General features: G+C 36.3%; 1 protein-coding gene across 1 annotated transcript; it reads right to left on the bottom strand.

The window, feature by feature from the left end:
- Positions 1-31920: 31920 nt before the first annotated feature.
- Positions 31921-64912, bottom strand: LOC140549011 (uncharacterized). The gene is made up of 29 exons (XM_072672259.1): positions 64903-64912; positions 58195-58368; positions 54539-54685; positions 53857-54003; positions 53171-53317; positions 52489-52635; positions 51803-51949; positions 51118-51264; positions 50434-50580; positions 49752-49898; positions 49196-49342; positions 48511-48657; positions 47829-47975; positions 46937-47083; positions 46274-46303; positions 46145-46177; positions 42709-42815; positions 42567-42634; positions 42048-42184; positions 40773-40970; positions 40164-40370; positions 39185-39337; positions 38422-38615; positions 38145-38315; positions 36619-37974; positions 36131-36172; positions 35979-36038; positions 35798-35861; positions 31921-31997 (listed from the first exon to the last, which is right to left on the bottom strand). The coding sequence occupies exons 1-29, from the start codon at positions 64910-64912 to the stop codon at positions 31921-31923; spliced, it is 4845 nt and encodes a 1614-aa protein (XP_072528360.1).
- Between the last annotated feature and the right edge of the window lie 7177 nt (positions 64913-72089).

The raw sequence follows: 72089 nt of genomic DNA, 5'->3' as shown, positions 1-72089 counted from the left end.
ACCACAGGTTAAACAGCAAAAAAGGGCATAGAAAAACATGCACTGTTTGATGTATATACAATGGAAAAAATATGATGTTCTTAGAGAAAGAATACAAACTTTTTGTCACATTTATTTATTCATTTTGCTCTAAACACTGATATAATACTTGTATTTTGCTTGAGAGCTACACTAATTACAAATTATGTAAGACAATATCAAACCTCATGCAATATTATGCATATATAATAGTAATTCAATAAATATTTTCTTTTATGTTTTGTTTTGTAAAGTTATTCTTTCCTATTAATGTGGTATGTTGCTGCACTCATCAAAACACTGAAAAGACTACTCAATAGTCAAAAGTCTTTTCTAATGCAAAATCTATTCTTTCTCAATATAATTCTGTGATTTTTGTTCGAAACAGCACTACTTTAGACATACCTTGGCATAGGTTGCTGTTACTAGGAGTAACATTCAGATCAGTGACATTATATCCACTCAGGCATGTGCACATGTAGCTTCCAAAAGTGTTGGTACAGTTTGAATTCGGACCACACACCCCAGGATCAACACATTCATCCACATCTTGATGAAAGCAAGCCAGGACAGAAGAGACCTTTTAATCCTTATATGAAAACATTGTGGTGTATTCACCTAGTAGATTTGTAATTTTAGGGCCAAATGCTCCTGGTAGTCTTACTGATCTCAAGGTCAATCAAATATATAGTAGGAAAAGTAAACAATGTTGATTAGTATTTGCAATCTTTTTTTATTCTTTTGATATAAATATTGAAATGGTGTTGTTATTTACCTGGTACTTCAGTTGGACACACTGTGATATCTAGAAAACAAAACAAAAATAGAAAAATAAATCAAAAAAAACAAAATAAACAAAATAATTAACAAAATGTATTGTAATATGGTTTTCAAAAAATGGATCACATGCAAGCAACTTAAAGTAGAGACAAACACCAGCTTGACCTCAAATTACCTCAAGCATCCAGCACAACCTAGATGCAACAAGTAACACAACACATTTTAAATCTCCTTCGTGTTTATTACAGTGTATACATACTGGTCAGCTCTGTGATTGGCTGGCAGAACTGTCCATCATTGGGAATACCATTGATGCATCCACATGTGTTATTACTGATCATGTCACAGGGTCTTGCACACTTGTCACAAGGCCACAAGTACTGATTCTCACACCTGCACTGGTATCCAGTGTTGTTTAAAATGCATACTGTGAATGACAGAAGCACATAAAAGTAACACCAATTATTCCTGGGTTTACTGTTGCAATATTAAAATAATCTGCTCCTCGGGTGCAATGGCTGCCCAACGCCCCGATCACATGCGCTCACTGTTCACTGTGTATGCGTTCACTGCACGGATGGGACAAATGCTGGAGCCAAATTCCATTTGTGTTAATTGTGCATTAATGTTTAATGTTTTTTTAATATATAATTTTCTGGCAATATTGCAAAATCCAAAATAAAACACAATTATTAATTATACAGGAGACTTAATTGATGCACTGATCAACAAGACTATTAAATCTTTAAGATATAACCCTAGTGAAAATAAGCTGACAGAGAGATTATAGTTACCTGTAGTGATGTTTAGTTCAGTGATCTGAACGTCACTTATTCCAAGCGGTAAAATGAGATTCTTCAGAAGGTTTCTCAGTTGAGTAAGGACCACTGCATCCAGAGTGCCAATTTCAATCTCAACCATATATTCAGTGGGAGTTGGAGGCACTGCAGACATCAATGTAAATAGTGACAGGTATTGAGTATTTATGTGAGTATTTATGGCATTGTTCTGGCTAAGTGACTAAGCACCACAATTCAATGTGAGATGTTCCTATACCATTTTAATACTTTGTAGCTTATACAACTAACACAGGAAAATACAAAACTGCATGTAATATTTCTAAAGAATTAATTAAATTATTTCAATTAAACCTTTTTATTTAAGCCATGTGCTTAAGTCCTGCTGTACAAGGATTCACAGGTATGACTGCAAATCTCTGTTGGGTCTAGAATCTACCTGCTAAAAAACTAAAGAACCCTTGTAGCAGTGAAGGTTAAGTGCCTTGCTCAAGGGCCCAACAGTGTGTATTGAACCCACAACTTTCATAGCTTTTATCTATTCTATAAAATTTTAAAAACAGTAAGAAAATGAACTTTTTCTATAAAATGCTAGTCTGCTTTTATCCAAATTCCAATTTGTGATCTTGTTTTACTCATAAAATCATACACTCTACATTCCTACATTTGCTATCTTTGTCTTACTGAATTAAATTATCCAAAACACCATTCGTCTCATATCTCCATGGATTCAAATAGCACAGTGTTTATAGTTTAATGTGTTAACCGAAATTATATTCACAGTTATGTCACATATTGAACCATGAAAGCTGACAGATACATTTAACAGTTGTAATTTACCTGTTGTTGGTATTGGACAAGCTGTGATATCTAGAAAGAAACAAAAAATAATGATACATTTTTATCATTTAAAAAGTGCATATAATGTTTATTGTTTATATTTAAATGAAGTGGGGGAAAACATTGTTTGCATAACAAATAATGGAGAAGAATTGATGCAAGACATGAGGCTAAAATATGTAACTGAACAAAAGACAAGCAAACTGTTTGTGCAGGAATAAAACAGATGAGAATTAAATTCTGACAAGTGGAAAAATTCAGCATTTTCCTCCTGATCTCTATGTGTAATTTCTCCAGTCTGCAGTCAATTTTACATTTGAAACACTTTCATTTTAGTTTCTCATATTTTAAAAAGAACAAAACCCAATTAACAGAAACACACTTAAAGTAGAAGACATTGGGAAGTTATGAAATTCGATGAGTAAACATGTTTTACAAAAACTTCTCTAACATTTTCTTAGATCACGTCCATGAAGTATTAACTTGCTTTTGGCAATAATGAAACTGTACGCCTGAATAGCTTGTTGTTGTTTTTCTTACACGAGACACATTTACCAGAGAAAATAACTGTTGTTAATGCAATAAAAATGTAATGCTGAATGGGAATGAATAAAAAAGTAAAGGGAGACAACACAACACATTTTTCACATGTGCTTCCTGTTGTTCCACATCATACGTACTGGTCAGCTCTGTCAGTGGTCTGCAGAACTGTCCATCATTGGGAATACCATTGATGCATCCACATATGTTATTACTGATCATGTCACAGTTTCCATATGCTGCGCATATGTTACATGGCCAGAAATACTGATCCTCACATCTGCACTGGTATGCAGTGTTGTTTAAAAGGCACACTGTAAAGGACAGAAGCACATGAAAGTATGACATAAATTATTCCAATCATGCAACTGCTATTAATGTCACAGTCTTGCATTGACTCGTAAAGTAATTTTGTGACAATTGTTTTAGAAATCGTAATAAAAAATCATCTAAAGATTCCTGAAGTAATCTAACAGACATGACAAACATGAAAACCACATTGATGTGCCACGAATGTACAGATTAGAAAGAAATGTTGCCATGCATTTTGCAGCACTGAATCTTAATACAGAGAGATCAGTTACCTGTAGTGATGTTTAGTTCAGTGATCTGAACATCACTTATTCCAAGCGGTAAAATGAGATTCTTCAGAAGGTTTCTCAGTTGAGTAAGGACCACTGCATCCAGAGTGCCAATTTCAATCTCAACCATATATTCAGTGGGAGTTGGAGGCACTGCAGACATCAATGTAAATAGTGACAGGTATGAGTATTTATGACATTGGTCTGGCTAAGCACCACAATTCAATGTGAGATGTTTCTATACCATTTTAATACATTCAAGGTTATACAATTAACAATTAAAAATAATCATCAATTAATATTTCAAAAGAGATGAACAACATCTGTTTTAAATTATTTCAATTAAACCTTGTTATTTAAGCTATGTGCTCAGGTCCTGCTGTACAAGGATTCACATGTATAACTGGGAAGTCTATGTAGGTCTAGAATCTATATTATGTATTTCCTGATGCATATACTCAAGTTCAGGCCTATACTCTTGAGATTCATTAGCACTGAAAAGGTGGTTGTCAAAATCCTAAACAGATATTTAATCTCTGAGTAAACAATCTATGCTTCTCAATCAAGTAAACTTCATGAAGTGCAAGCCTAGCTAAAGAACCCTTGTAGCAGTGAAGGTTAGGTGCCTTGTTCAAGGGCCCAACAGTGTGTATTGAACCCACAACTCTGTGATCAATAACCTAGCTCTCTAATCACCTAGTCAGCACTGCTCCATATGTGCTCAGTAAAAGTGGTCCTGGTCAGGTAAAATATCTGCCTCTATTCAGCTATGCAGAGAAGTTTAGTTTGGTTTTTCAGACTAAAGAAAGTCATTCTAAACACTTAAACTTGTTGACATAAAACAGAGGAAGATTGTCATGCCTTTTAAAAGGTTTAAGAGATGAGAAAAGTGAATGTCTTATTCCAGTGTTTGTTAGCACATGACTGTCCAAGACAGAAGATACAACCACTTTAACTAATTCTGTTAGATAAGGCCAATACCATTCACAGTCATGTCACATGATCAACCATGAAAGCAGACAGATAAATCTAAGAATTGTTATTTACCTGTTGTTGGCATTGGACATGATGTGATATCTAGAAAGAAACAAAAACTAGAAATTAACTCCCCATTTAAGCCTCCAGTGTGTTTCTACTTTCTTATCATTGATGAAATACAAATAATGTTCATTGTTTATGTTAAGATGAGGTGGAAAAAAGGACCACTGTTTGCATTACAATTAATATAAAACATAAGTTTAAAATAGTAACCAAACAAAAGACAAGCAAACTGTTTGTGCAGGAATAAAACAGATGAGAATTAGATTCTGACAAGTGGAAAAATTCAGCATTTTCCTCCTGATCTCTATGTGTACTTTCTCCAGTATGCAGTCAATTTTACATTTAAAACACTTTCATTTTAGTTTCTCATATTTTAAAAAGAACAAAACCCAATTAACAGAAACACACTTAAAGTAGAAGACATTGGGAAGTTATGAAATTCGATGAGTAAACATGTTTTACAAAAACTTCTCTAACATTTTCTTAGATCACATCCATGAAGTATTAACTTGCTTTTGGCAATAATGAAACTGTACGCCTGAATAGTTTGTTGTTGTTTTTTTTACACAAGATACATTTTCCAGAGAAAATAACTGTTGTTAATGCATTAAAAATGTAATGCTGAATGGGAATGAATAAAAAAGTAAAGGGAGACAACACAACACATTTTTCACATGTGCTTCCTGTTGTTCCACATCATACGTACTGGTCAGCTCTGTCAGTGGTCTGCAGAACTGTCCATCATTGGGAATACCATTGATGCATCCACATGTGTTATTACTGATCATGTCACAGCTTCCATATGCTGCGCATATGTTACATGGCCAGAAATACTGATCCTCACATCTGCACTGGTATGCAGTGTTGTTTAAAAGGCACACTGTAAAGGACAGAAGCACATGAAAGTATGACATAAATTATTCCAATCATGCAACTGCTATTAATGTCACAGTCTTGCATTGACTCGTAAAGTAATTTTGTGACAATTGTTTTAGAAATCGTAATAAAAAATCATCTAAAGATTCCTGAAGTAATATCACAGACATGACAAACATGAAAACCACATTGATGTGCCACGAATGTACAGATTAGAAAGAAATGTTGCCATGCATTTTGCAGCACTGAATCTTAATACAGAGAGATCAGTTACCTGTAGTGATGTTTAGTTCAGTGATCTGAACGTCACTTATTCCAAGCGGTAAAATGAGATTCTTCAGAAGGTTTCTCAGTTGAGTAAGGACCACTGCATCCAGAGTGCCAATTTCAATCTCAACCATATATTCAGTGGGAGTTGGAGGCACTGCAGACATCAATGTAAATAGTGACAGGTATGAGTATTTATGACATTGGTCTGGCTAAGCACCACAATTCAATGTGAGATGTTTCTATACCATTTTAATACTTTCAAGGTTATACAATTAACAATTAAAAATAATCATCAATTAATATTTCAAAAGAGATGAACAACATCTGTTTTAAATTATTTCAATTAAACCTTGTTATTTAAGCTATGTGCTCAGGTCCTGCTGTACAAGGATTCACATGTATAACTGGGAAGTTTATGTAGGTCTAGAATCTATATTACGTATTTCCTGATGCATATACTCAAGTTCAGGCCTATACTCTTGAGATTCATTAGCACTGAAAAGGTGGTTGTCAAAATCCTAAACAGATATTTATTCTCTGAGTAAACAATCTATGCTTCTCAATCAAGTAAACTTCACGAAGTGCAAGCCTAGCTAAAGAACCCTTGTAGCAGTGAAGGTTAGGTGCCTTGTTCAAGGGCCCAACAGTGTGTATTGAACCCACAACTCTGTGATCAATAACCTAGCTCTCTAATCACCTAGTCAGCACTGCTCCATATGTGCTCAGTAAAAGTGGTCCTGGTCAGGTAAAATATCTGCCTCTATTCAGCTATGCAGAGAAGTTTAGTTTGGTTTTTCAGACTAAAGAAAGTCATTCTAAACACTTAAACTTGTTGACATAAAACAGATGAAGATTGTCATGCCTTTTGATAGGTTAAAGAGATGAGAAAAGTGAATGTCTTATTCCAGTGTTTGTTAGCACATGACTGTCCAAGACAGAAGATACAACCACTTTAACTAATTCTGTTAGATAAGGCCAATACCATTCACAGTCATGTCACATGATCAACCATGAAAGCAGACAGATAAATCTAAGAATTGTGATTTACCTGTTGTTGGCATTGGACATGATGTGATATCTAGAAAGAAACAAAAACTAGAAATTAACTCCCCATTTAAGCCTCCAGTGTGTTTCTACTTTCTTATCATTGATGAAATACATATAATGTTCATTGTTTATGTGAAGATGAGGTGGAAAAAAGGACCACTGTTTGCATTACAATTAATATAAAACATAAGTTTAAAATAGTAACCAAACAAAAGACAAGTAAACTGTTTGTGCAGGAATAAAACAGATGAGAATTAGATTCTGACAAGTGGAAAAATTCAGCATTTTCCTCCTGATCTCTATGTGTACTTTCTCCAGTATGCAGTCAATTTTACATTTAAAACACTTTCATTTTAGTTTCTCATATTTTAAAAAGAACAAAACCCAATTAACAGAAACACACTTAAAGTAGAAGACATTGGGAAGTTATGAAATTCGATGAGTAAACATGTTTTACAAAAACTTCTCTAACATTTTCTTAGATCACGTCCATGAAGTATTAACTTGCTTTTGGCAATAATGAAACTGTACGCCTGAATAGCTTGTTGTTGCTTTTTTTTACACGAGACACATTTACCAGAGAAAATAACTGTTGTTAATGCAATAAAAATGTAATGCTGAATGGGAATGAATAAAAAAGTAAAGGGAGACAACACCACATTTTTCACATGTGCTTCCTGTTGTTCCACATCATACGTACTGGTCAGCTCTGTCAGTGGTCTGCAGAACTGTCCATCATTGGGAATACCATTGATGCATCCACATGTGTTATTACTGATCATGTCACAGTTTCCATATGCTGCGCATATGTTACATGGCCAGAAATACTGATCCTCACATCTGCACTGGTATGCAGTGTTGTTTAAAAGGCACACTGTAAAGGACAGAAGCACATGAAAGTATGACATAAATTATTCCAATCATGCAACTGCTATTAATGTCACAGTCTTGCATTGACTCGTAAAGTAATTTTGTGACAATTGTTTTAGAAATCGTAATAAAAAATCATCTAAAGATTCCTGAAGTAATCTAACAGACATGACAAACATGAAAACCACATTGATGTGCCACGAATGTACAGATTAGAAAGAAATGTTGCCATGCATTTTGCAGCACTGAATCTTAATACAGAGAGATCAGTTACCTGTAGTGATGTTTAGTTCAGTGATCTGAACGTCACTTATTCCAAGCGGTAAAATGAGATTCTTCAGAAGGTTTCTCAGTTGATTAAGGACCACTGCATCCAGAGTGCCAATTTCAATCTCAACCATATATTCAGTGGGAGTTGGAGGCACTGCAGACATCAATGTAAATAGTGACAGGTATGAGTATTTATGACATTGGTCTGGCTAAGCACCACAATTCAATGTGAGATGTTTCTATACCATTTTAATACATTCAAGGTTATACAATTAACAATTAAAAATAATCATCAATTAATATTTCAAAAGAGATGAACAACATCTGTTTTAAATTATTTCAATTAAACCTTGTTATTTAAGCTATGTGCTCAGGTCCTGCTGTACAAGGATTCACATGTATAACTGGGAAGTTTATGTAGGTCTAGAATCTATATTATGTATTTCCTGATGCATATACTCAAGTTCAGGCCTATACTCTTGAGATTCATTAGCACTGAAAAGGTGGTTGTCAAAATCCTAAACAGATATTTAATCTCTGAGTAAACAATCTATGCTTCTCAATCAAGTAAACTTCATGAAGTGCAAGCCTAGCTAAAGAACCCTTGTAGCAGTGAAGGTTAGGTGCCTTGTTCAAGGGCCCAACAGTGTGTATTGAACCCACAACTCTGTGATCAATAACCTAGCTCTCTAATCACCTAGTCAGCACTGCTCCATATGTGCTCAGTAAAAGTGGTCCTGGTCAGGTAAAATATCTGCCTCTATTCAGCTATGCAGAGAAGTTTAGTTTGGTTTTTCAGACTAAAGAAAGTCATTCTAAACACTTAAACTTGTTGACATAAAACAGAGGAAGATTGTCATGCCTTTTAAAAGGTTTAAGAGATGAGAAAAGTGAATGTCTTATTCCAGTGTTTGTTAGCACATGACTGTCCAAGACAGAAGATACAACCACTTTAACTAATTCTGTTAGATAAGGCCAATACCATTCACAGTCATGTCACATGATCAACCATGAAAGCAGACAGATAAATCTAAGAATTGTTATTTACCTGTTGTTGGCATTGGACATGATGTGATATCTAGAAAGAAACAAAAACTAGAAATTAACTCCCCATTAAAGCCTCCAGTGTGTTTCTACTTTCTTATCATTGATGAAATACAAATAATGTTCATTGTTTATGTTAAGATGAGGTGGAAAAAAGGACCACTGTTTGCATTACAATTAATATAAAACATAAGTTTAAAATAGTAACCAAACAAAAGACAAGCAAACTGTTTGTGCAGGAATAAAACAGATGAGAATTAGATTCTGACAAGTGGAAAAATTCAGCATTTTCCTCCTGATCTCTATGTGTACTTTCTCCAGTATGCAGTCAATTTTACATTTAAAACACTTTCATTTTAGTTTCTCATATTTTAAAAAGAACAAAACCCAATTAACAGAAACACACTTAAAGTAGAAGACATTGGGAAGTTATGAAATTCGATGAGTAAACATGTTTTACAAAAACTTCTCTAACATTTTCTTAGATCACATCCATGAAGTATTAGCTTGCTTTTGGCAATAATGAAACTGTACGCCTGAATAGCTTGTTGTTGTTTTTTTTACACAAGACACATTTACCAGAGAAAATAACTGTTGTTAATGCAATAAAAATGTAATGCTGAATGGGAATGAATAAAAAAGTAAAGGGAGACAACACAACACATTTTTCACATGTGCTTCCTGTTGTTCCACATCATACGTACTGGTCAGCTCTGTCAGTGGTCTGCAGAACTGTCCATCATTGGGAATACCATTGATGCATCCACATGTGTTATTACTGATCATGTCACAGCTTCCATATGCTGCGCATATGTTACATGGCCAGAAATACTGATCCTCACATCTGCACTGGTATGCAGTGTTGTTTAAAAGGCACACTGTAAAGGACAGAAGCACATGAAAGTATGACATAAATTATTCCAATCATGCAACTGCTATTAATGTCACAGTCTTGCATTGACTCGTAAAGTAATTTTGTGACAATTGTTTTAGAAATCGTAATAAAAAATCATCTAAAGATTCCTGAAGTAATCTAACAGACATGACAAACATGAAAACCACATTGATGTGCCACGAATGTACAGATTAGAAAGAAATGTTGCCATGCATTTTGCAGCACTGAATCTTAATACAGAGAGATCAGTTACCTGTAGTGATGTTTAGTTCAGTGATCTGAACGTCACTTATTCCAAGCGGTAAAATGAGATTCTTCAGAAGGTTTCTCAGTTGAGTAAGGACCACTGCATCCAGAGTGCCAATTTCAATCTCAACCATATATTCAGTGGGAGTTGGAGGCACTGCAGACATCAATGTAAATAGTGACAGGTATGAGTATTTATGACATTGGTCTGGCTAAGCACCACAATTCAATGTGAGATGTTTCTATACCATTTTAATACATTCAAGGTTATACAATTAACAATTAAAAATAATCATCAATTAATATTTCAAAAGAGATGAACAACATCTGTTTTAAATTATTTCAATTAAACCTTGTTATTTAAGCTATGTGCTCAGGTCCTGCTGTACAAGGATTCACATGTATAACTGGGAAGTTTATGTAGGTCTAGAATCTATATTATGTATTTCCTGATGCATATACTCAAGTTCAGGCCTATACTCTTGAGATTCATTAGCACTGAAAAGGTGGTTGTCAAAATCCTAAACAGATATTTAATCTCTGAGTAAACAATCTATGCTTCTCAATCAAGTAAACTTCATGAAGTGCAAGCCTAGCTAAAGAACCCTTGTAGCAGTGAAGGTTAGGTGCCTTGTTCAAGGGCCCAACAGTGTGTATTGAACCCACAACTCTGTGATCAATAACCTAGCTCTCTAATCACCTAGTCAGCACTGCTCCATATGTGCTCAGTAAAAGTGGTCCTGGTCAGGTAAAATATCTGCCTCTATTCAGCTATGCAGAGAAGTTTAGTTTGGTTTTTCAGACTAAAGAAAGTCATTCTAAACACTTAAACTTGTTGACATAAAACAGAGGAAGATTGTCATGCCTTTTAAAAGGTTTAAGAGATGAGAAAAGTGAATGTCTTATTCCAGTGTTTGTTAGCACATGACTGTCCAAGACAGAAGATACAACCACTTTAACTAATTCTGTTAGATAAGGCCAATACCATTCACAGTCATGTCACATGATCAACCATGAAAGCAGACAGATAAATCTAAGAATTGTTATTTACCTGTTGTTGGCATTGGACATGATGTGATATCTAGAAAGAAACAAAAACTAGAAATTAACTCCCCATTTAAGCCTCCAGTGTGTTTCTACTTTCTTATCATTGATGAAATACAAATAATGTTCATTGTTTATGTTAAGATGAGGTGGAAAAAAGGACCACTGTTTGCATTACAATTAATATAAAACATAAGTTTAAAATAGTAACCAAACAAAAGACAAGCAAACTGTTTGTGCAGGAATAAAACAGATGAGAATTAGATTCTGACAAGTGGAAAAATTCAGCATTTTCCTCCTGATCTCTATGTGTACTTTCTCCAGTATGCAGTCAATTTTACATTTAAAACACTTTCATTTTAGTTTCTCATATTTTAAAAAGAACAAAACCCAATTAACAGAAACACACTTAAAGTAGAAGACATTGGGAAGTTATGAAATTCGATGAGTAAACATGTTTTACAAAAACTTCTCTAACATTTTCTTAGATCACATCCATGAAGTATTAACTTGCTTTTGGCAATAATGAAACTGTACGCCTGAATAGCTTGTTGTTGTTTTTTTTACACAAGACACATTTACCAGAGAAAATAACTGTTGTTAATGCAATAAAAATGTAATGCTGAATGGGAATGAATAAAAAAGTAAAGGGAGACAACACAACACATTTTTCACATGTGCTTCCTGTTGTTCCACATCATACGTACTGGTCAGCTCTGTCAGTGGTCTGCAGAACTGTCCATCATTGGGAATACCATTGATGCATCCACATGTGTTATTACTGATCATGTCACAGCTTCCATATGCTGCGCATATGTTACATGGCCAGAAATACTGATCCTCACATCTGCACTGGTATGCAGTGTTGTTTAAAAGGCACACTGTAAAGGACAGAAGCACATGAAAGTATGACATAAATTATTCCAATCATGCAACTGCTATTAATGTCACAGTCTTGCATTGACTTGTAAAGTAATTTTGTGACAATTGTTTTAGAAATCGTAATAAAAAATCATCTAAAGATTCCTGAAGTAATCTAACAGACATGACAAACATGAAAACCACATTGATGTGCCACGAATGTACAGATTAGAAAGAAATGTTGCCATGCATTTTGCAGCACTGAATCTTAATACAGAGAGATCAGTTACCTGTAGTGATGTTTAGTTCAGTGATCTGAACGTCACTTATTCCAAGCGGTAAAATGAGATTCTTCAGAAGGTTTCTCAGTTGAGTAAGGACCACTGCATCCAGAGTGCCAATTTCAATCTCAACCATATATTCAGTGGGAGTTGGAGGCACTGCAGACATCAATGTAAATAGTGACAGGTATAAGTATTTATGACATTGGTCTGGCTAAGCGCCACAATTCAATGTGAGATGTTTCTATACCATTTTAATACTTTCAAGGTTATACAATTAACAATTAAAAATAATCATCAATTAATATTTCAAAAGAGATGAACAACATCTGTTTTAAATTATTTCAATTAAACCTTGTTATTTAAGCTATGTGCTCAGGTCCTGCTGTACAAGGATTCACATGTATAACTGGGAAGTTTATGTAGGTCTAGAATCTATATTACGTATTTCCTGATGCATATACTCAAGTTCAGGCCTATACTCTTGAGATTCATTAGCACTGAAAAGGTGGTTGTCAAAATCCTAAACAGATATTTATTCTCTGAGTAAACAATCTATGCTTCTCAATCAAGTAAACTTCACGAAGTGCAAGCCTAGCTAAAGAACCCTTGTAGCAGTGAAGGTTAGGTGCCTTGTTCAAGGGCCCAACAGTGTGTATTGAACCCACAACTCTGTGATCAATAACCTAGCTCTCTAATCACCTAGTCAGCACTGCTCCATATGTGCTCAGTAAAAGTGGTCCTGGTCAGGTAAAATATCTGCCTCTATTCAGCTATGCAGAGAAGTTTAGTTTGGTTTTTCAGACTAAAGAAAGTCATTCTAAACACTTAAACTTGTTGACATAAAACAGATGAAGATTGTCATGCCTTTTGATAGGTTAAAGAGATGAGAAAAGTGAATGTCTTATTCCAGTGTTTGTTAGCACATGACTGTCCAAGACAGAAGATACAACCACTTTAACTAATTCTGTTAGATAAGGCCAATACCATTCACAGTCATGTCACATGATCAACCATGAAAGCAGACAGATAAATCTAAGAATTGTTATTTACCTGTTGTTGGCATTGGACATGATGTGATATCTAGAAAGAAACAAAAACTAGAAATTAACTCCCCATTTAAGCCTCCAGTGTGTTTCTACTTTCTTATCATTGATGAAATACATATAATGTTCATTGTTTATGTGAAGATGAGGTGGAAAAAAGGACCACTGTTTGCATTACAATTAATATAAAACATAAGTTTAAAATAGTAACCAAACAAAAGACAAGTAAACTGTTTGGGCAGGAATAAAACAGATGAGAATTAGATTCTGACAAGTGGAAAAATTCAGCATTTTCCTCCTGATCTCTATGTGTACTTTCTCCAGTATGCAGTCAATTTTACATTTAAAACACTTTCATTTTAGTTTCTCATATTTTAAAAAGAACAAAACCCAATTAACAGAAACACACTTAAAGTAGAAGACATTGGGAAGTTATGAAATTCGATGAGTAAACATGTTTTACAAAAACTTCTCTAACATTTTCTTAGATCACGTCCATGAAGTATTAACTTGCTTTTGGCAATAATGAAACTGTACGCCTGAATAGCTTGTTGTTGCTTTTTTTACACGAGACACATTTACCAGAGAAAATAACTGTTGTTAATGCAATAAAAATGTAATGCTGAATGGGAATGAATAAAAAAGTAAAGGGAGACAACACCACATTTTTCACATGTGCTTCCTGTTGTTCCACATCATACGTACTGGTCAGCTCTGTCAGTGGTCTGCAGAACTGTCCATCATTGGGAATACCATTGATGCATCCACATGTGTTATTACTGATCATGTCACAGTTTCCATATGCTGCGCATATGTTACATGGCCAGAAATACTGATCCTCACATCTGCACTGGTATGCAGTGTTGTTTAAAAGGCACACTGTAAAGGACAGAAGCACATGAAAGTATGACATAAATTATTCCAATCATGCAACTGCTATTAATGTCACAGTCTTGCATTGACTCGTAAAGTAATTTTGTGACAATTGTTTTAGAAATCGTAATAAAAAATCATCTAAAGATTCCTGAAGTAATATCACAGACATGACAAACATGAAAACCACATTGATGTGCCACGAATGTACAGATTAGAAAGAAATGTTGCCATGCATTTTGCAGCACTGAATCTTAATACAGAGAGATCAGTTACCTGTAGTGATGTTTAGTTCAGTGATCTGAACGTCACTTATTCCAAGCGGTAAAATGAGATTCTTCAGAAGGTTTCTCAGTTGAGTAAGGACCACTGCATCCAGAGTGCCAATTTCAATCTCAACCATATATTCAGTGGGAGTTGGAGGCACTGCAGACATCAATGTAAATAGTGACAGGTATGAGTATTTATGACATTGGTCTGGCTAAGCACCACAATTCAATGTGAGATGTTTCTATACCATTTTAATACTTTCAAGGTTATACAATTAACAATTAAAAATAATCATCAATTAATATTTCAAAAGAGATGAACAACATCTGTTTTAAATTATTTCAATTAAACCTTGTTATTTAAGCTATGTGCTCAGGTCCTGCTGTACAAGGATTCACATGTATAACTGGGAAGTTTATGTAGGTCTAGAATCTATATTACGTATTTCCTGATGCATATACTCAAGTTCAGGCCTATACTCTTGAGATTCATTAGCACTGAAAAGGTGGTTGTCAAAATCCTAAACAGATATTTATTCTCTGAGTAAACAATCTATGCTTCTCAATCAAGTAAACTTCACGAAGTGCAAGCCTAGCTAAAGAACCCTTGTAGCAGTGAAGGTTAGGTGCCTTGTTCAAGGGCCCAACAGTGTGTATTGAACCCACAATTCTGTGATCAATAACCTAGCTCTCTAATCACCTAGTCAGCACTGCTCCATATGTGCTCAGTAAAAGTGGTCCTGGTCAGGTAAAATATCTGCCTCTATTCAGCTATGCAGAGAAGTTTAGTTTGGTTTTTCAGACTAAAGAAAGTCATTCTAAACACTTAAACTTGTTGACATAAAACAGTTGAAGATTGTCATGCCTTTTGATAGGTTAAAGAGATGAGAAAAGTGAATGTCTTATTCCAGTGTTTGTTAGCACATGACTGTCCAAGACAGAAGATACAACCACTTTAACTAATTCTGTTAGATAAGGCCAATACCATTCACAGTCATGTCACATGATCAACCATGAAAGCAGACAGATAAATCTAAGAATTGTTATTTACCTGTTGTTGGCATTGGACATGATGTGATATCTAGAAAGAAACAAAAACTAGAAATTAACTCCCCATTAAAGCCTCCAGTGTGTTTCTACTTTCTTATCATTGATGAAATACAAATAATGTTCATTGTTTATGTTAAGATGAGGTGGAAAAAAGGACCACTGTTTGCATTACAATTCATATAAAACATAAGTTAAAATAGTAACCAAACAAAAGACAAGTAAACTGTTTGTGCAGGAATAAAACAGATGAGAATTAGATTCTGACAAGTGGAAAAATTCAGCATTTTCCTCCTGATCTCTATGTGTACTTTCTCCAGTATGCAGCCAATTTTACATTTAAAACACTTTCATTTTAGTTTCTCATATTTTAAAAAGAACAAAACCCAATTAACAGAAACACACTTAAAGTAGAAGACATTGGGAAGTTATGAAATTCGATGAGTAAACATGTTTTACAAAAACTTCTCTAACATTTTCTTAGATCACGTCCATGAAGTATTAACTTGCTTTTGGCAATAATGAAACTGTACGCCTGAATAGCTTGTTGTTGTTTTTTTTACACGAGACACATTTACCAGAGAAAATAACTGTTAATGCAATAAAAATGTAATGCTGAATGGGAATGAATAAAAAAGTAAAGGGAGACAACACAACACATTTTTCACATGTGCTTCCTGTTGTTCCACATCATACGTACTGGTCAGCTCTGTCAGTGGTCTGCAGAACTGTCCATCATTGGGAATACCATTGATGCATCCACATGTGTTATTACTGATCATGTCACAGCTTCCATATGCTGCGCATATGTTACATGGCCAGAAATACTGATCCTCACATCTGCACTGGTATGCAGTGTTGTTTAAAAGGCACACTGTAAAGGACAGAAGCACATGAAAGTATGACATAAATTATTCCAATCATGCAACTGCTATTTATGTCACAGTCTTGCATTGACTCGTAAAGTAATTTTGTGACAATTGTTTTAGAAATCGTAATAAAAAATCATCTAAAGATTCCTGAAGTAATCTAACAGACATGACAAACATGAAAACCACATTGATGTGCCACGAATGTACAGATTAGAAAGAAATGTTGCCATGCATTTTGCAGCACTGAATCTTAATACAGAGAGATCAGTTACCTGTAGTGATGTTTAGTTCAGTGATCTGAACGTCACTTATTCCAAGCGGTAAAATGAGATTCTTCAGAAGGTTTCTCAGTTGAGTAAGGACCACTGCATCCAGAGTGCCAATTTCAATCTCAACCATATATTCAGTGGGAGTTGGAGGCACTGCAGACATCAATTTCAACAATAACTATTTGGAGTTATTTGTGGCTTAGTTAAGTGACTAAGAACTTAAATATCTCAAATATCACTATTTTTATCAGGAAGAAGGGGTGTAATGGAGACATTTTAATTTACCTGTGGATGATGGTGTTGATAGTATTGGACATGCTGTGTTATCTATAAAATGAAAACAAAATATATTGAATACTGACCAATGTATTATTATTAACAAACATGTATCATTCATTATTTATGCTAATAAAACAGATTGCATGATTTAGCAGGAATAAAGCTGGATTGAGTAATTAAAAACTTGTTTAAAGCCACTTCACTGTATCTTAATCTAACATAATATTACAATTTATAACAATGTTCAAAATAATGATTTTTTTTTTTTTAAATATAGAACATCAGTTCATTACATAAGTTCATCGCACAATACATTTTACTGTGGTACACATAATATATTGCAGAGTATCAATAGCCAGTGTCCATCAGCTAGTTTCATTACACTGGTGAATATTCTCATTGCATTAGCCATTGTGTGTCTAAATTTAAGTAGTGATAGGACCTGCGGTGCTGTTGCCTCTGGTCTAATTGAGCACTGCTTGGGCAGCTGCATAGTGATGTAATGTGATGTAAAGTTATCTAAGAAAAGTACTCCTTTCCTTTTCACACTACAGTTATACAATACAATACCAATACACCATTATGCATTTTGGAAATCAGTTCATCTTCCACTCACTAAAATATTCACAGTACCAGAAATGTTGACCAAATCTTTGGCATTCTTTTTTCTAACCCTAACCCTAACCCTAACCCATTCAAAAATGAACAATTTAAGTCTGACAAGTATGTATGATGTAGAACAAGTCTTAAACATTGTTCTTAAAATTGGACCCTTGTTGGACTACAAAACAGATAAGGACCCAGATAAAGATATAGACCCCACCAAACATCTTTGTCTACTCTGCAGTGAGTAGATTTACACGCATAGTGATAATATGATCATTATCTGTTTTTCGCAGTTACCAAATTATATTTGTCACATGTAGTGGTCATGGCGGTCAAACAACATGTAACAATGAATCAGATTAAGCCTGTTACTGAAATCCAAGGAAGATCATGTGATTTTAGTCAAATACACATGTATTCAATCTATGCTATATAATAAAACATGTCTGAAGAGACTGAATGAGGCTGAACAGGTTGACTGGTAAATATTTATCACATAATGAAAAGGCCTCCTTTATATGTGTTTTTTATAGCTCAAATGTTTTATAGCTCATACTTACTAGTCAGCTCATTCGATGACTGGCAAAACTGTCCATCGCTTGGAATACCACTGATGCATGCACATGTGTCATTACTGATGCTGTCACAGTGACCATATGCAGAACATTTGTCACATGGCCAGAAATACTGATCCTCACACTTGCACTGGTAAGTGTTGTTCAAAAGGCACACTGTGAATTAAACACAACAAAATGACTCAATTTCAGATAAAGCAGAACTGTTGTGTTTTTGATGTAAAGAAGTAAAGAATTACTCACACTCTTGGTAAAGATGAACAAAAATAGATTATGAAAAATGTGGTGTGCACTACCTTGATCTTGCATTTAAAATATGAAAAAAAGGAATAATTAAAAGAGAAATAATTTCAGTAAGAGTGTATTTAAATTGGCTGTTGAAGTTCTGATATTTTGGAGTCAACTTTGATTCTGACTCCAAATGATTCACAACTGTTTTATTCATTCCAAAAAAAATCCAAAAAGATTTGGCAAAATGTGCAATATTACTTGACAATAAGTGAATACACCGTTTAAGTTGGTCTGCAAGGACAACGTTGCCTTATATGACCTTTTAATCAGGCTGTCAGCCCTGCGCGCCCCCCCCCACTCCCGCCCCCACACCCCCAGGGGCGGCTTCGGGCCGCGGTACACAGGCTCCTTGGGACTTTTCAGTCAATGTTGTGTTAATTTCAATGTTCACGTACTTTCGGTTTCCCCCGTTGGTTTTTTCACTAAGGACTTTTATGTTGACAGCGGTCGCAGTAAGACGCCATGTTTTCTGTTTAGTTCTGATTCGTTTCACCTGAGTGCTGGGGTACAAAAGGAGCAAACGCAGATGCCTCGGCGCCGAGAATTACTCTTGCGATGCCAAGCTGTAAGGTTGGCTTCATGTTCTCGAGACTTCTAGGGAGGTCTACGAGTTCAGTAGTATATGCTCTATCGGAGCGGTTTCACGTTCAGGAGTTCACTGTCTGGTTCACCGGTTGGTCGCCAGGGAGATTTGGCGTCCGGTTCCCTAGCACCTGAGTCGAGTAAGTTCATCAGCGCCTGACGAGCGCGGTTTTGGGGTGAGGCTTTTGTTAGTTTCGTTGGTTCCTTTGCGTTCTAGCCTTCCTTCCCCCCCCCCCCGTTTGATTTGTCCCCTCTCGCTTTGCTCCCGGACTACTTTCCAGCCTCAGGTGGTCTTGAGTTGTCTTTCAGTTGTCACCTGTTTGTTTTCTGTTTCTGTTTATTGGACCCTGTACTTTGCTGCCTCGTTTTTGTTGTATTTGTTTTTGGTTTCATTATTAAAGACCATATTCTTGCATTGCTCTGTCCCTGCGAGTGTTCGCTTGTCTCGCCTAGCCAGCATGACACAGGCATTAAGCTTACTGTGATGAAATTTGAGTTGACTTTTGCTTTGTGACATGTGAAACATGGTGCACATGCACACGGTCAGCAACAATTACTTAAACGTTTGATTTCAATTGAAAATTGATATTAAACCATGACTTTATGCTGTTGAGCCCAAATTCTGACCCTGCAATCTAGCTATGCGCCTCAGCAGAAATCAAGATTCATCAGACCAGACTGTTTTTCCAGTCTTTAACTACACAGTTTTGGTAAGCCTGTGCCCACTACAGCCTCTGCTTTCTGTTCTTGGTGGACTAAAGTGGAGTATTCTAAGATACTTTGCCGCTCACTATGATTGTACAGAATAGATATCTAAGCTGTTGTCATTTTTCTGTCAGCTTCAACCGTTTTGACTATTCTTCATTAAGTACTATAATCAACAAGGCACTTCTGTCTGCAGAACTGAGACCCACTGTTTCTTCTTTATTGTACTATGCTGAGTAAACCCTAGAGACCCTTGTGCTAAAAATCCCAGATGATTGGCAGTTCTTTTTAAATGTGATTAAATAAATGTGATTAATCACAATTATTCCTGTGCTTAACTTTATCAGTGATGCCAGTAACACTGAAAGGCACTGTAGATCATTAATGACAAACATATTCTCATTATATTCTCCAGGAATAGGGCAATTACCTGTGGTAATATTAACTTCAGTGATCTGAGTCATATCACTGCTTACGACAGGTAAACTGAGTGTCTTCAGAAGTTCTCTCAGTGCATCAATGACTGCTGCATCCGTTGTGTCAATCTCAGTCTCAACCCTATATTCAGTCAGAAGTGGAATGACTAGGAAAAACATAAATGACAATCTATTAGAATTACAAAACAGGAAGAAACAGGAATCTGGTGGAAGAAATTGCTCTGTCATTAGCTCAGCAGGTATTCTGTTATTTAACACAGTTAAATACAGGGTCAGCTAAACTGGGAAAGTATTTAAGCCACTGTAGTGTGTTGAACAAAATGCACAACTTGTGCAAAGTGTTAAGCTATGCTATCACATTGTGGTCTAATTAACCCAACTAATGCAGAAACTTTATCATTTTCTTTCCAATTATTTCCTATTATAGAATTAGGCTTCAGCATTTGAGGCATTTATATTATAGATTCCATTTTCGAAGTACACATTATTTAAGTTTTGGTTCAAAAATCACTGGTCGAGTTACATTTAAAGTCAATTGGTTTCATTTTGTATTAATTTAATTTTGTGCCAAGCAACCAACCATGGTAACAATCAAATAGCTTGGCATCCTACTGAACCAAATGTTAGTTATTGAACATTTGGATTAATAGTGTAGGTGTATTTATTTGTCATATTTTATAAGTGAGGTACTTTTTCAATCTATGCTGTGCACCATGTGCAGCAGTGGTCTGTGATAAATTTAAAGATTAAAAGTATTTATTTCCTTATCAATCACAAAGTATAAAAAATAGATATTGCCTTAGTTTAAAAAACTATACCTTGCTACTTTACCTAGTAAAGCCTAAACAGAGAAGATTTATTCATGAATAATAAAATATCTGAACTGAAATCAGGATCAGTTACAGTTTCCTTGCCTTTAACTTCATAAGACAGTTTAAGATAAACGTCAGTTAATCTCAGATACAGGGACATCTAGTGGCAACTGTGACATTATCTGGGTATAGTTTAAACTGCAGCTTTCAAAGACACAGTGGTGGAGTTTAAGAGCCCACATGACTAATTCAGGAAAAACTCATATTAAACTCCAAACCACAGCTAAACTAATGACAGTGCAATTGCCCTGTAAAGTAGAATTGTATGTAAAGTATTATATGTTTCAATTCACAGATGTTGAATTTGTCTGTTCAACAGGTGTTACATTTACCTGTTGTCGGGGGTGGAGTTGCACAGGTAGTATCTGTACGTCAGAAGAGTTTTAAAGAGAAATAACATTTTAAACACAATAAGTGGCAACACTTCATAAATACAAGTTGCATTTCAATATAAATTTAGTCACATTACATTACTATTTTAGAATTTTTTTTTTTTTAAAGCAAGCATTCAAAAGGAAGACTCTCCTTATAAACACTACTTTTAAGGTGAAAACATGTCCATGGTATGGAAGAAATGTTAAATTTGAGTGGACAAACTCAGACATTTATAATGTATAGTGTAATATCTTGCTTACATTACATAATAAACAAAAAAGAATTACAAATATTGTGCTCCACAGTTGGCAATTTTTAGATACAATACCTTGTACCTACACTTACTGGCCATTTTATCAGATTTCTCTACCATATATCATAGGTGCTCATTGTTACTATACAATCTGGCACAACTTGAAGACCACTATTAAGCAGATATAACCATTCAGCTTGTACATACTTGTCAACTCTGTGACTGGTTGGCAGAACTGTCCATCACTGGGTATGTCATTAATGCACCCACATGTAGCATTGATGATGCCATCACAGTTTGTGTTTGCTGTGCACTTGGTGCATGGCCAGGAGTACTGGTCCTCACACTTGCACTGGTATCCAGTGATGTTCAAGAGGCACACTGTGAAACAAACAAACAAAAAAACACCCTCCAGCATCTCAAGAAAGCAATGGAAAAACATGACAAACATTAACTCTACACACTAATTTGAGAGTATAGAAGACACAGTTTTAATAACTTAATTAAAATGAATTATCTTTATATATATTTTTTCTTGAAGTCCAATTGTACCATTTGTGTGGGTTTATATATACTAACAGCATATTTTAGTTAATAGCTTTACATGATCAATTTTCAACCTCTCTGTGTCTTTTAGAATGAAATAAGCATTTTTTTAAACTATAACTAGACACGTATGTACATGAGCTCTGTTATAACTGCTGGCCTTGGATTGAGCCTAATTTTAAAAGCAGTCAAGGCTAAAAATCTTTTATATATTTCAGTGTGAATGGGCGGGGGCTAAACTGCTATAAACTAAATATGCAGATATACAGTCAAGCCGGCTGATTTGCACACCCCCCTTAACCTTTGTCACATTACATACTAATTTTACAGTGAATTCATTTTTTGCCTGAAATATCTCTATGTTGTCGTTATCATGTTGGAAGGTAAACCTTTGCCCCCAGAATGAGGTCCAAAGTGCCCTGCAGCAGGTTTTGTTCAAACAATCTCTGTGAACTTAGCTGCATTCATCTTTCCCTTTATCAGGACTAGTCTCCCTGGTGATGACATCTCCACATCATGATGCTACCACTTTAGTAGGTGTTATTCAGGGGTTAGTTCTTGGTCCTGTCTTCTTTATAATATACTCTTATACCATTCTGACTTACAAAAGATTACCCAATTATTACATTCTACTTCTTACCTGTTGTAAGGTCCATATCTGTGACTTCTGTTAGGTTATCATATGGAAATGGGAAACTGAATCCTCTTAGAAGGCTCCTCACTTCATCTATCACTGCAGTACTTGTAGTGTTCATTTCAATTTCAACCATGATGTCCAAAAATGGTAGTTCTATAAAGAAGACAAAATTTATGTTAAGAAATGCAAGCAAATGTAAATCAAACTTTTTACTTTCTCTTACCATTTTTTGGCACACACATCTGTCCATTGCTTGGAATGCCACTGATACAGCCACATGTACCAGTAGTTACATGATCACAAGCTTCATATGTGGTACAGTAATCGTATGACCAAGCATATGGATCCTCACATACACACTGGTAATTAGTTCCATTTGGCTGGCACACTGGGGATTATACAAAACAATAGAGTATGACACAACAGTCTGATAATCCACATTCAATTTAGATCGTGTGTGAGTTGCTTCTCTGATAACGTGAGGTACTTCACCACGAGAGTCTCAGCATTCTGCGCTAGACAAGACCAAGTAGGCAAGTATTGCTGCTAGGGATGTCTTAATACTTTTTCAACCAATGACTTTTTCAACCAAATTTTTTAATTATTTATTTCTGCTTTATTGGCATGTTTAAGTTTGATAGATAGTCCATATTGATGACATGGCTAGCAGTTCCAGAATGCCATATATGAACAAAATGGACAAAATAACAGAATATCAGGGTGCATCATTTATCAACCCCTATTTACCCCCCTAAGGTCTGGGCTTTGACTAGATCATTTTTATACATTTACATGTTTCCCCTTAAACCAAGTGTTTATATTGAATTTGTTTTTCACAGTGTTCTGGCATACAGAAAAAAGGCATATTTCAAGAACTTGTAGGTGTAATTTTGACAGGTGGATCAGGTTTACCTGTTGTAATGTTTAAGTCATCCATTTCTGTGGTGTTATCTACTTGTAATGGAAGGCTGATTGAGTGCAATGATGATCTGATTTGTTCTATGAAAATCAACTGTGACACATTGACTTCCACCACCACAATGTATTCCAGTGGCAGTGAGTTGGCTGAAAAATAATAATTTGATTTTAATTATTTGGGTAAATAAAAACTGGTACAAAAAAGGGACTTACACACTGCATGCATTTTAAACAAAACAAGATTTTAATGCAGCATTTATATTTACCATCTCGTTTTCCTCTCATGTGATGTTCATCCGTGTAACTAAACTGAAGTTAAAGCATTACAGAGTTTAAGGTATAGCCACCATGTACATCTTATATTTAGAATCAGCAATTCTAAAACAATGGGATTACATATCTGCTATGAGCCTGGTTCCAATTGTTACTGTAATATGAACCCACTGTTATAATTTACATTTAATTTATATATAATTTAATAACTCTCTTCTAGTCACAGCCTGTCCCAAAGTCTACACTTCCCAGAAAAGTTACACCACACTCATTTTCTTAATTTCAAACATTACATCAAAAATCTTTTATATAGTTGCAGCAATCAGAGTAAACTGTACCTCTACAATGATGTCAGAAATATCAGGCATTCCATGTGAGTCCACCACATGCACATCCAAAAGCAAAATGGCAACAAATGTGAGCAAGTAAACTGATTTTCCTGTAAAGAATAATAAAGAGTAATAAAGAGTAATAGAAGTAACATTATAAAGTGACATTAAGTAATAACACCAAGTAATTGCTAAAACTATCATAAAACATAAAACCAAGAAATATAATAGTAATATCTATTATATTACTACCAGTAATAGCACATGTTGGAATTAGACACTGGAGATAAAAACAGTTTAGAGGAGAAACATGAGATTGAAAATGGTCTGTTTTGTCATGTAAACATATGGATAATGCACACCGATTGCATAACTATTAATCAGACTACTGTCATGTAAGCATATGAAGACATGAAGCCAGCAGAGGCACTTTTAAGAGAGTTTGTGCTATAAATGTATCAATATTCTTCCAAACTAATACATGCTAATACATGCATAATACACAAGATATCACTGGTGAAAATAAAGTCTTTTAGACTTTTATTTAAACTTTCTATCTTGCCACAAACAGAAATGTGTTTTTGGGATTGTGTCAAATAATTCTTAAACTTAATAAGAAAATGCAAAATAAGTATAAATAATTTCATAGTGATTGCCTTAACTACACATAACCCCAGTAATTAAATCATTTTAAGATATAACCATTTTAGGTATAAAGTCCAGTATTTAGATAAAACTCTTGATACTTCGATTTAGGCAAAGATTAAATGTTAATACTGATGTATTTTATGTTGCATATTAATGCCATGAAGTACAAATTTGTTTATAAGAGACAATGCTGTATCTTATTATCTTATTATGTAATGCTATATCTTATTAAAATGTGTCTAGATGCTTTGTGATATCAAATGATGAGCACTATGTAGATTTTAAGGTGTAGGGCACTAGATGGTGATGTTGTGCACATTGTGACAAAATTGAAACTCGCCTTTGGAATGTGACTATCAGGCTCAACCTGTTGTTCTGTTTTGCTACAGCACTTTGTGAACTGCGTCCCAATGACGTGCATACCTCACCAACTTAAAGTAGAGCATATATAATTTCCCCTAAAGAACAAGCTTGTGAATGAGGAAGAAACTTGCCTTACCTTCAACTCATTTAAGACATCTAAGTAAACAGGTTTTTAGCAGCATTGTTGTACTTCATCTACAGTTAATAGAATATGGCTAAAAGAAAATCTGAAGTTTCCCATAAAAAATAAACGGTAATATTAAATGTTTTTGTGAACAATTGTTTTATTGTGTATTTGATATAATGTATATGAACATAGAATCAAAGGACATCCCCACAAACACCATATTACATGTGCTAAATATATTTTCTCTGTTTATATCAGTATTGTTACTTGGCCAAATTATGATTTACCTTTGCCCATGATATTCATTTAGAGTTTGAAATTCAACTCTAGTCACTCAGATGTTTCAAGATGCATTGGACACACTTCTGTCCAGACACAGTCTGTCAAAAAGAGTAATTCATTTTCATAATTAACCATCATGTGTGTTTAAATTTTTAATTAAATCATGTACTGAGGTTTACAATCCAGTTTACAAAACAGTTTACAGTTCTCAGTCTGATGCAGTAACAATGTTTGAGCTGATTAGGGTAAAGTCAAGATTTCTGTCAGTAAATCTGGCATTTCATATATTTTATACAGTAATAAACTGCAACATTACTAAAACATTATGTGGGTGCACATAATTCAAGAATGTTATTATATTATTAATATTTGTAGCTGAATTATAGCTACCCATATTATGTACTTATTAGTCAAAAAGTGGGCACACACACAAACTGGACTAAAGGACTAAATTCAAGACAAAATAATATGTTTAAATGTAATGCCATAACTTGGATAAGATATACATTTGTGAGCTAAACATTTTAGTCTTAGTCTTCTTTTCTTTTTATTATGAGTTACTACTATAAATAAAATATTCAGATCAAATTACAAACAAGAAAATTAAATGCCACAAGAAGTCCCTATGATAATACATTTAAACACAACATTCATTTCTATCACTATCTTGTATACCGATTACTTTCTGTGTGTTATGCAATGCATACTGTCTTCCAAAAAAAAAAAAAAAAAACATAAATAAAGAGAACATACAAATTAATCTTAATCTTTAGATAATTGTAAAAATCTTACTTTCGCTCCAGCCAGAAACAATTATTTTTCTGTTTTTTCTGACAACCCACACTCGGGAACTGCTCACATGCCTCCCTGGAATAAAGTAAAGTTGTGTTGCCACTTGATGGACCTGTTTGTTTTTCACTTCTTGTTTCCTCATTCTATTGTGTACGCAGAGAAGAATGTTCACTTTTTTTCATCTTTGGTCTCAGGGAACTACACAGCTCATATCACAGTATCTCCTCATATCACAGTATCAGACACAGGATATATTTCATACTTCTATGTACCTGTTCTCTATTAAAAGCTTAGCACCACTGAACACATTAGCTGTACAAAATACTAAAATACTGCAGTGGTTTGGGAATGCATACATATTAGATGCATACATATAAAAATAACATGTTCGAATAAAATGGATTTTTTTTCCTACAGAGACGTTTGTGATAACCAGCTTTCCAAAAGCAGTGCAATCTAAAGATCATTGTAAGTGCTAGAGAGGAAGCTTTGTGTGATGCTAACTCCATGATGAAAAGTTAGGACTAGGATTACATGGGCCCATTGTAACATGAAACTCAATTCTATTACCTGTGTGCTCAGTATTATTTCAGAGATAAATTTTAATAATTGATTTTAATTAATTAATTTTAATTGTATTCTTTTAAAGTAAGACTAAGTAAGCAAAGTAAGACTATGATAACAAAAATCTTAACCTAACTAACAAAACAAACCAACCTTTTATGCATTTAAATTTATTTTGTTATTTATGTATCCACTTATATGTTTAGTTCCTCATTTAAATACATCATGTACAGATCCATATACAGATCCATATACACCATCTGCAACATTACTAAAACATTATGTGGGTGCACATAATTCAAGAATGTTATTATATTATTAATATTTGTAGCTGAATTATAGCTACCCATATTATGTACTTATTAGTCAAAAAGTGGGCACACACACAAATTGGACTGAAAGACTAAATTCAAGACAAAATAAGTTGGCATAAGTTGGTATAGCTACACAAGTGATCTGTTCATTTTGTGATGAATAAGCGTTTCAATAATCAATAGATTATTTAACTGTCAAAATAGTAATTTCTTCTTCTTCTTCTTCTTCTTATTATTATTATTATTATTATTGTTATTTATAATAATATTATTATAATTATTGCTGTTGTTGCTGCTGTTGTGTTTGTTTTTGCATAGCAATGGCAATGGTAGTTTTGTTAAATATAGCAACCCCCAAAAATGGGAATGATATTTCATTAGCTTAGGATGAGCTAATTCAGTTTGCTAACTGCGTTTTACAGTTTTCACTCTTGTTTACTCACTCATTAACAATAAATTATGCTGCCTATGGTTTAGTACCTTCAGTGCATTAAACTTGCTATTGCTTATTTGTTCAATAATGCTTACTTTTTTTAAACTCAGATTGCTTATTTGAACTTACAGTGGCTTGCAAAAGTATTAATATCCCTTGAACGTTTCATATTTTGTCACCTTATAATCACAAGCATAAATGTATTTTATTTAGATTTAAAGTGATCAACACGAAGTTGATCTGTGGACAGATGGACAGATTCTCTCACCTGAGCTGTGGATTTCTGCAGCTCCTCCAGAGTGACCATGGGCCTCTTGGCTGCTTCTCTGACCAGTGCTCCACTTGCTCAAATGATTGCACTGGATTTAGGGGTATCAGAGTAAAAGGGGCTGAATACCTTTGCATGTCACACTTTTCAGATTTTTATTTGATAACAATTTTGAAAATCATATATCATTTTTGTTCCACTTTAAGTTTGTGGTTGTAATGTGACAAAATGTAAAATATGGGGTATGAATACTTTTGTATGTATCAAGGCTTACAGTTGACAGATACTGCACCATGTTTTAGACTAATGAAGAAAACATACAATGTCAATTTTTTTAATAGTTTTTTAAATTAAGAATTTAGATGCAAAGATATTTGGATAAGTGTTGGGTGCTCTGAATTACTATAGTGTATTAATGTAAAGTATTGTGATATATGTTCTGCGAGGTGTGTGTATTTTGTTTGTATTTTTCCTGTATCTATAATGTAGGCTAAGTGGTTTAACGATAGTGAAAACTGTACATAATTTTGATAATTTACATAATTTTTCATTATGTAAAAACCTAAGTGGCTAGCGCAGGCACCAGCACATAAGTTTAATCCTCTGTATTGGAACAATTACATTGTCCCTATCAAATGAAATGTAAATAGCAATGAGTAGTAAAAACTGTGCCCAATAAGAACATTCAGAAGTAGAATTTGTGTAATTCGATAAGTATAATGTAAAAGCTTTATAAATTCGCATTATTTAACTGTTAACTATAAAATACTGTTCACATTGCAGCTGCATACTTTTATCTTTAGCGTGTTTCTCCACATCTTTTCTCTTTCTTATCATTTGTGTTGTTGTTTCAACACTCATGCAATCAATACAATAGTACAACATCCCAAACAGTGTCAACCAAGAGTCCAAGCACACATTATACTTGTGGTTGTGCACAAATCTGTATGAATAGTGTTTTTTTACTTGGTGAAAAGCTTCAAAATATGGAAAAATGTTGGATGCTTCCAATCTTCCATCGAAGCAATTCCATATCATTGATGTGAGAAGTGAAGTTTTTTTTGCATGAATGCTTGATTTTGTCACTGAGTGGCACCAATGCAAGCCACCACACCCCCCTCCCCCCAAACAAGGTGCCAACTGGTCTGTGTCAAACAAGTTTTGTGTATTACCAATAAAACAGGTGCTCTGTTTTATCTCACCATGTGCACTTTGCACTGGGTAGCTTATTTCCTTTTTTTACTTTATAATGCACACCGATTGCATAACTATTAATCAGACTGCTGTATCATTTACATTCAATTGTCAAATGTAATTCCAACTATGGTTGCTTTAATGTTAGTGCTCTGGGGCTCTCCTGCATCTAAACCTGTGCAGGACAGATTAGTGAAATTCCTGCTCAGACACATCCTACTCTATTCAGAAGCTAGTCACCAGAAGGTGAGTTAAACAAGGTAAATGACTAAACTGCTACCCTCTTATAAGAACAGGACAGAGCTTTCTGGTTGAAATGTAAATGGGGTAGCTTGTAAAGTATAAGGTGGCTGTAGTATGGACAGTCACACCCTTTAATTAAAAAGTGAATCACTTTGTTGGTAACCGCGTTAGCAAGACACACCTATTCCCTATTCATTTAAATAGGAGCCTGTTCTCGTATGACTGGAAATAACTGATCGAGGGTGTTGCCATATGGCAGCAGAGAAAACAACTTTTTTGTGCCCTGGCTCTCCAACACTGGAACTGGTTGTCTTTGTTCTAAAGATCCCTAAAAGCTTGAAAACCTCCTGGCAAGATAATCATTAATTATGAAATATTTAGCAGCCTAACTACCCAAACAAGAAACTACCTACATCACTGAGAACAGAAACATTTGACAAACATTTAGTCATGTCAGAGGAATGTGTTTTGACAGGAGGTATGAGGAATGATAAATGGCGTGAGGCATTACATGTTAGGCTATTTTCATTTTCTTTAAAAAGAAAATTTAATTTGACAGTTTATTAGAACCTCAGTTTAACCTTCAGTGCGTACAGTCCACATCCATTTTTTTTTTATTTAGGTGGAATATTTATTTTGTGTCCTTTGCATGAACTAATAAAAGTCTCAATTTTGCTTTGCTGTAAAGTCATGGTGTTGTTTCTATGTCAATCCTCAAGAATGTTCCTTTGGTTTGATCAAGAGTTATGAATTTAATGTAGCTGTAAATGTAACGACGGACTGGTCCTGTGTTCTTTCTCTTCTTGTTGTTGTACCCTACATCATGACGTTTATCTCTCAGATGAATACTTTTGCTCATGGTATTTAGTTATATATAAGTTCATTTGCTGAATAAGTTAGGTCATTAGGTGTATTAGAGTTAAACCACTGTACCACTGTCAAGATTGCTTTGAGTCTGCTGCCTTCTTGTGGAGAACTTGTATATTTGACTTGATTAAAAGTACTGTATGTATAACAGGTAAAATCACAGTAGAATAGACATACGTAGAGACACACAAAGTAACAAGAATTCTCATTTTGAAAAAAAGTAGTTGGTATCTTTTGAGCTAATTTGAAGAACAAAGCTTGGTTTCAGATTTCTCTTGGACTCCCCTAGCCAGCACAGTGTGAAGTTGTTGAACTCTGAAACGTTGAACTCTGTTGTTTTTCAGTTTAATCTCTCTAATGGTGACACTACATCAAAATGTAAAGAACCGTATGTCATTGAGATGAAATTCTTTATTCCCATGATTCCTTAGCTTAAGCCAAACAAAACTGCTATTAAGACATTGATTGAGACCATTTGTATTGTATGTAAAATCATACACTTTTGCTAGTTTCTAGGTTTTCACTCAATCTGCACAGTCTGATTGAATAATTAAATACTGTTGTGATTGTTTCTATGATGTTGATGTTATATTTGGGGAAAAAAAAAAAACATGCCACCAGCCAATCAGATTGCAACAGGAATTTGACAGCCTTGGTCTAAACTTTCTAGTAGACATTAAAGTATGACAGGTATCGACCTACTCATTTCAAAACACAAACAAGTAAATATCTTTTGTCATCAACTCATACAAGCAATGTCAGTTTTCTACAATTGCTCAGTGCTTACAAATTATGTTTTGGAACTAGTGTGTGAATTTACATTTAATCAATTCAAAATTACCTTAAAACTATTTTGGGACTGTTAGCAAATGATTATTAAAATAAATGGTTTATACCATTGTTGGCTAAATATTGCTTGATAGCGGAAACTTGTTATTGACCTTCATCCAAACATAACAGTTACACAAATGAGGCACTTGAGGTTGTGATTTAGCATCTGATCTAATGTTTCTAGGTTACACAGGTAGTGAAGGGAAGTAAACTACAAAAAGTGTGGCCCCAAAAAAGCTACTGTACAAAAATCAATGATTAACCAGGTTAAAACAACTCATTACAGTATGTCGTATTGTCAAAAACACGTATATTCCTCAAAAACAACAATACAATGTAGATAAAATATGTCTGCAGTGATATATGATCTAAATACATCAAAACATTCAACCAAATCAAAATCCTCCATTTCACAAGTTATAGATAGTTACAGGAAATATGTGCCATTATCATAATCTTTTAATTACAAAATGCACACTTTTTTTTATTAATTTAAATTCCAATACAGTCCACAGGCTTTAGAAATAGCATCTTATGTCTTTGTTCATGTGGGAAAGTTAAAATATCACAATGTCTATACAAGAGTTGAATTCAGCCACAACTACCTAAATACATGTACATTTAAATCTTTGGATTGCTTTAAGTATTGACAAATGTATCGGAGTGTGAAGATGAAGCTGCAGCGATTCCACTGCTGTCTGCTACATGGTACACATCTGCAAACAACAAGCATATGTTAGGTGACATTTTACTGTGCAGTAAATTGTTCTAATTGGTTGAAGGAAAATACATAACTTGACAAATATCATTATATTATATTGATTAATGAAAATAGACTAAACTGGTGTAAAATTTACCAACCACAAGTACAATGTTTAGTTTAGATAATGGACAATATTTTATTAACTTGCAGAGTGACGTTTTAGCACATTCTGCATCATAAAAACTGTGGTCAATCAAATGGGCAATAACAATCTTAGAAAAGCAGACAACATTTATCAGAACATTTTTATTTCAATAATAATCTATGACACGTTCATTATTCATAAAATATTTAAGTTAAACCTTTTTTTATTTTTCTAGTAAACATTCAGAGCCTCTGTGCTGCCTGATTTGCCTCTCCCTTCTATTTACTTCAGAGAGTTCTGTCCACCCTCAAAACCGGCAAGTGCACTGCAAGTTGGAAATAAAGGATTTGCAAAGAAAGCAAGAAAATCTAACTGCCAGAAATACGAAAAAAGAAAAGAAAGACAGGAGATAAAAAAGGAGACCTGTAGTCTGTGAGGGGTAAGGTTAATTATCTTCACAAAACAATTAGAGCACTTACATTTCACTCCTCTTTTAGCCCTTCAACATTTAATCAATGCAGGCAAGTTTTTAGCAGAAGTACAGGGACAGGCAAAGGCAGCTTTAGCCACCCCATCCTCATACCACAGCCCTATATGGAGTTCATTTTGTGTCAAATGTTTTACACAAAAATAATAAAAATTTTGCAATCTAAGTTTTGGCATGGACGGGGAAGGCGTTCAGCTTGAATCTCTATTGGTCAAATGATTTGACCAATGAGTGACAGGCAATCTGAAATCTCATCTGACATCTAGTCATGCGCATGCCGGCTTCTTTTAAACATTTTCTAACACGTTGGAACAAACTGGTTTAAGTACATGGAAGTAAATAAACTACATTTCTGCATTTAATATTCAACAAAAATATTGTGACTATTTGCTGAACTGTTTGTAGATGCATTCACTAACAGTTCTTGCTATTGTAAGTGTTTCATTCCAGTTGAAGGTCAAATGTTTAACCCTAGGTTATTGTTTGTATCCACATTAACATACATATTTGTGGCCATGATTGGTTTTATCTGCAGCCCCCACAGTAAATAAGCAAATGGGCAGGTTAGCTCTTCTGCATCTTGTGTATCTGCACTTACTGTCCATTTTATCCACATCACTGACCTTATAACAGCAATAATAATTATTACACTGTATTACACTGTAGTCCTTCTGTTAGCCTTTACCCACTTGACCAAGACCCCCACAAGACCAACAGTGCGCAGGTATTGTTTGGGTAGTGAATCCTTATCAACTCAATCACACAGCTGTGCTGCTAGAGTTTTGTCCCCGCTGGGCTGAGATTAGTCCAAATTTCTACATGTAGCTTACAAGATGGACAAACAAGCTTGCTGCTGTCTGACACTGTACCAGCACAACACACACTAACACCCCACTTGACCCACAAGAGCTATGAGTGAATGCATCTACAAACAATTCAGCAATTAGTCACAATATTGCAGTCAAATATTAAATTCAGAAATCCAGTTTGCCCTCTGCCATGTTCTGTGTGGGTGTGGTTAGGGTTTAGATAAGGTTCTGTCAAAAATTATGACAAATAGAGATTTAAGGTGAATGGCCCACCCATGTAAGCACAGACTGACAATACAAAAAAAAGTATTAAATAACTTTAGCTTTAAAATGATTACAATACAACTTGATGTATTATTTATATTTTTTGCAACATATACCTTTTCATTTTAATTTTGAATGTTTTACTTTTTATTTTTATTCATTATTATTATTTTTTTTTTATTTAAAGCCAGGTGCTGTTCAGGAATATTTTTTATTATCATAATTTATTTGCAGTTACAGTGTATCACAAAAGTGAGTACACCCCTCACATTTCTGCAGATATTTAAGTATATCTTTTCATGGGACAACACTGACAAAATGACACTTTGACACAATGAAATGTAGTCTGTCTACAGCTTATATAACAGTGTAAATGTATTCTTCCCTCAAAATAACTCAATATACAGCCATTAATGTCTAAACCACCGGCAACGAAAGTGAATACACCCCTTAGTGATTATTTTCCAGAACTGCCTTAACTCTCCTGGGCATGGAGTTTACCAGAGCTTCACAGGTTGCCACTGGGATGCTTTTCCACTCCTCCATGACATCACAGAGCTGGTGGATATTCGAGACTTTGCACTCCTCCACCTTCCGCTTGAGGATGCCCCAAAGATGTTCTATTGGATTTAGGTCTGAAGACATGCTTGGGCAGTCCATCACCTTTACCCTCAGCCTCTTCAATAAAGCAGTGGTCGTCTTAGAGGTGTGTTTGGGGTCATTATCATGCTGGAACACTGCCCTGCGACCCAGTTTCCGGAGGGAGGGGATCATGCTCAATGAAATGTAACTCCCCAACACCTGCTACACTCATGCAGCCCCAGACCATGGCATTCCCACCACCATGCTTGACTGTATGCTTGACACACTTATCTTTGTACTCCTCACCTAATTGCTGCCACACATGCTTGAGACCATCTGAACCAAACAAATTAATCTTGGTCTTGGTTCCATTAATCCATGTCCTTTGTTGACATGTCTTCAGCAAACTGTTTGCAGGCTTTCTTGTGTACAGACTTCAGAAGAGGCTTCCTTCTGGAGTGACAGACATGAAGACCAATTTGATGTAGTGTGCGGCGTATGGTCTGAGCACTGACAGGTTGACCCTCCACCTCTTCAATCTCTGCAGCAATGCTGACAGCACTTCTGCGCTTTTCTTTCAAAGACAGCATTTGAATGTGACGCTGAGCACGTGCACCTAGCTTCTTTGGAGGTCTGTTCTGAGTGGACCCTGCTCTTTTAAAATGCTGGATGATCTTGGCCACTGTGCCGCAGCTCAGTTTCAGGGTGTTGGCAATCTTCTTGTAGCCTTGGCAATCTTCATGTACCGCAACAATTCGTCTTTTTAAATCCTCATAGAGTTCTTTGCCATGAGGTGCCATGTTGGAACTTTCAGTGACCAGTATGAGAGAGTTTGAGAGCTGTACTACAAAATTGAACACACCTGCTCCCTATGCACACCTGAGACCTAGTAACCCTAACGAGTCACATGACATTTTGGAGGGAAAATGACAAGCAGTACTCAGTTTGGACATTTAGGTGTGTAGTCTCTTAGGGGTGTACTCACTTTTGTTGCCGGTGGTTTAGACATTAATGGCTGTATATTAAGTTATTTTGAGGGAAGAATAAATTTACACTGTTATATAAGCTGCACACAGACCACTTTTCATTGTGTCAAAGTGTCATTTTGTCAGTGTTGTCCCATGAAAACATATACTTAAATATCTGCAGAAATGTGAGGGGTGTACTCACTTTTGTGATACACTGTAATTCTACTTTATGCACAATGGCCTGGGGTGGTGGACTGGTGTAATAACTTCATGGTGCCCAAACAGCATTAGTAAGCATCAAAATAACCTCATGGTTCTATAAGAATTTTCCTGTTATCCAGACTTTGAACACAGCCTTCTTAACCTCAAGAAAAAAATCTTGTCTCCATGATCTCTTCTACTAACAAGACCTGAACGCAGTCTTTTTGAAGATTTCAGATGCTCTACTACATTCAATTCACACCAAATACAGATACTGATACATCATATTTGGAGTAGAGAGTAGAGAGTATGTTCCTAGTACATTATGTTGGTAATTACCAACAGCTTGATACTTACTTCTGCGCCGGAACCTGTCAAAGAAGCCTTGCCCACTTGAAGATGATGGGCCTGTACTAGTGCTCTGTAAATTGGATGAAGAGAGAGAAAATTAAAGTTGAATAAAATGTATAATAGTCATAATGTAAACAGCTCACATCATTGAAATGGATCTAAATGAACCCCAGGAAGGCAAAATTACCCTGGTGCGGTTTGAGCTAATATTCCTTAGTGACAACTTTCCTGCCAGCTCCTCACGTATCTATAAATATAAAACAAAGAGAGTTATGTTTTTTAAAAACATATATATAATAGTGTGTCCGAAAATCTTCATCTACAAAAAAGAATAGGTACCTTACTGTCCAACAGAACTGCAAAGACCAATATAAAGAAGCCCTTTAAAGAGATGGAGAGAACAACGCATCAAATAGGCAAAACATATTTAATAGTTTAGCAAGTTCATGGAATTTTAAACCTATGGAATTTTCTTCCCTCCAGATAAAACAAAATCCTAACATTATCCTCCTAATGTTGTATATATGAACATTGAACATACTGTATATTGATTTTAAGTTTACTGTAGGATGAAAGCTCTTAATGTTGGTCAGAGTGAGATTAAATATAAGCAATTACCTTTTAAAGCATCCCATATTTGTTCCTAATTTTCAGGGCATTCTCTATTTAATAATCAAGTATGAGCTGAAAAATGTAACTGCTTTTACAAGACACTGTAACGTTATTTACATTTTTTATATGAAAATGCTGTATGTATTAGTAACCATTAAGTGATTTTAGTAATCCCTTCCAGTTACAACAAAGATCCAATGTCAAAACATTAGTACCTGCAGTGAGTTGAGGATTGCGAAGACTATGTGAAGCCCTAATGCAGATGATACCATGGTCCCAATGCCGAATCCCCAGGTCAGTCCAAAGAGTGGTGTTAAAATGGCCACACATCTGGCAATGACCACTATGGTATGTTTCTCGTCTGGCTGAGTGGTGGCTCCAACTCCTCTCTTCAACATCTTACATAAAACCACGAGCAGCACCAGAAAGTTTATAGCTACAATAGTGAGCGCAGGAATCACAAATGCCAGGATGGCTTTAGTCTTCTTCCAGTTGAGCCAACAAGCGCTGTCTTCCTGGACATATCCTTTACCTCCAGCTGTTACTGCCACAGTGATGACGGCTATGAGTAATGGGGCTCCATATCCAACAGTAAAGGCTATGACCATCATCTTGGTCCTGGACATTCCAGCAAAGACCACAACAGTCCGATAGAGAAGCAAGAACGCAGAGAACAACATCCAGAAGAAAAGAGCGAGGTAAAAGAAGTGCATGAAGAATGTGGCTGTACTGCAGGAACCCTCTGGTGTTGGTTCTCCTTCTTTAACAATAGCTGCTCCAATGATGAAGCATATATCCGCAATCAGGAGGGACAGAGCAATGTTGACTATAGAAACATGGCGCATGTAGGATGTGTCATTTCTTGTCATTGGTTTCCAAATAATGCCTTCAATGATGAAGCACACAATCAAGCAGATCAACGAAATGCCAACGCCTATATAAGTTATAAAGGCTAAGACTAGATTATTTGATTTAAAAGGTGACATAAGGATTGAAAATGAGGTTGTGTGATTGCACTTGCATGTAAACTTGTCAGTATGATTCACTACAGGCATTATTTCACATCCAGTTGAGTCCCATCCTCCAATCCCATTCAAAAGACTGAAGTTCCAAAAGACACACTGAGGGCTTCCCAGTAAATTATTTTGAACATCAAAGGTAAGAGAGATGTTGTGAACTGGTTTCTCCACAATGACTGCAGCTACATCTGCATTGATACTGGTGTCAGTTTGACTGTGATTGTAGGTTGTATTTCGGACAGGCAGGACAGTGTTAAATAATGAGAAAACTATGGTGGTGATTAAGGTAGTTCCATTAAACATTGGAATGGCTATCTGAGTAGTTGAATTGATGCCAAATGTTCCAAAAAATGGGCCATTTGTGCTAGTTCTGCTCAGTTGAGTAGTGTTTGTTGTTATACTGAAGCTCTCATTTGTTAGTGTCTTCCCCATATCCTCAGTAGACTTCAGCAGTAAAGAGCTTGTCTGCTCAGTCGTGTTGTGTTTATTTAACTGCAGCCATGTGTTCCGAGCATTTATTGATCCAATGACGTCCACTGTTTTTAGGAAATTCTTGAAATTGAAATATTGTGCAGTATTTAATTAATAGGCATCTTATTGATTATATAAACATGATTAAACAAGTACTGAGACCATTTTACTTCCACAAATTGCAAATATATGATATTTAACTACATTACAGTCAAATCATTATCCAAATTAACACCAAAAGGAAAACCTACCCTCATAATGGATTGATCAACCCTGAATGACTGTGAAACATTGGAAGTGGAATTTAGTAAGCCAACAACTGCAACAATATTCACAGTAGATCTTGTTATTTCATCAGCGTTTGCTTTGGTGGCATTTAGTATTTCACCCAAAAAAGACGGAACATCTTCTGCACGTAAAAACTACAAGAAAGCACAAAGTTTGACTATGGACATTCAAAACATTTTGACAGCTCATTGGTTAAGGGTGTTTAATAATAAGCACTCACAATAAAAACAAATATGCTACCTTAGCTCTGTTTAACAGGTCTTGAAGGACACGCAGGACACAGTTATTTTCCACAATCTCCCAGTCATATTTGTTTGTTGTTGGGTTTAGCATACAGCGAGCTGTAACATTTCCAACGCTGTTTGCATCACAAGCACCAGGCTTTATATCATTATAATTTCCAGCTCCGAACTGAGCATTAAAGCAGTTGAAACCTGTGGGTGGAAACAATTAGAAGAGCTAAAACCCCAAAACAAACATTTTTTTTTGATTACTGTAGGAACTTCTGTGGAAGACTTGAAGACAGCATTAAACTTTAAAATGAAGACCCACATCTACCGAGAATACTTGGGCGAATAGTAGAGTATTATGCTCTCCCTATTGACTTGTGTTTAGAAGTGTCTAAATTTTAGTCAATTCAAACGAGCTAAGGTGATTCTTGGGTAAATAGCAAAGAACTTTTGTAAGTCGCTCTGGGTAAGAGCGCCTGCTAAATGCCGTAAATTTAAATGTTACTTGTATGAGTGAAGATTAAGTTTTCAACCAGAATCATACCTGGACTGTGTACCTATGTCTGTATTGCAATCTGAATGGCTTTTAAACATTTGCGTAGACAGCAACTAAAAATATATCTTGTGACTCGTCTTCCGAGTTATTTTAGATTACAAGAGGTTGAATAGAAACTTTTCCCAACTGTTTGTCAATATAAAATTCTTTTGAGCTTTGTAGCAAAATGTTTTTGAGAAAAAATAACCATATCTTTAGAAGAACAAATATGACTCACTTTTTGAAGTTACAGTTATTGTGACAGGGACTGAACTGTGAAGGCTCCCATTGTTTTCACGGATTTCACACGTGAAAGTCAGAATTTTGTCATTTTTTTCACACTCCGTCTTGTTGATATTTTGAGTGTACGTATTGCAGATTGTCTTTTGGTCTGCACAAAAAATACATGTGTTATTAAAGAGAACATTTAAAAATATCAAGGGGTTTTAGTAAAACTAAATAGAAGTATAGAGTAGAGAATAGAGTATTTCTCTGCTTACTTTTAAAGTGTGTACTTAGTTGGAATACTGAAAAAACTAAAATCTATTTATTATTAATACATGTTTATTATAGTACAAGACACATAAACAAGACTCATCTGAAAAGCCCATGAACCAGCTAGTTGTTAAAAAAAAACTAAAACTAATAATTGGATACATTGTGCGAGTATTTACAGTATTTACATTCAACACCTAGCTTATCCTTCAAAAAATATTCCATCATAAAATAGATCTCTTTAAGATTTGTTATTAAAAGTGGGCTTCTATTTTTTTTAATCTTTTTTAGTTGATCCACATATATCACATACATAAGTGCCCCTCCAACAGAGCTTAAAGTTCTTTCTATGTTTCATTTTGTCTCTTCTCTATTTTCATCTATGTCTGCCAGTCACAATAAATGAGTCAAGGATCAGTCAAGGGTCAGTTGTGCTGGCTATATTTCAGCTTGAGCTAAAGGTTTTACCTGCTTCATAGTAAATGTGTCTCAGTTTTTCCCAGTTATCTATAAACTAGCATTCAAGATACACAATCAGTTTTTCATTTCAAGTTCTTTGTATTTTTCTTTATAACAGAATCTTGCTCTAGTGTCGACAGTGGAAATGAAAGTAGGTATGTTCACAACAGATGTAGTTGTAATGGTTGCATTTCTTCATTTTAGTGTAACATTAATAGAAGACCTTTTTAAATACAGGAATGTGTACAGTTTGAGTCTCTGACCTGTTAGCGACTGCTGCCCAGTTGCAGTATTCAGGCTCCACTGAATTGTATAGCTGCTCTCAGCACAGCACTGCAGTCTGATTGGTGAGCCATCACAGAGCAATGTTTTTGAGGTATTTACATTGACTTCTGGAGATGGCTGAATAGACATTTTTTGGAAGCTTATGTAGGGCATTGAGTTGAAGGTCATTGTGCAAGCATATTTACCTGTCATGGCAAAGAGAACAATATCTATATAGTCACCAGAATTAGACACAGACAAAAAATAAAACAGCAGCAACAACAACAACAACAGCAATAATAATAATAATAATAATAACAACAACAATAATAATAATAATTGTGATGATAACTGATGAATAAATGAAACCACATCAGAAGGGGACATGTATAATCATTATATACACATATATATAGCTGCTCATCTTTCTTGTTCTAGCTGTTCAGCTCACCCAGACTTGCTATCTGATGCTAACTAACACACCACAACAACACTTCACTCTATTTCTAGACCTGCACTTAATAAGAGTCCCTGAAACAACGTTACAAAATGTTAACAAATAACATTTTCCATATTTTTTCATGTTTTTCATATTAATCATGACTTACCATTGTCCTGATCACTGGTGCTGGTCACAGTGAGAGTTTTATTGTCAGTACTAATTTGATATTTAGCACTTGGTTTAATGATGATGTCATTCATGCTCCAGGTTATTTGAATTTTTGGGTCTGGAGTTTTACAAGTCAAAACCATAATTCTTCCAGGGTATATTTTGCCATTTTTTAGATCATACAATGTATTCTCCTCTAAAAACAAAAGGATACACTGCATTAGATTTATGTAATATATTAACCTATGTGGTGTCATTTTACATTAAGAGATACAAAAATAGTATTAATTATTATATAAATAATATAATTATTATATATCCTCCCAGCCCAAAGTGAAGCCAGCCACCTCATCCTTTTGAGATATAATCGTGCCACTTGGGAGGCCCAAAAATGATTAATGAATTAAATATTAATTAAGTAATTATGAGAGTTGCTGTAAAGAGAAATAGGAAAATGAAATTAGGGCTGCCAACTAATTTGGAAATTAGTTATGTGGGGAAATTAGTAATGTCTGTCACATCGCATATATATGTCAGAAAATTGCGGTTTACCATGCAATATAGATACATATATATCTCTCTGATCATCTCTTCTTAATTAGACAGGTGCTAGGAAATTACAAGTCATTACTGGAGTGATGTGAGCCAGAAGGCTAAACAACCAGACTGAGTGGTGGGTTCTAACTTTAGCTGGTTGTGATGTGAGCATCTACGACTACTGGAAAAAATCTGGTGGCAGATAATGCAGTTGGCCTTGTACACATTATCTCTCATGCAATCCAGACATAGGCAGGCATTTTTGCCCTCCTTTTAGCTTTCATGTGTTCTTTTTTTTCAGAGTATTATTACAATTCTGAAAGCATGTGCCTCACATCCAGTGGGAATCACCTGCTCTGTTTGGGTAGTGAAAGACAGGCCTGCTGAGGGAAAGCAGCAATGTTTTTATCGGTCCCAAGCTGTCTTATTAGTCTAGCCTCAGAAATATGGAACAAAGTACGTCTTGTATCAGTTCTATACGGAACACATCTTTGATTGGATTTGATTGGAAGACTGTTTCAATATTTTCTGTGACAGTTGACAACCCTAAATGCAATGCATGATGATTAATGATCTACAGAACATTATTTTACTTATATTTTTTGTTATTATTATTCTTAGTTTTTCTCAAAAAAAAAACAAAAACAAACAAAAGAAAACCCAATAAAAACAATATAAAAAAAAAACCCATCAAACTTAATACTGGTTTAAAGTTAAAATTGAACTGTGACCTTACCAGTCTGAGCAAATGAATTGGCACTCACTAATAGTCCGTTTGCAGTGAGAGCAGAAGCTAATTGTGCGTTAGCTTTACTAAAATCAAGTGTATTACTTGTAGTTACAATCCGAAAGTCTGATATCACACTGCCAGGCCTGTTAAAATCAGAATCAGAATCAGAATTAGATTTATTGGCCAAGTACATTTACACACACAAGGAATTTGTTTCTGGCTGTTAGTGTCTCTCTAGTATCAAAAATATACAGCTACTCTACATATAATTTACAGAAAATACACAATATACAGAGAACAATAGTATACACAGTATACATATACATTATATTGTACAATAATACCAAACACATCAAATAAAAAAGCAAGGTGCAACTTTAAACATATTTATTTTAACTAGAACTCTACTCATACAATTAGCTTTAGTACATACTGAAAACATATCTTGCTTATTGGGCAAGTTAGAACTCTCTATTCCTTTAAACGCACTGTGGTTAAACAACATCTGAACATAAACTGACATACCTGAACTGAGTGATTGTCACAGAACCAGCTTTGTATGAAGAAAGTGTGCTTTGGTAAACACTATCAACCTGAAAAATTTTTTTATTTTTACTAACAGGTTAGTTTTCAGATTTATAAGCATATAAATATAGACCATACTTACTGAACTTATAATGATACTGGAATGGGATTTATACTTTTCACTGAGTGTGTTTGTGAGAGTGCTGTCAAACTCTTCATCTATTCTCATTGATATAGTTCTAGAGATTTCTAAAGAAAACAAAACAAAAAGAATAAACAATTACAATTAACATAATTTAAGGCAATGTAATCTTATCAATAGTAACATTCACATTCTATAAATAAACAAATAAAACTTAATTACAGCTTTTATAAAGCAAATTACAAATAAAAAAACACAAACTGCAAGATTAAATTCCATCACCCCAAAAAAGAACTTAAGTGTTTCCTTGACCCAGTCTTTAGGAATTCATAATTTCAAACTTGAGCCATTTCAGAAAAGGCTTGATAATTTGCTGATGAGTTAATTAAGAATTATGAATGTCTTTTAAACACATTCGATATGATCATCATTGTTACTTATGGAAAACTTAAAAGAGTTCAAAACTTTCCCATGACAAGTTAACACACCCATTTACATATGGCTTGCTCTAAAGTTCCTAGAATAGATCATTGTTTATCATAACTGAATAATAAGAGTTCAGTACATGGAACAAACCAATAGGAAAAATAGAAAAAGCTCTTCAAGGCTAAACACAATCACTGAGGATAAAGTGTGGATAAAAAGGCTAAAAGCTTATGTTATCTGACCAGGTGAAGCACTGCTGTGGGCATCTCTCCCTGGCAGCAGAGAGGAAGCCTGGGCCTTGGCGCAACTGGTAATTTTATGGACATCTCCATTGCTAAGAGGTTGGTGCTACACATGGAGCCTTTGGTAGCACCTCTACCTGTTGTGATCATCAGTGGGTTCTCTCTCAGGTCTGGTGCAATTGAAAGACAGACCAAACCCCTTATTGTCAGGGTCAGCCAACATTTGGAGCAGCTCTTTTTCCTTAACAATGGCTCCTGATTTGCCAGTGATCCTGGGGTTCCCCTGGTTAGACCAGCACAACTGTCAAATTTACTGGCTCTCCAAATCCATCCGTCACTGGGAACCACATTGTCTGGCATTTCTCCGCAAGAGCCAGTTGATTTGAGCGAGGTTCCAGCAGCCTATCACGACTTCAGGGAGGTTTTTAGTAAACAAAAGACTGAGGTGTCATTTTCTTGGGTTTGTGGTTTCTAGAGGCAAGCTGGCCATTGATCCATCAAACCTCAAAGTGGTGGCCAAATGACCCCGTCCCACCTCTGACTCTATTTTAATGCTTTCTGGTTTCGCCAACTTCTACTGACAGTTTGTTAGGGGCTTTCCATCTGCCCAGGTCAGCCGGGGCTGTCCTTCCACCCAGATCAAAGGGTATGATTGCATGTCTAATCTACGCTAGACTCAGCTAGGCCATGTGATTGTGGAGTGCTGTGAAGATTTAAACTAGCCAATAAAAACATGTAGCCTCATACTATGTCCCAAATCACACACTTCTTTACTTTACATACTGTGCTAATAAATGCACTTCTAATGATGGTGTACAACATTTACAAACTATTTAGTGTGCTCAAATGTGGCATGCAGCATCCGAGCTCCTCAGACCCTTTTTTCCCTCTCTAATTGAGCAAGATCAATAGCACACCATGTCCAGCTATTTTACTTTCACACACCTGGCAAATATGCATAAGAAGGTATACAACTTTGAAGTAAATCACAAATATGAACCTTTAAAGTTAAATGACAAACTAAACTAATCAATTATATGCTATTAGAAACAATATCTGGAGAGTAAAAATCATATTAAAGTATATATAATATCAAGTAAAAATCTGTTGCTCTTAAATGACAACACATTTCCCCTTTTGTAAAAATATTGTGCAAGCCAGGATTAAGACATAGAAATAGGCAACAGTCTGGAAAAAATACAGTCCAAACAACTGTGCCATCAAGAACCCCTGAAAAGCCATAATCATATTCAATTCAAATTAAATTTAAGCAAAAAGCACAAAAAAACAGCAGTTGATGTATGTACATTACATGTGATAAAACTATTTTAAAATTGCAATATACATCATTCTAAAACATTATATACTGTATATTAAACTGTAGATTAGATGTACAATGCAATAAAAATGTAATAGGAAATCCAATTACAACTGTATCTGGCCAAAGCTAAAACATCACACAAATTCTGTAAGGAAACATCCTTATTTAAAACGTATTAAAGGATGTAAATCTGTGAATCTGAGAAGATATTATAACTATAACAACTATTTAACTAAAGCAAATATAATAGACATTCTGATTCCCAGCATGTCTGCTCTCTAAAACTTCCCCCCAGCTTTTATTAGCCAATGCCATATTTACTTTACTGCTGCACCCATGGAACACACACAAACATTGGCATTACCAGTTTGACAAACAAACAAAGGACAGACAGGCAGACATGCAAAGCTACTTATACATATGCCTGGTAACTTTCACTTGTTAAGTTTGGGGAACAGTTTCTTGCTAATACAGTGTATGCAAGACAAAAAGTCTTGTGATCAAGATTTGAAACTTAAAATTAACATAAAAGAGGAGAAATACACATAAACATATTGGCTGTTTATTAGATATTGGAACATCATTCATATGACATTCTTTGAACTTGTAAATAATGTTCCTACATGAACAAGATTAACCCAGTTAGGAAATGTATGGTACAGTAAATGACTGGTATTTAATAAGTAAATAGTCAGTCATATTCCAGTCATTTACTTAGTAAGGTAGTAGTAATGTGTCTAATACTACCAAGTATGTGCAGCGGGACACTGGAAGTAAATATGTTAAATATGTAATACTGACAAATAATATGCATAGTACTTATTAAAAAACGATGGGGTATGTAAATTTTTGGTACTATCTTGACAAGTACATTTCATTGCATGATTTAAAAACTGCAAAATAAAATGAATTACACTTGTGCGGTACTTAAGAGCTGGGTTGATTAGATGAGTACATGTAAGCTCAGTACATGCAAATTGAGCTGAGGTGAACAGAGCTAAATAAAGGTAAACAGAGTCGAGCCTGGTTGAGAGTCAAATGAACCTGAATCATGCAGAATTAAGGCAAGCTGAGCCCATTTGAGGCAAACAGAGTAGAATTGAAATGACATAAGTTGAAAAAAGAAGGAGCATTTTATACTGACGTGCACTGTAAATGGAAACATTACTGGCTAGCTGTCAAATTTTCCAACCAATCAGTTAAGCTAAAATATTATATTTTTATTTTAAAAAAATATATCACAACAATGTGCATCACATGGAAAGTGTTGTTTGATTAAATGTCTGTAAATGTGACAAAGTCTGCAGGGCAGCCCAATGCTTGACAAAAAAAAACAAAAAACATTTTTTTGCTATTAGTGAAATCTCAGGTTCTTCATTCTTGGTTTTTACACATTGACATTAGTATTGATTACAAATTAATGAATTAATTAAAGCAACAATCATACCTGATGGGACAACTGGGCTGGGAGTACTGGTTCCTGTGAAGGAAACAAACAGGGCACAGGGATTTTTAGGTTTCAGGCAACAATACTGAGTTTTCAAAACCTGTGACATATCAGCAAATAAATGCATACCTTCAGATGTTGTGTTTGGAGTGCTGGTGCCTGTGAAAGAGAAAAAGTACTTCTAGACATTACAACATTGAGGGCACATTTGCTAGATCTCTTTGATCTTTTTATCAAATGCAAGAAAGCCTCACTATCACTTAGAGAGAGCATATCTCAGTACAAAATCACCTGATTTCTTCAACAGTAATTAGAGACTATAGCAAGTCTCTTTTACAATATTTACCTGTTTTTTAAGGTATCACCTGCCCTAGAGATGCTCTCCTGTATTATAATAAGTGGACAGAATAAGTGGACAAAAACTCAGTATCCATATTTTATTCTACAGGTGACGCTTAAAAGACATTGAAAAGTGGGTGCAGAAATGCTTGCAGACTGGTGCACAAATCACATGCTGATGTTGCCATAGTGTGCATTATTGTTGGAATTCTAAATAAGAATTTCATATGTTTCAAGTGTGAAACTTGTGAAACTGTCCTTATGCAAAAAATTAAGAGACAATAAAGAAATATTATTGGTAATATCTAAATATGGCTAAGTTTATAGAAACTAAAGAAAGCAGAAAATAGAATTCATGTTTAACATTCATCAATTTTTTAAGCTTTTTAAAACAGCCTTAAAGACACTCCAAAAAAGTACCCAAAAAGTAAAGAAATTAATTCTCAAACATACCTCTGCATGGGTTGCTGATATTGATAGGAAGGAAAGGGTTGGTCACATTATATCCATTCAGGCAAGTGCAGCTGTAGTTTCCAATCCCATTACTGCACATTGCATTTGGACCACATACTTCATCAACCCGAGCACATTCGTCCACACCTTCATTAAAGAAAGAGGAAAATCAAAGAAACCGTTTAAACACTGTCTATTGAACAGAGTTAGTTCCCGTCCATATTCCATGAGATCTAAGTCAAATAATGCCGTTTGCTGAAAAGCAGTAAATTTTATGAAAACTCTCGATATTGGTTAGATTATGATAATCTGAAATTACCCATCTGTCAGAGAAAGCCCATTCTAGCAGATATTGTGGCAAACATTTACAGACTTCATAGAAGAAAGGGTCTTGTTTGGGTTTCAAGAAAAGCATTTGCATAAAGATGGTCCTTTAAGATTTAAGCAAGCAGCACACTGAACTATTTCTGTACCAGTTACACAGATTGTAGCTTTAATGAACTTTATGAAAATCAGCTTTTCTCACTTATTGCTTTTTACAGAGAGTTAGATCCCGTCCATTTTCCATGAATTTTAGCTTCAAATTATGTTCTTGATTGTAAGGCAATGAATATTATATTAACGTATGATATTTGTTAGATTATGATAATCTGTAAGAAAAAAGTGAACATTTCCTGTACTTGTTAGGATTTTTGCAACTTTATTAATATTTTAGGATCTCTGCCCTCCTCTCTGCTTGATTTAATTTAAAGCTTGTCTTATTGCCTTAAGTTGTTTTTTTTATTTCATGAAGATAAATAGTCTCATTCTGTTGCTTTACTGAAAATATTACTGTTAAAGACTATTAGTTCCAGCACTCGAAGATGGCAAAGGCACTGATGGTGAAACATACCTCTGCATGGGTTGCTAATATTGATAGGAAGGAAAGGGTTGGTCACATTATATCCATTCAGGCAAGTGCAGCTGTAGTTTCCAATCCCATTACTGCACACTGCATTTGGACCACACACTTCATCAACCCGAGCACATTCGTCCACATCTTCATTAAAGAAAGAGGAAAATCAAAGAACCGTTTAAACACTGTCTATTGAACAGAGTTAGTTCCCGTCCATATTCCATGATATCTAAGTCAAATAATGGCCTTGGCTGAAAAGCAATGAATTTTTTGATAACCTTTGATACTGGTTAGATTATAATAATCTGAAATTACCCATCTGTCAGAGAAAGCCCATTTTAGCAGATATTGTGGCAAATATTTACAGACTTCATAGAAGAAAGGGTCTTGTTTTGGATTCAAGAAAGGTATTTGCATAAAGATGGTTCTTTAATATTTGAGTAAGCACTACACTGAACTATTTCTGTACCAGTTACACAGATTGTAGCTTTAATCAACTTTATGAAACTCAGCTTTTCTCACTTTTTGCTTTTTAAAGAGGCATGTTTTAATAAATTAACTTGTTTTACTTGCTTTACTTGCTGTATCATTGTTTTGAGTAACTGAAAATATTAATGTCAAACGCAAGTAGTTATAGCCCTTGAAGATGGCAAAGGCACTGATGGATAATGAAACATACCTCTGCATGGGTTGCTGATATTGATTAGAAGGAAAGGGTTGGCCACATTATATCCATTCAGGCAAGTGCAGCTGTAGTTTCCAATCCCATTACTGCACATTGCATTTGGACCACACACTTCATCAACCCGAGCACATTCGTCCACATCTTCATTAAAGAAAGAGGAAAATCAAAGAACCGTTTAAACACTGTCTATTGAACAGAGTTAGTTCCCGTCCATATTCCATGATATCTAAGTCAAATAATGGCCTTGGCTGAAAAGCCGTGAATTTTTTGATAACCTTTTATATTGGTTAGATTATAATAATCTGAAATTACCCATCTGTCAGGGAGAGCCCATTCTATCAGATACTGTGGCAAATATTTACAAACTTTATAGAAGAAAGGGTCTTGTTTTGGATTCAAGAAAAGTATTTGCATAAAGATGCTTCTTTAATATTTGAGTAAGCAACAAACTGGACAATTTCTGTACCTGTTACACAGATTGTAGCTTTAATCAACTTTATGGAACTCAGCTTATCTCACTTTTTGCTTTCTACAGAGGCATTTTTTTACTAGATTAACTTGTCTTACTTGCTGTTTCCACATAAACTGTATCATTGTTTTGATTTACTGAAAATATTACTGTCAAAAGCAAGTAGTTCCAGCACTCGAAGATGGCAAAGGCACTGATGGTGAAACATACCTCTGCATGGGTTGCTAATATTGATAGGAAGGAAAGGGTTGGCCACATTATATCCATTCAGGCAAGTGCAGCTGTAGTTTCCAATCCCATTACTGCACATTGCATTTGGACCACACACTTCATCAACCCGAACACATTCGTCCACATCTTCATTAAAGAAAGAGGAAAAACAAAGGACCGTTTAAACACTGTCTATTGAACAGAGTTAGTTCCCGTCCATATTCCATGAATTTTAGCTTCAAATTATGTTCTTGATTGTAAGGCAATGAATTTCATGTTAATTTATGATATTTGTTAGAGTATAATAATCTGTGAGAAATGAGTGAACATTTCCTATACTTCTTAGGATTTTTGTAACTTTATTAATATTTTAGGATCTCTGCCCTCTTCTCTGCTTGATTTAATTTCAGAGCTTGTCTTATTGCCTTAAGTTGTTTTTTTTATTTCATGAAGATAAATAGTCTCATTCTGTTGCTTTACTGAAAATATTACTGTTAAAGACTATTAGTTCTAGCCCTTGAAGATGGCAAAGGCACTGATGGATAATGAAACATACCTCTGCATGGGTTGCTAATATTGATAGAAAGGAAAGGGTTGGTCACATTATATCCATTCAGGCAAGTGCAGCTGTAGTTTCCAATCCCATTACTGCACATTGCATTTGGACCACACACTTCATCAACCCGAGCACATTCGTCCACATCTTCATTAAAGAAAAAGGAAAATCAAAGAACCGTTTAAACACTATCTATTGAACAGAGTTAGTTCCCGTCCATATTCCATGATATCTAAGTCAAATAATGGCCTTGGCTGAAAAGCCGTGAATTTTTTGATAACCTTTTATATTGGTTAGATTATAATAATCTGAAATTACCCATCTGTCAGGGAGAGCCCATTCTGGCAGATATTGTGGCAAATATTTACAGACTTCATAGAAGAAAGGGTCTTGTTTCGGATTCAAGAAAAGTGTTTTGCATAAAGATGATTCTTTAATATTTGAGCAAGCAGCACACTCAACAATTTCTGTACCACTTACACAGATTGTAGCTTTACTCAACTTTATGAAACTCAGCTTTTCTCACTTTTTGCTTTTTAAAGAGGCATGTTTTAAAGATTAACTTGTTTTACTTGCTTTACTTGCTGTATCATTCTTTTGAGTATCTGAAAATATTAATGTCAAATGCAAGTAGTTCTAGCCCTTGAAGATGGCAAAGGCACTGATGGATAATGAAACATACCTCTGCATGGGTTGCTAATATTGATAGAAAGGAAAGGGTTGGTCACATTATATCCATTCAGGCAAGTGCAGCTGTAGTTTCCAATCCCATTACTGCACATTGCATTTGGACCACACACTTCATCAACCCGAGCACATTCGTCCACATCTTCATTAAAGAAAGAGGAAAAACAAAGAACTGTTTAAACACTGTCTATTGAACAGAGTTAGTTCCCGTCCATATTCCATGAATTTTAGCTTCAAATGATGTCTTTGATTGTAAGGCAATTCATTTTATGATAAGTTTTGATATTGGTTAGATTATGATAATCTTAAATTATACATCTGTCAGAGAAAGCCCCTTCTATCAGATACTGTGGCAAATATTTACAAACTTTATAGAAGAAAGGGTCTTGTTTTGGATTCAAGAAAAGCATTTGCATGAAGATGGTTCTTTAATATTTGAGTAAGCAACAAACTGGACAATTTCTGTACCTGTTACACAAAGTGTTGCTTTAATCAACTTTATGGAACTCAGCTTATCTCACTTTTTGCTTTCTACAGAGGCATTTTTTACTAATTAACTTGTCTTACTTGCTGTTTCCACATAAACTGTATCATTGTTTTGATTTACTGAAAATATTACTGTCAAAAGCAAGTAGTTCCAGCACTCGAAGATGGCAAAGGCACTGATGATGAAACGTACCTCTGCATGGGTTGCTGATATTGATAGGAAGGAAAGGGTTGGCCACATTATATCCATTTATGCAAGTGCAGCTGTAGTTTCCAATCCCATTACTGCACATTGCATTTGGACCACACACTTCATCAACCCGAACACATTCGTCCACATCTTCATTAAAGAAAGAGGAAAAACAAAGAACCGTTTAAACACTGTCTATTGACTATCAGAGTTATTTCCCTTCCATATTCCATGATATCTAAGTCAAATAATGTCCTTGGCTGAAAAGCCGTGAAATTTTTGATAACCTTTGATATTGGTTAGATTATAATAATCTGAAATTACCCATCTGTCAGGGAGAGCCCATTTTAACAGATATTGTGGCAAATATTTACAGACTTCATAGAAGAAAGGGTCTTGTTTTGGATTCAAGAAAAGCATTTTACATAAAGATGATTCTTTAATATTTGAGCAAGCAGCACACTCAACAATTTCTGTACCACTTACACAGATTGTAGCTTTACTCAACTTTATGAAACTCAGCTTTTCTCATGTTTTGCTTTTTAAAGAGGCATGTTTTAAAGATTAACTTGTTTTACTTGCTTTACTTGCTGTATCATTCTTTTGAGTATCTGAAAATATTACTGTCAAACGCAAGTAGTTCTAGCCCTTGAAGATGGCAAAGGCACTGATGGATAATGAAACATACCTCTGCATGGGTTGCTGATATTGATAAGAAGGAAAGGGTTGGTCACATTATATCCATTCAGGCATGTGCAGCTGTAGTTTCCAATCGCATTACTGCACATTGCATTTGGACCACACACTTCATCAACCCGAGCACATTCGTCCACATCTTCATTAAAGGAAGAGGAAAATCAAAGAACCGTTTAAACACTGTCTATTGAACAGAGTTAGTTCCCGTCCATATTCCATGAATTTTAGCTTCAAATTATGTCCTTGATTGTAAGGCAATTCATTTTATGATAACTTTTTATATTGGTTACATTATGATAATCTGAAATTATACATCTGTCAGAGAAAGCCCATTCTATCAGATACTGTGGCAAATATTTACAAACTTTATAGAAGAAAGGGTCTTGTTTTGGATTCAAGAAAAGTATTTGCATAAAGATGCTTCTTTAATATTTGAGTAAGCAACAAACTGGACAATTTCTGTACCTGTTACACAGATTGTAGCTTTAATCAACTTTATGGAACTCAGTTTATCTCACTTTTTGCTTTCTACAGAGGCATTTTTTTACTAGATTAACTTGTCTTACTTGCTGTTTCCACATAAATTGTATCATTGTTTTGATTTACTGAAAATATTACTGTCAAAAGCAAGTAGTTCCAGCACTCGAAGATGGCAAAGGCACTGATGGTGAAACATACCTCTGCACGGGTTGCTAATATTGATAGGAAGGAAAGGGTTGGTCACATTATATCCATTCAGGCAAGTGCAGCTGTAGTTTCCAATCCCATTACTGCACATTGCATTTGGACCACACACTTCATCAACCCGAGCACATTCGTCCACATCTTCATTAAAGAAAGAGGAAAATCAAAGAACCGTTTAAACACTGTCTATTGAACAGAGTTAGTTCCAGTCCATATTCCATGATATCTAAGTCAAATAATGGCCTTGGCTGAAAAGCAATGAATTTTTTGATAACCTTTGATACTGGTTAGATTATAATAATCTGAAATTACCCATCTGCCAGGGAGAGCCCATCTTAGCAGATATTGTGGCAAATATTTACAGACTTCATAGAAGAAAGGGTCTTGTTTCGGATTCAAGAAAAGCATTTTACATAAAGATGATTCTTTAATATTTGAGCAAGCAGCACACTCAACAATTTCTGTACCTGTTACACAGATTGTAGCTTTACTTAAGTTTATGAAACTCAGCTTTTCTCATTTTATGCTTTTTAAAGAGGCATTTTTAATAGATTAACTTGTTTTACTTGCTTTACTTGCTTTATCATTCTTTTGAGTATCTGAAAATATTAATGTCAAACGCAAGTAGTTCTAGCCCTTGAAGATGACAAAGGCACTGATGGATAATGAAACATACCTCTGCATGGGTTGCTGATATTGATAAGAAGGAAAGGGTTGGTCACATTATATCCATTCAGGCATGTGCAGCTGTAGTTTCCAATCGCATTACTGCACATTGCATTTGGACCACACACTTCATCAACCCGAGCACATTCGTCCACATCTTCATTAAAGGAAGAGGAAAATCAAAGAACCGTTTAAACACTGTCTATTGAACAGAGTTAGTTCCCGTCCATATTCCATGAATTTTAGCTTCAAATTATGTCCTTGATTGTAAGGCAATTCATTTTATGATAACTTTTTATATTGGTTACATTATGATAATCTGAAATTATACATCTGTCAGAGAAAGCCCATTCTATCAGATACTGTGGCAAATATTTACAAACTTTATAGAAGAAAGGGTCTTGTTTTGGATTCAAGAAAAGTATTTGCATAAAGATGCTTCTTTAATATTTGAGTAAGCAACAAACTGGACAATTTCTGTACCTGTTACACAGATTGTAGCTTTAATCAACTTTATGGAACTCAGTTTATCTCACTTTTTGCTTTCTACAGAGGCATTTTTTTACTAGATTAACTTGTCTTACTTGCTGTTTCCACATAAATTGTATCATTGTTTTGATTTACTGAAAATATTACTGTCAAAAGCAAGTAGTTCCAGCACTCGAAGATGGCAAAGGCACTGATGGTGAAACATACCTCTGCACGGGTTGCTAATATTGATAGGAAGGAAAGGGTTGGTCACATTATATCCATTCAGGCAAGTGCAGCTGTAGTTTCCAATCCCATTACTGCACATTGCATTTGGACCACACACTTCATCAACCCGAGCACATTCGTCCACATCTTCATTAAAGAAAGAGGAAAATCAAAGAACCGTTTAAACACTGTCTATTGAACAGAGTTAGTTCCAGTCCATATTCCATGATATCTAAGTCAAATAATGGCCTTGGCTGAAAAGCAATGAATTTTTTGATAACCTTTGATACTGGTTAGATTATAATAATCTGAAATTACCCATCTGCCAGGGAGAGCCCATCTTAGCAGATATTGTGGCAAATATTTACAGACTTCATAGAAGAAAGGGTCTTGTTTCGGATTCAAGAAAAGCATTTTACATAAAGATGATTCTTTAATATTTGAGCAAGCAGCACACTCAACAATTTCTGTACCTGTTACACAGATTGTAGCTTTACTTAAGTTTATGAAACTCAGCTTTTCTCATTTTATGCTTTTTAAAGAGGCATTTTTAATAGATTAACTTGTTTTACTTGCTTTACTTGCTTTATCATTCTTTTGAGTATCTGAAAATATTAATGTCAAACGCAAGTAGTTCTAGCCCTTGAAGATGACAAAGGCACTGATGGATAATGAAACATACCTCTGCATGGGTTGCTGATATTGATAAGAAGGAAAGGGTTGGTCACATTATATCCTTTCAGGCAAGTGCAGCTGTAGTTTCCAATCCCATTACTGCACATTGCATTTGGACCACACACTTCATCAACCCGAGCACATTCATCCACATCTTCATTAAAGAAAGAGGAAAAATAAAGAACAGTTAAACAGTTAGTTCACGTCCATATTCCATGAGATCTAACTCAAATAATGCCTCTGGCTGAAAGGAAGGAAATTTTTTGATAACTTTTGATATTGGTTAGGTTATGATAATCTGAAATTACCCATCTGTCAGAGAAAGCCCATCTAGCAGGTATTGTGGCAAATATTTACAGACTTCATAGAAACAATGCATTTGCATAAAGATGCTTCTTTAATATTTGAGCAAGCGGCAAACTGAACAATTTCTGTACCCGTTATACATGTTGTAGCTTTAATCAACTTTATGGAACCCAGCTTTTCTCACTTTTTGCTTTTTACAGAGACATTTTTAATGGATTAACTTGGTTTACTTGATTTATCCACATAAATTGTTAAATTCTTTTGAATTACTGAAAATATTACTGTAAAATAAAACAAGACCCACTGAAGGAATCTCAGTGCATTCATTTAGATCTTGTTTAAAGACATTAAACAAACAATCATCTATTTAAATGTCTCTGTAACCTTTTTTATATTAGAAAAGAAATTATTGAGAAATATTTTATTGTCAAAATCTATTTCTGTCAAAACCTTCAGATCCATCTTTTGATCCAAACCCCACATTGTGTTCTACTATATCAGGTCAATCTAATGTAGGGGAATGTAACTTTAGTGCAAGTTAACATTCATTTTAGAATTTGTTGTTTATTGAGCTGATCTCAATAAATCAAATCTACACATCAAAGGCAGTGATTATGTGATGATATACTTCAGTCTGTAATCTAAAGAATGCCACTCTTTTGGCTGCCCTCACTTGTGTTTAGAGTAACTGGAAGTTATTTTATTCTTTAGAAAGAGACAGATGTGTTATATTTGAATAAAATAGTCATTGAATATTAGCTATGCCTCACGTAATGGAATAATGGATATATAAAACAATTAGTCATGTGAAAAAGGTAAGACAATCCATAAATCTGTTTTCTATATATTAATATATTTAAACAATTAATAATAGAATTAGTAAATAATAATAACATTTCAGTTCAAATGTCTAAAATTAGATCAGATATTTAATATCAACTGCAGATGGTAAGAACATCATAAGAGGGGATCAGTCTGTCTTATTTAAACCTCAGACATTTATTTTGTTTTGCTCTTTATTGGTAAGTGAGTTCTATTACCATGGTGGAAAAGAGCTTTGGAAAAAAGTGCAGGGCCCTTTTAATGGATTTAAAAAGACAGAACATGACCAGGTCAGGCCATCCTAGCAAGTTCAGTACAACAGCAGATCACAAATGCAGAAAGATATCACATGAGCTACAGGTAGCTCTTGCCACAGCTGAAAGTAAAGTACAGCATCTACCATCAGAAAGAGACAACACATGTTTGATGGGAGATGTGCACGGAGGAAACCAAATGAATCCAAAACAAACCAAATGAATCTTGTTAAATATTTTGGACACAGAAACAGAGGACATGCTTGGCATAAAGCAGACACAGCATTTGAGCACAAGAAGCCATTAACTGTGAAGAATGGAGCTATAAATGTCATGGATTAGAGAGTGCTTGAAGAAAATGCATTTCTATTCATTACATTTCACAACTGATTTTTAAAAGACTTTTTTCCATTTTACTGGTTTAGTTATATTACCTCACTCTCATAAAATGGTTAATTTGAAGTCCATTTGATTAAATATATTAAAAGAGTTTTTTTTAACTTTTTCACTTGACTGTATACTATATATTGACTGTACAAAAGGAAGATGGAGAATGCACTTCTGCAAATTTTACAAATGTTTCTGGAAATGTTGTTTACTGCCTAATTACTGTCAGTCTGAATCTGATACTATGTAGCATCTTAAAGGTATAACATGTCAACAACCACTTATTCTGTAATTCTGGGAGTGAAACCACAGGTTAAACAGCAAAAAGGTGTTTGATGTATATGCAATGAAAAAAATATGATGTTCTTATAGAAAGTATATACTAACTTTTTGTCACATTTATTTATTCATTTTGCTCTAAACACTGATATAATACTCTATACTCATATTTCTATACACTTCTATACACATATATTTTCCACTTTTGTGCATTCTAAATGTACTGAATCAACTGAATAAAAAAACAGAAAATTATTTTTCTTTTAAATGCTAGTCTGCTTGTATGTGTCCATTTGTGATCTTGTTTTACTCATTAGTGTTTATCACATTAAATAAAATATTAATGAAAACAAGTCATACACTCTACATTACTACATTTGTTACCTTAGTCTTACTGGAGTAAATGATCCAAAACTCCATTCCTCTCATATCTCTATGGATTTGAACAGCACAGTGTTTATAGTTTTACCTTCATTGGCAAGTCTTTTTTAAGAGCTAGGTGGAATATTACTGTGACGGGATTTTATTTGGATCTTAGTCTATAGAAACCAGCTAAAGATAATTTTTAATATTCATTTAAATCACAAGAAAGTATAAAGTTCATTGAAAAACTATACCTTGCTACTTTACCTAGTAAAGCCTAATCTTTCCTATTCTTTAATATAGAAAGCCCTAGTCTAGCTACACACATCAAGTTACCTGAGAGAATAGAGCAAACAGAGAAGATTTTTTTAGCTAGTACTGTTTTAGTTTGCCTAAAGCCTGCAAGTCATGAATAATAAAATATCTGAACTGAAATCAGGATCAGTTACAGTTTCCTTGCCTTTAACTTCATAAGACAGTTTAAGATAAACGTCAGTTAATCTCAGATACAGGGACATCTAGTGGCAAATGTGTGACATTATCTGGGCATAGTTTAAACTGCAGCTTTTAAAGACACAGTGGTGGAGTTTAAGAGCCCACATGACTAATTCAGGAAAAACTCCAAACCACAGCTAAACTAATGACAGCACAATTGCTCTGTAAAGTATAACAGTATATAAAGTATTATATGTTTCAATTCACAGATGTTTAAGAAGATGTTTGCTGTTTGCTTCAGAATGCCAGGTGTTGCATTTTACCTGTTGTCGGGGATGGAGTTGCACAGGTAGTATCTGTACGTCAGAAGAGTTTTAAAGAGAAATAACATTTTAAACACGAAAGTGGCAATATTTCATAAAAAATACAAGTTGCATTTCAATATAAATTTAGTTACATGTACAATTTTATATTAAAAAAGTAAGCATTTAAAAGAAAGACTCTCCTTATAAACACTACTTTTGAGGTGAAAACAGAAAGAAGAAGAAGAAGAAATTTTACATTTGAGTGGACAAACTGGAAAATGTGTTAGCAGAGTTACATAAATGAGCAACATTTATAATGTGTGGTATAATATTATCTTGCCTACATTACATAATAAACAAAAATTAATCACAAATATTGTACTCCACAGTTGGCAGTTGGCAATTTTATCAGATTTCTCTACCATATATCATAGGTGCTCATTGTTACTATACAATCTGGCCCAACCAGAAGACCACTACTAAGCAGATATAACCATTCAGCTTCTACATACTTGCCAACTCTGTGACTGGTTGGCAGAACTGTCCATCACTGGGTATGTCATTAATGCACCGACACGTAGCATTGATGATGCCATCACAGTTTGTGTTTGCTGTGCACTTAGTGCATGGCCAGGAGTACTGGCCCTCACACTTGCACTGGTATCCAGTGATGTTCAAGAGGCACACTGTGAAACAAACAAACAAACAAAAAAACACCCTCCAGCATCTCAAGAAAGCAAAGGAATGACAGAAACATTAACTCTACACACTAATTTGAGAGTATAGAAGACACACATTTACATTTACATTTACGGCATTTAGCAGACGCTCTTATCCAGAGCGACTTACAAAGTGCAATATGAAACATTCCCTCAAGTTCTGAACAGAGGACCAAACACACAGTTTTAATAATTTAATTAAGATTTAACTGAATTATCTTAATTTTTTCTTGAGGTCCAGTTGTACCATTTGTGTGGGTTTATATATACTAACATCATATTTTAGTTACATGATCAATGATCAACCTCTCTGTGTCTTTTAGAATGAAATAAGCTGTTTTACTATAACTAGTCAACTTGTGAATACATGCATATAAGACACATATGGACATGAGCTCTGTTATAACTGCTGGCCCTGGATTAAGCCTAATTTTAAAAGAAGACAAGGCGGAAAATCTTTTTTATATTTCAGTGTGAATGGGCGGGGGCTAAACTGCTATAAACTAAATATGCGGATATACAGTCAAACCGGATGATCTGCACACCCTCTTTAACCTTCCTCACGTTTTATTACGTTACATAATCATTTTACAGTGAATTAATTTTTTGCTTGAAATATATGTACACAATCACAAATCATTACAAAGTGAAAGCAGTAACCATGCAAAAAAAAAAAATCTCACAAAAATAGGTTATTTTTGGGTTACATAACGGCACACATAGCGATTCCAGCTTCTGGAATCTTTGGAAAGAACCTATGAGCTTGGTACACTTGTTTCTGGACATTTGGTTGTATAATTTGATGGCTATATCATATATATCATATATATACACTGCACAAAAAATAAAGGGAACACCACAATATAACTCCAAGTAAATCAAACTTCTGTGAAATCAAACTGTCCACGTAGGAAGCAACACTGATTGACAATCAATTTCACATGCTGTTGTGCAAATGGAATAGAAAAAAGGTGGAAATTATTGTTAATTAGCAAGACACTCAATAAAGGAGTGGTTCTGCAGGTGGGGACCACAGACCACTTCTCAGTACCTATGCTTTTTTGGCTGATGTTTTGATCACTTTTGAATGTTGGTGGTGCTTTCACACTCATGGTAGCATGAGACGGACTCTACAACCCACAAGTGGCTCAGGTAGTGCAGCTCATCCAGGATGGCACATCAATGCGAGCTGTGGCAAGAAGGTTTGCTGTGTCTGTCAGTGTAGTGTCCAGAGGCTGGAGGGGCTACCAGGAGACAGGCCAGTACACCAGGAGACGTGGAGGAGGCCATAGGAGGGCAACAACCCAGCAGCAGGACCGCTACCTCCGCCTTTGTGCAAGGAGGAATAGGAGGAGCACTGTCAGAGCTTTGCAAAATGACCTCCAGCAAGCCACAAATGTGCATGTGTCTGCACAAATGGTTAGAAACCGACTCCATGAGGATGGTTTGAGGGCCCGACATCCACAGATGGGAGTTGTGCTCACAGCCCAACACCGTGTAGGACACTTGGCATTTGCCAGAGAACACCAGGATTGGCAAATTCGCCACTGGTGCCCTGTGCTCTTCACAGATGAAAGCAGGTTCACACTGAGCACATGTGACAGACGTGACAGTCTGAAGACGCCGTGGAGTGCGATCTGCTGCCTGAAACATCCTTCAGCATGACCGGCAGTGGATCAGTAATGGTGTGGGGTGGCATTTCTTTGGAGGGCCGTACAGCCCTCCATGTGCTCGCCAGAGGTAGCCTGACTGCCATTAGGTACCGAGATAAGATCCTCAGACCCCTTTGAGACCATATGCTGGTGTGGGTGGCCCCAGGTTCCTCCTAATGCTAGACCTCATGTGGCTGGAGTGTGTCAGCAGTTCCTGCAAGATGAAGGCATTGAAGCTATGGACTGGCCCGCCCGTTCCCCAGACCTGAATCCGCTCCATCCACCAATGTCATGTTGCACCACAGACTGTCCAGGAGTTGGCTGTTGCTTTAGTCCAGGTCTGGGAGGAGATCCCTTAGGAGACCATCCGCCACCTAATCAGGAGCATGCCCAGGCGTTGTAAGGAGGTCATACAGGCACATGGAGGCCACACACAATACTGAGCCTCATTTTGACTTGTTTTAAGGACATTACATCAAAGTTGGATCAGCCTGTAGTGTGTTTTTCCACTTTAATTTTGTGTGTGACTCCAAATCCAGGCCTCCATTGGTTAATACATTTGATTTCCATTGATGATTTTTGTGTGACTTTGTTGTCAGCACATATTTAACTTTGTACAGAACAAAGTATTCAATGAGAATATTTAATTCATTCAGATCTAGGATGTGTTATTTGAGTGTTCCCTTTATTTTTTTTAAAAAGTATATATATATATGGAATATATTGATTTTTTTCATTTAAGTTTTTCACAGTTTTCTGGCATACAGAAAAAAGGCATATTTCAAGAACTTGTAGGTGTAATTTTGACAGGTGGATCAGGTTTACCTGTTGTAATGTTTAAGTCATCCATTTCTGTGGTGTTATCTACTTGTAATGGAAGGCTGATTGAGTCCAATGATGATCTGATTTGTTCTATCAAAATCGGCTGTGACACATTGACTTCCACCACCACAATGTATTCCAGTGGCAGTGAGTTGGCTGAAAAATAATAATTAGATTTTAATTATTTAGGTAAATAAAAACTGGTACAAGAAAGAGACTTAAACTTGCACACTGCATGTATTTTAAACAAAACAAGATTTTAATGCAGCATTTATATTTACCATCTCGTTTTCCTCTCATGTGATGTTCATCCGTGTAACTAAACTGAAGTTAAAGCATTACAGAGTTTAAGGTAAAGACACCATGTACATCTTATATTTAGAATCAGCAATTCTAAAACAATGGGATTACATATCTGCTATGAGTTGGTTCCAATTGTTACTGTAATATGAACCCACTGTAATAATTTACATTTAATTTATATATAATTTAATAACTCTCTTCTAGTCACAGCCTGTCCCAAAGTCTACACTTCCCAGAAAAGTTACATACAAAACACCACACTCATTTTCTTAATTTCAATTAAGAAATCAAATCACATCACATCAAAAATCTTTTACATGGTTGCAGCAATCAGAGTAAACTGTACCTCTACAATGATGTCAGAAATATCAGGCAGTCCATGTGAGTCCACCACATGCACATCCAAAAGCAAAATGGCAACAAATGTGAGCAAGTAAACTAATTTTCCTGTAAAAAAGTAGTAATAAAAGTAACATTATAAAGTGACATCAAGTAATAACACCAAGTAATTGCTAAAACTATCATAAAACATAAAATCAAGAAATATAATAGTAATATCTATTATATTACTACCAGTAATAGCACATGTTGGAATTAGACACTGGAGATGGAAAAACAGTTTAGAGGAGAAACATGAGATTGAAAATGGTCTGTTTTGTCATGTAAACATAGGGACATGGGAAGACTTGCAGCAAGCCAGCAGAGGCACTTTTAAGAGAGTTTGTGCTATAAATGTATCAATATTGGTCCAAACTAATACATGCTAATATATGCATAATACACAAGATATCACTGGTGAAAATAAAGTGACTTTTATTTAAACTTTCTATCTTGCCACAAACAGAAATGTGTTTTTGGGATTGTGTCAAATAATTCTTAAACTTATATATAAATATAATTTCATAGTGATTGCTTTAACTAAACATAACTCCAGTAATTAAATCATTTTAAGATATAACCATTTTAGGTATAAAGTCCAGTATTTAGGTAAAACTCTTGATACTTCGCTTTAGGCAAAGCTTAATGTATTTTATGTTGCATATCAATGCCATAAAGTATAAATTTGTTTATAAGAGATAATGCTGAAGATGGAGAAAAATATTAAGAGAAATATTATTTTTGGTATACCACAGTAACTGTATACCATAAAATACAATTTAGTCATTATTGCAATTTGTTTATGAAAATTGTTATTTTTAAAACAACAACAGCAGCATCTACGACCACAATAAAAGTATTGATCTCAATAACATTCTATAATTACCTACAGTGTATCACAAAAGTGAGTACACCCCTTACATTTCTGCAGATATTTAAGTATATCTTTTCATGGGACAACACTGATGAAATGACACTTTGACACAATGAAAAGTCTGTGTGTCTGTGTGCAGCTTATAGAACAGTGTAAATGTATTCTTCCCTCAAAATAACTTAATATACAGCCATTAATGTCTAAACCACCGGCAACAAACGTGAGTACACCCCTAAGAGACTACACCCCTAAATGTCCAAATTGAACACTGCTTAATTTTCCCTCCAAAATGTCATGTGACTTGTTAGGGTTACTAGGTCTCAGGTGTGCATAGGGAGCAGGTGTGTTCAATTTTGTAGTACAGCTCTCAAACTCTCTCATACTGGTCACTGAAAGTTCCAACATGGCACCTCATGGCAAAGAACTCTATGAGGATCTTAAAAGACGAATTGTTGCGCTAAATGAAGATGGCCAAGGCTACAAGAAGATTGCCAACACCCTGAAACTGAGCTGCAGCACAGTGGCCAAGATCATCCAGCATTTTAAAAGAGCAGGGTCCACTCAGAACAGACCTCCAAAGAAGCTGGGTGCATGTGCTCAGCGTCACATCCAAATGCTGTCTTTGAAAGAAAAGCGCAGAAGTGCTGTCAGCATTGCTGCAGAGATTGAAGAGGTGGGGGGTCAGCCTGTCAGTGCTCAGACCATACGCCGCACACTACATCAAATTGGTCTGCATGTCTGTCACCCCAGAAGGAAGCCTCTTCTGAAGTCTGTACACAAGAAAGCCTGCAAACAGTTTGCTGAAGACATGTCAACAAAGGACATGGATTAATGGAACCTTGTCCTATGGTCTGATGAGACCAAGATTTATTTGTTTGGTTCAGATGGTCTCAAGCATGTGTGGCGGCAATTAGGTGAGGAGTACAAAGATAAGTGTGCCAATCAAGCATGGTGGTGGGAATGCCATGGTCTGGGACTGCATGAGTGCAGCAGGTGTTGGGGAGTTACATTTCATTGAGGGACACATGAACTCCAATGTTTACTGTGAAATACTGAAGCAGAGCATAATCCCCTGCCTCCGGAAACTGGGGCGCAGGGCAGTGTTCCAGCATGATAATGACCCCAAACACACCTCTAAGATGACCACTGCTTTATTGAAGAGGCTGAGGGTAAAGGTGATGGACTGGCCAAGCATGTCTCCAGACCTAAATCCAATAGAACATCTTTGGGGCATCCTCAAGCGGAAGGTGGAGGAGTGCAAACTCCCGAATATCCACCAGCTCCGTGATGTCATCATGAAGGAGTGGAAAAGCATCCCAGTGGCAACCTGTGAAGCTCTGGTAAACTCCATGCCCAGGAGAGTTAAGGCAGTTCTGGAAAATAATGATGGCCACACAAAATATTGACACTTCAGGAACTTTCACTAAGGGGTGTACTCACTTTCGTTGCCAGTGGTTTAGACATTAATGGCTGTATATTGAGTTATTTTGAGGGGAGAATACATTTACACTGTTATATAAGCTGTAGACAGACTACTTTTCATTGTGTCAAAGTGTCATTTTGTCAGTGTTGTCCCATGAAAAGATATACTTAAATATCTGCAGAAATGTGAGGGGTGTACTCACTTTTGTGATACACTGTAATTAAACAAAAACAATATAAACCACTAACTGAAACACAACATGGAATATTATTATTGAGGGGTTATTTTATTTTCATGGTAATTCAAGATGTCATGTACCCTTTGTAAACCCTGTGGCTCCATGTTTCAGTACTTCATGAAGACTTCATACATCATGAAGTCCCTAAATACTGTGAACAACTAACTTAATTCATGAATAGTTGGGGGCTGTGATGAGTTCTACATGCAAAAATCTAGTATAATAAAATTACATCTCTCACTATATCTTGTGTCCAGATGCTTTGTAATATCAAATGATGAGCACTATGTAGATTTTAAGGTGTAGGGCACTAGTTGGTGATGTTGTGCACATTGTGGAAAGGTAAGTACTGAAAAAAATGACAAAATTGAAACTCGCCTTTGGAATGTGACTATCAGGCACAACCTGTTGTTCTGTTTTGCTACAGCACTTTGTGAACTGCATCCCAATGACATGCATACCTCACCAACTTAAAGTAGAAAATATATCATTTCCTCTAAAGAACAAGCTTGTGAATGATGAAGAAACTTGCCTTACCTTCAACTCATTTAAGACATCTAAGTAAACAGGTTTTTAGCAGCATTGTGGTACTTCATCTAAAGTTAATAGAATAGGGCTAATAGAAAATCTGAAGTTTCCCATAAAGAAAAATGTAATATTAAATGTTTTTGTGAACAATTGTTTTATTGTGTATTTGATGTTATGTATATGAACATAGAATCAAAGGACATCCCCACAAACATCATATTACATGTGCTAAATGTATTTTCTGTTTATATCAGTATTGTTACTTGGCCAAATTATGACTTACCTTTGCCCATGATATTCATGTAGAGTTTGAAATTCAACTCTAGTCACTCAGATGTTTCAAGATACAATGCACACACTTCTGTCCAGACACAGTCTGTAAAAAAGAGTAATTCATTTTCATAATTAACTATCATGTGTGTTTAAATTTTTAATTAAATCATGTATTGAGGTTTACAATCCAGTTTACAAAACAGTTTACAGTTCTCAATCTGATGCAGTAACAATGTTTGAGCTAATTAGGGTAAAGTCAAGATTTCTGTCAGTAAATCTGGCATTTCATATATTTTATACAGTAATAATGCATAAGACAAATAATATGTTTAAATGTAATGCCATAACTTGGATAAGACATATACATTTGTGAGCTAAACATTTTATCTTAGTCTTCTTTTCTTTTTATTATGAGTTACTACTATAAATAAAATATTAAGATCAAATTACAAATTAAATGCCACAAGAAGTCCCTATGATAGTACATTTAAACACAACATTCATTTCTATCACTATCTTGTATACCGATCACTTCCTGTGTGTTATGCAATGCATACTGTCTTCCATTTAAAAAAAACATAAATAAAGAGAACATACAAATTAATCTTAATCTTTAGATAATTGTAAAAATCTTACTTTCGCTCCAGCCAGAAACAATTCTTTTTTCTGTTTTTTCTGACAACCCACACTCGGGAACTGCTCACATGCCTCCCTGGAATAAAATAAAGTTGTGTTACCACTTGATGGATCTGTTTCTCTTCTTGTTTCCTCATTCTATTGTGTACGCAGAGAAGAATGTTTACTTTTTTCCATATTTGGTCTCAGGGAACTACACAGCTCATATCACAGTATCTCCTCATATCACAGTATCAGACACAGGATATATTTCATACTTCTATGTACCTGTTCTCTATTAAAAGCTTAGCACCACTGAACACATTAGCTGTACAAAATACTAAAATACTGCAGTGGTTTGGGAATGCATACATATTAGATGCATACATATAAAAATAACATGTTCGAATAAAATGGATTTTCTTTCCTACAGAGACGTTTGTAATAACCAGCTTTCCAAAAGCAGTGCAATCTAAAGATCATTGTAAGTGCTAGAGAGGAAGCTTTGTGTGATGCTAACTCCATGATGAAAAGTTAGGACTAGGATTACATGGGCCCATTGTAACATGAAACTCAATTCCATTACCTGTGTGCTCAGTATTATTTCAGAGATAGATTTTAATAATTGATTTTAATTCATTCATTTTAATTGTAATCTTTTTAAGTAAGACTAATAATAAAAATCTAAACATACCTAACAAAACAAACCAACCTTTTATGCATTTAAATTTAGTTTGTTATTTCTGTATCCACTTATATGTTTAGTTCATCATTTAAATACATCATGTATAGATCCATATACAGCATATGCAACATTACTAAAATATTATGTGGGTGCACATAATTCAGGAATGTTATTATGTTTTATTAATATTTGTAGCTTAATTATAGCTACCCATATTATGTACTTATTAGTCAGAAAGTTTAACTGGGGACACACACTCTATAAACTGGACTAAAGGACTAATAAGTTGGCATAAGTTGGTATAGCTACACAAGTGATCTGTTGTGATAATGTGATGAATAAGTGTTTCAATAATCAATGGATTATTTAACTGTCAAAATAATCATTTCTTCTTATAATAATAATAATAATAATAATAATAATAATAATAATAATAATAATAATTATTATTATTATTATTATTATTATTATTATTATTGCTGTTGTTGTTGTGTTTATTTTTGCTTTTGTTGTTATTCCATAGTAACTGCTAATGAACAGCACAACAACAAAAAAATGCAGACTACCATATCAACTGTTAAGCAACAACACAGCAACCACTTGGACCAGCATAGGAGCCATGTGGTGTACCATAGTGGCTGCTTAGCTACAGCATAGCAATGGCAATGGTAGTTTTGTTAAAAATGGCAACCCCCAAAAATGGGAATGATATTTAATTAGCTTAGGATGAGCTAATTCAGTATGCTAACTGCATTTTACAGTGTTCACTCTTGTTTACTCACTCATTAACAATTAATTATGCTGCCTAAGGTTTAGTACATTAAACTTGCTCTTGCTTATTTGTTCAATAATGCTTACTTTTTTGAACTCAGATTGCTTATTTGAACTTACACTGGCTTGCAAAAGTATTAATATCCCTTAAACACTTCATATTTTGTCACCTTATAATCACAAGCACAAATGTATTTTATTTAGATTTAAAGTGATCAACACGAAGTTGATTTGTGGACAGATGGACAGATTCTCCCACCTGAGTTGTGGATTTCTGCAGCTCCTCCAGAGTGAATACCTTTGCATGTCACACTTTTCAGATTGTTATTTGATACAATTGTTGAAAATCATGTATCATTTTTATTCCACTTTAAGTTTGTGGTTGTAAGGTGACAAAATGTAAAAAAGTTCAAGGGGTATGAATACTGTATGTATCAAGGCTTACAGTGTATGAGGAAGTGTTCCTTCACTTCCTCCTGACAGATACTGCACCATGTTTTAGACTAACAAAGAAAACAAACAAAAAAGACTTAAGAGTTAATGTGCTAGAGCCTATATGACTATATTTTATATCCATTCAAGTCTTTCACAAAGGTGACACAATAGTGTATTTTTCTGTAATCTGGCAAAATGTTGGATGCTTCTGTCATGCCTGCGTCGCCGTGCCCGCCTCGGGGTCGGTCACGTGCCGCGGCGCGCAGGACTTCCTGAGACTGAACGTCTTTCCGTCTCAGTTATTCATGGACTCTTTATTTGAAAGGACTCTTACGTTGACGTTTTGGATTTGGTTCTGACTTCACAGTTTTGTTCATGTCTTGTGTTTTAATTCATGTTTGTTAATGTGTTTCACCTGTGGCTGACATACTTATGGAGGGCTAGCGCCAGCAGCCAGTTTCCATGGTTCAGTTTACCTCAGAGTAACTCAGGCGGTGCCCAGGGTTTGGTCTGTTGCACCATAGTTCAGAGTGGGTCCATTGGGTTCGCCGATAGCCTTTTAGCATAGAGGCTACTCTCCTTAGCTTTGGAGAACTGGGTTAGCTACCGTAATGCTCAGACTCTCAGCTCACTGGAGTCTACTCTTCGGCAGGTTCAGGAAGGGCTTGTTTAAGTGACTTAACCTAGCTCTAGTAGCTTCAAGCACAAAGGTACGTCACAGTCTTTTGCTTGAAGTATCCCCTTACTTAGGGGAGTTAGCCCTATCTCATGTTCGGTTCTGTCGTTCAGGTTCGGTAGCAGTTCCCTCAGCTCTGGAGTCACGTAAGTTCAGAAGCACCTGACTAGCGCTGTATTTGTGTTTTTCACCCAGGAGCTGCCTGTTGGTTTTGGTTAGCGTTTTTATAGGCTCAGACCTCTCTCTGGCTCGCTAGCCCAGCCCTTGTCTCTCATCAGCCTCAGGTGTGCTCTTTTGTTTTGCCCAGTTTCTGTTGTCACCGTTATCGTTTGGTTTGCCGTTCTCCCTGTAACTGTGGCTTCTTTATTTTTCGTTCTGCCCTGTTTATTTTTTATAATAAACTCTCTCGCTTTGGTCCATCCCCTGCAAGAGTTCAGCCTCTTTGTGTCAGTCCCAGCAGATCATGACAGAATCCTCGGTCGACCGCCTCCGAACAGCGGGGATGGAGTCTCTGGGTCAGGCTTTTCGCGCCCAGGGTCAATTTCTGGGGCAACAGCAGCACACCCTACAGAGTGTGTCGGAGACTGTTGGTCACCTGGTGCAGCAACAGGCTGACCAACAGCAACAAGTCACCCAACTAATGGGTGGCAATCAGGGGCTCACGAATCTGGTTCAGACTTCGTTGGAGCCCGCTAGTCCTCCCAGCCCTGCCACGACTTCTCCCAGTCCGTATCCTGTTAGTAAACTGCATACATATCATGGCGATCTGGAGCTTTGCGAGGGGTTCTTGCTACAGTGTGCGGTCTTTATTAAGAGTCACCCAATCTGCACTGACCAGGCAAAGATCGCCTTCCTAGTATCGTCTCGTGGGTAAAGCTCTCGATTGGGCCACAGCCACCTGGGAGGACCTCAACAAGAAACCCTTCTCGGAGTACCTTAAGCACTTTAAGGTCATGTTCCAACACCCCTGAGAAGGGCTCACGAAGGGCGACCTCCTGCTGCGGATGGTGCATGGCGCTAGGTCAGCAGCTCAGTACGAGCTAGAGTTCCGCACTATGGCTGCTGGCAGTGGGTGGAACCAACCGGTCTTATTAGCTTTGTTACGCAACGGGCTTAACCCACGTCTGCAGCGGGAGTTGGCACGCCTTGGAGATCGCTTGAGCTAGACGAGCTTATTGTGCTCGCTATCTGTTTAGATCAACTTCTTGGTCTCCCTGTTAACCCCAGGTCCCCTAGATATGGGGGTGCGGCAGCCAGACCCAAGCGACAGACCGGTCCGGCTGCGCAGTTTTTAGAGGGATATATCAGTTCAGAGGGGCCACAGGCCCCAACGTTGTCTACAGTACCCGTCAGTGAGCCCATGGAGGTGGGCATCGGTGGCCTCACTCCTGAGGAGTGCAGCAGGCGGAGCCGTGAGGGGCTCTGTTACTACTGCGAAACAGCGAAGCACCGATGCAAGGACTGTAACAGATAACTCGAAATAGTCATGCCTTTTCACCCAAGAGTGCGAGGAATGGAGTGTTCCGGCCAGGGGGCTCATCTCGTGGTCGATCACGTTGCCTGTTTCGATTTCCTACCGCAACCAGTCTCTTATCGTTACAGCACTGATCGACTGAAGAGCGGAGGACAGCTTTCTACGGGCGGATGTGGTGGAGCGACTGAGCATCTTGACGGAGCCGCTGCCGAGGCCCCTCCACATCACCGCCCTGAACGGACAGCCCATGGGTCCCCGGCCCATCACCCACGTTACGGACGAGATGAAGGTTGCGGTTAGTCCCTTGGAGGTGGTGTCGCTGCTGGTTCTGCTGGTCTCCGAGCACGCCATGATACTGTGTCTGCCCTGGCTGAGCCAGCATAACCCCCACATCTCCTGGCCAGATCGAGAGATCGTGTCTTGGTCCCCTTACTGCCGCGACCACTGCCTTAACCTAACCCCCTTTAGAGTCATGTCCACGTCTATAGAAAGCCCCGAACCAGAGAATGTAGTCGTCTTGCCATCGGAATACGCTGACATGCAAGACGTTTTTTGTAAATTCAGTGCCACTAGGCTTCCCCCCATCGCCCGTTTGACTGCGCTATGGATCTAGTGGAGGGCGCTAAGCTGCCCAAAGCTAGGATCTACCCCCTCACGGGGGAAGAGGAGCGGGCGATGGAGAAGTACATTGAGGAAGCACTAGCTCAGGGATACATCACCCCGTCTACGTCTCCGGTGGCCTCTGGGTTTTTCTTCATTCGCAAGAAGGGAGGTGGGTATGGGCCGTGCATAGACTATAGGGCACTCAATGCGATTACCAAACGGTATCCGTTCCCGATGCCGCTAGTCCCATCCGCCCTAGAGCAGCTGCGGGGAGCCCAGGTCTTTACAAAGTTAGATCTCCACAGCGCGTAAAACTTGGTGCGCATCAGGAAGGAAGTGGAAGATGGCGTTTATGACGTCCTGAAAGACTACCTCGGACGCTTCGTGGTGGTCTTTCTGGATGACATTCTTGTGTACTCCCCAGACCTGCCTGCGCTCGTGTGCCATGTTCGCCTGGTCCTGGCGAGGCTTAGGGCTCACCTGCTGTACGCTAAGTTAGAGAAGTGCGTGTTTCACGTGAGTGAGATCCCCTTCTTGGGGTACATCATCAGCGAACGAGGGGTTCAGATGGACCAGGCCAAGGTTCAGGCAGTGTTAGACTGGCCATCACCTGACTCCGTAAAGGAGGTCCAGCGGTTCTTGGGTTTTGCTAATTTATATCAACGATTTATCAGGGATATCAGTAGTTTGGCAGCACCTATCACATCGCTGATTAAGGGAGCTCCCCAGCGCATCACGTGGACGCCAGCCGCGGAGAGCTTCTTCCAAGTGCTCAAACGCGCTTTCACGTCAGCTCCGCTGTTGCGCCCTCCCGACCCCCGTAGGCCATTCGTAGTCGAGGTGGATGCCTCCAACACCGGGGTGGGGGCAGTGCTCTCCCAGCAACATGGGGAGGGTGACAGGCTCCACCAGGTGGCATTTTATTCAAAGAAACTCACAGGGGCCGAATGGTATTACGGGGTAGGGGATCAGGAGCTCCTAGCAGTTAAGATGCCGCTAGGGGAGTGGCGCCACTGGTTAGAGGGTGCTGCCCTTCCTTTCATGGTACTCACCAACCATAAGAACCTGGAGTTCCTCCGCAACGCCAAGTGTCTGAACCCCCAGCAGGCCAGGTGGTCCCTGTTCTTCACCAGGTTCCAATTTACTCTCGTATCGTCCGGGCTCCTGCAATACCAAGGTGGACACTCTCTCCTGCATTCACCAGTCTGTGGACGAGGGAGAGACCGTCCCTACACCAATCCTGTCATCGAGTGTAACCGTCGCAGCAATGCAGTGGGACCCAGACACCGAGATAGCCGAGACACTCAAACACCCCACCGTACCCCCTTCATGCCCCAAGAACAGGGTCTACATCCCGGGGCTGTTGCAGGAGAGGCAGGGCTCACGCTTTCCCTGCAGCAGGTCATCCAGGTGAGTCCCATACGTATTATCTGCTCTCATCCAAGTATTGGTGGGAAGGGATGAGGGCAGATATATGTCGGGTGATGGCATCTGGTAGCATGTGCGTGCAATGTAAGACCCCCAAGACGCTGCCCGTCCCAGAACGTCCGCGGCCTCACCTGGCCATCGATTTCATTACGGACCTGCTGGAGCCGAAGTGGTTTATGGTGGTGATGACTGTGGTGGATCGGTTTTCGAGGGGGGTTAGGTTTGTCCCATTCACTGCATTGCCCTCCCCTCTCACAAACTTAGAGTTAAGTACTCTGGTCCTTATAAAGTCTTAAAACAAGTCAATGAGGTCACATATCGACTGCAATTGTGACCTCATTGGAAGTACTGTCACGCCCGCGTCACCGCGCCCTCCTCGGAGTTGGCCACGTGCCGCGGCGCACAGGACTTCCTGAGACGGAACGTCTTTCTGTCTCAGTTATCCATGGACTCTTTATTTGAAAGGACTCACCTGTGGCTGACGTACTTAAGGAGGGCTAGCGCCAGCAG

Source organism: Salminus brasiliensis, chromosome 1, assembly GCF_030463535.1.
Source record: "Salminus brasiliensis chromosome 1, fSalBra1.hap2, whole genome shotgun sequence".
In the NCBI taxonomy this organism is placed as follows: domain Eukaryota; kingdom Metazoa; phylum Chordata; class Actinopteri; order Characiformes; family Bryconidae; genus Salminus; species Salminus brasiliensis.
This window is presented reverse-complemented; position numbering and strand designations above follow the sequence as displayed.

Bases quoted from the DNA above. Each gene is read 5' to 3' on its own strand.
- LOC140549011 (XM_072672259.1), bottom strand. The intron at 54,004-54,538 runs GTATGTTTCATT...TCTTTAATGAAG, and splicing joins TATCAGCAACCCATGCAGAG to ATGTGGACGAATGTGCTCGG. The intron at 52,636-53,170 runs GTATGTTTCATT...TCTTTAATGAAG, and splicing joins TATCAGCAACCCATGCAGAG to ATGTGGACGAATGTGCTCGG.